Source organism: Schistocerca gregaria, chromosome 1, assembly GCF_023897955.1.
Source record: "Schistocerca gregaria isolate iqSchGreg1 chromosome 1, iqSchGreg1.2, whole genome shotgun sequence".
NCBI classification, from domain to species: domain Eukaryota; kingdom Metazoa; phylum Arthropoda; class Insecta; order Orthoptera; family Acrididae; genus Schistocerca; species Schistocerca gregaria.
The window spans coordinates 185,337,876-185,409,964 of NC_064920.1; positions in this window are offsets into that span (position 1 = coordinate 185,337,876).

A 72,089-nucleotide genomic window follows, 5' to 3' on the forward strand; every position below is an offset into this window, starting at 1 on the left:
TAGCGATATGCACATATACATATAGTGGCAGTAAAGCGTACATAAGGCATAAAACGCCAATGCGTTGGCGGAGTTGTCATTTGTACTTACGTGATAAGTGTGAAAGCGTCATCAGTCCCTGAGCTTACACACTACTTAACCTAAATTATCCTAAGGACAAACACACACACCCATGCCCGAGGGAAGACTAACCTCCGCCGGGACCAGCCGCACAGTCCATGACTGCAGCGCCCTAGACCGCTCGGCTAATTCCTCGCGGCCCGACGGGAATTAAACAGACTTTGAACATAGAATGGTAGTTGGAACTAGATGCATGGGACATTCCATTTCAGAAATCGCTAGGAAATTTACCCGAGATCCACTGTGTCAAGAGTGCCCAGCGAATACCAAATTTCAGGCATCACCTCTCACCATGGACAACGCAGCGGCCAACGATCTTTACTTAACGAGCGAGAAAAGCGGCGTTTGCGTAGAGTTCCCAGTGCTAACAGACAGACAGCTCTGCATGCAATAACAGCATAAATCAATGACGTTAGACGAACGTATCTGGTAGGACAATGCGGCGAAATCTGGCGTTAATGATCTATCGCAGCAGGCGGCCGAATGCATTTGCTAAAAGGACGACATCGCCTGCAGCGCCTCTTCTGGGATAGTGACCATATCGATTGGATCCTAGGTGACTGGAAAACGGTTGCCTGGTCAAATGAATCCTGATTTCTGTTCTTAAGGTAAGGGCAGATGACAGGGTTTGAATGTGGCGCGAGGCTCACGAATCCATGTCACTGTTCAAGCTGGTGGTGTCTTCATAGTGGTGTGGACTGTGTTAACGTGGAATGGAGTAGGTCCTCTGGTCCAACTGATCATTGAATGGAAATTACTCTCTTCTGCTACTCCAGACCATATGCAGGCATTTATGGACTTCATGTTCCCGAACGACAGAATATTTATGGATGAGTGCTCCATTCCGCCGGGCTACAATTATTCGCGATTGGTTTGAAGTACTCTGGACAGTTCGAAAGAATTATTTGGCCACCCAGATTGTCCGTCATGAATCCATCGAACATTTATGGAACATAACCGATAGGTCAGTTCGTTCAAATAAAATGGTTCAAATGGTTCTGAGCACTATGGGACTTAACTTCTGAGGTTAGAACTTAGAACTACTTAAACCTAACTAACCTAAGGACATCACACACATCCATGCCTGAGGCAGGATTCGAAACTGCGACCGTAGCGATCGTGCGGTTCCAGACTGTAGCGCCTAGATCCGCTCAGCCACCCCGGCCGGCAGGTCAGTTCGTGCTGAAAATCTTTCACGGGCAACACTTTCGCAGTTATGGACGGTAATATGGCCAGCGTGGTTAAATATCTCAGCAGGGGACTCCCATCGACTTGTTGAGTCCATGCCACGTCGTGTTGCTGCACTACGCCGGGCAGAAGGAGGTCCGACATGATGTTAGGAGGTATTCCGTCACTTTTGTCACCTAAGTATACGCTTTGGTACAGTTAAAATGGCTAACTTATTAAAGAGGTGTCTATGTGATCATCGTGGGTAAGGATCACAAATTAGCCTTACTGCTTACTTTCGTGCTACAAGTACAGTCTGTCTAAGTTATGAGTTACTCCAGAAAATTGTTGCATGAGACATTGAGTAGAAGTACACAAAATATCTCAGGAGGTTGATTCGTTTGTTTGCAGAACCATCAATAACAAGAAAACAAAATCTCTAGCACACCGAGCGAGGTGGCGCAGTGCTTAGCACACTGGACTCGCATTCGGGAGGACGACGGTTCAATCCCGTCTCCGGCCATCCTGATTTAGGTTTTCCGTGATTTCCCTAAATCGCTTCAGGCAAATGCCGGCATGGTTCCTTTGAAAGGGCACTGCCGATTTCCTTCCCCATCCTTCCCTCACCCGAGTTGCACTCCGTCTCTAATGACGTCGTTGTCGACGGGACGTTAAACACTCATCTCCTCCTCCTCCTCTCTAGCATATAATTACAATACGAGAAGGAAATACGTGACGTTCATTATTCCGCATTAAGGTTATATTTAGTCCAGAAGGTAGTGGACAGTAATGCAACTAAAATATTTGATCATTTACCCTGTGAAATAAAATTTTTGACATATATCAAAGTAAAATTTGAAGCCAAATTGATAAAGTTTCTCCTTTACAACTTCTTCTAATCTGCAGATGAATTTCTTATATTATAATGTGTAAGAGATAGTGGGTGGGAATTACAAACTCACATTAGCATATAAAAAATCCTTATAAATCTTCAGCCTGTTCAATATTTACAATGTAATTAAGGATGTGAATGAAAGTGACACGTTCAACATAATTTTTATTTATTGTACAAATTATTGGCGGAACATGAAACTAAATCAACATGAACGTGAACTACAGGGAATACTATTCTAACAGTTTGTAACATTTTTCGCAACATATCCGTGATGCATAATATTTTTCAACTTCATTCGGGTATTCACTAAATTTACGAACAAACGCAGTTTCTTCACTAGATTTTTACAACCTCCATCACTTAATTCGTGTCGTAGCACCAGACAGCACTATAATCTCAACCTTTCAGATTCAACTGTGTATGTCTCGACATCATGTCTACATCCATCGTAAAATTAATATCAAAAAGAGAGATGAAGACAAAAAAGTCAGATTGATAATGAACTAAAGATCAATAATTATGAAAAAGTGCACCAGTTAAGAGCTGAACGCTGTGCCAGAGCCATTCTGCAAAGAAATTATTAAAAGAGCTGATATCTCAGCAGTAAATAAGGTACAAGCAAAGGGATGTGCCATCAGCAGTCATCGGAAACGTCGAAGACAACTGCCCTCACACACACTAATAAACATCATAACTAGGACTAAAGTAAAAAGAGCACCTCCCTAGTATCTGGCCGTTGGCCGACCACCCACACTCCTGGAAATTGAAATAAGAACACCGTGAATTCATTGTCCTAGGAAGGGGAAACTTTATTGACACATTCCTGGGGTCAGATACATCACATGATCACACTGGCAGAACCACAGGCACATAGACACAGGCAACAGAGCATGCACAATGTCGGCACTAGTACAGTGTATATCCACCTTCCGCAGCAATGCAGCGCTGCTATTCTCCCATGGAGACGATCGTAGAGATGCTGGATGTAGTCCTGTGGAACGGCTTCCCATGCCATTTCCACCTGGCGCCTCAGTTGGACCAGCATTCGTGCTGGACGTGCAGACCGCGTGAGACGACGCTTCATCCAGTCCCAAACATGCTCAATGGGGTACAGATCCGGAGATCATGCTGTCCACGGTAGTTGACTTACACCTTCTAGAGCACGTTGGGTGGCACGGGATACATGCGGACGTACATTGTCCTGTTGGAACAGCAAGTTCCTTTGCCAGTCTAGGAATGGTAGAACGATGGGTTCGATGACGGTTTGGATGCACCGTGCACTATTCAGTGTCCCCTCGACGATCACCAGAGGTTTACGGCCAGTGTAGGAGATCGCTCCCCACACCATGTTGCCGGGTGTTGGCCCTGTGTGCCTCGGTCGTATGCAGTCCTGATTGTGGCGCTCACCTGCACGGCGCCAAACACGCATACGACCATCATTGGCACCAAGGCAGAAGCGACTCTCATCGCTGAAGACGACACGTCTCCATTCGTCCCTCCATTCACGCCTGTCGCGACACCACTGGAGGCGGGCTGCACGATGTTGGGGCGTGAGCGGAAGACGGCCTAACGGTGGGCGGGACCGTAGCCCAGCTTCATGGAGACGGTTGCGAATGGTCCTCGCCGATACCCCAGGAGCAACAGTGTCCCTAATTTGCTGGGAAGTGGCGGTGCGGTCCCCTACGGCACTGCGTAGGATCCTACGGTCTTGGCGTGCATCCGTGCGTCGCTGCGGTCCGGTCCAAAGTCGACGGGCACGTGCACCTTCCGCCGACCACTGGCGACAACATCGATGTACTGTGGAGACCTCACGCCCCACGTGTTGAGCAATTCGGCGGTACGTCTACCCGGCCTCCAGCATGCCCACTATACGACCTCGTTCAAAGTCCGTCAACTGCACATACGGTTCACGTCCACGCTGTCGCGGCATGCTACCAGTGTTAAAGACTGCGATGGAGCTCCGTATGCAACGGCGGCGGTGCACAAATGCCACGCAGCTAGCGCCATTCGACGGCCAACACCGCGGTTGGTGGTGTGTCCGCTGTGCTGTGCGTGTGATCATTGCTTGTACAGCCCTCTCGCAGTGTCCGGAGCAAGTATGGTGGGTCTGACACACCGGTGTCAATGTGTTCTTTTTTCCATTTCCAGGAGTGTATTTTCGGCTTCATTCGCGCCCTGAGAGTTACCTTCCCTCGGCCCGCAGGGGCTTCTCCCGCAGAAGAACTTGCACCTTGCTCGTACATCGCATGTACTGATTATAATCTATTGACAGGATAAATGCAAGCAGGTGGCAGCAAGGATTACCATCATCATTCACAGGCAACGCGCGCAGAAGCAACAGCGGAACCGCTATCGAGGGTACTAGCTTGTGTCCACATGCCACATGGCCATCAAGAGCCTAAGGATATACCTCCGTCTGCTGTGTCCTTCAGTCGTGGCTCAGCATCCAGCAGGCAGCTGCAGCTGCGCTTCAGTTCTCAGCCCCAGGCCGTGCGCACCGGCTGTCTTTGTTAGTCGAGCTGTTGGAGCTGCCGAGTCTACAACGCACCGTGGCAGCATCCGGCACTTACTATGACCTTCAAGGGGCTCAAAACGGGACCTCGCTACTTCTCATCACCGAATTCGTTCAGATTTGTGGTGTATGCAGTGCTTGGCCAGAAATAGGTGTGACAGAAGTGGGATCTCTATATGGGCAAGCGCTTAGAAAGAATATTAATTTGGTTGCCATCTTGTGAGGCACTACCCTTTTATGTTACCGAAGTCTGCAAGCAGCGGTCTGCGGAGTGGGAATCGTGTAGTATCGTACTCCAGGATTGTGGGGTCTAGTCTCTAAGCGTAAACTTTCGTTTCCTCTCACTTTTTACATTAGTTACGCTACCAATAGACCGAAATAATGCTCAGTATATTGTATCTGTTAATAGTTCTATTAAAAGGCATGAAGAAGAAAGTTTCGGAAGAATTTAAGGGTTCAAATGGTTCAAATGCACTATGGGACTTAACATCTGAGGTCATCAGTCCCCTAGAACTACTTAAACCCAACTAACCTAAGAACATCATACACAGCCATGCCCGAGGCAAGATTCGAACCTAAGACTGTAGCGGTCACGCGGTTCCAGACTGAAGCGCCTAGAACCGATCGGCCACACCTGCTGGCAGAATTTTGGGGATTGAAATAAATTTCCAGGAAGAGATTGTAAGGCTCATACGAAAATTAAAACAGATAATATATTGAGAATTATGGCATCGATAGAAAAACCAGGGCAGTTATGCAACAGACGCTCACAGACATCACCTCGAAGATTAAGTTCATGGGAGAAATTTCGGAACCCTTCCAGATACACACAGGTGTCCGACACGGAGATGGGCTTTCACCAATCCTTTTTAACATAGACAAAATTGTCAGACAATGGGAAGAACAAGTTAAAGGAATACAGCTAGGAAGAACACTTGAACCAAGAACAATCATAAAATGTCTGGCATTTGTAGATGACATAGCCATAGTTAGTAATAACGCACAGGACGCAAAGGAAGCACTGGAACACCTACATGAAAAAGCCGCCAAATCAGGTCTACAGATATCGTATGAGAAGGCTCAATACAAGGAACGACAAACCAACAACGCACACATCATGCAAACGATGTATCGATCCGTAAAAAAAAGTCGAAAAACTTAAATATTTATGTGAATACGTACAAATAGGAGCATCAAACAAGGCATCCAATATAGAACGAACAGAAAGACTCCAGAAAGCATAGAAACTCACATGGTCACATTATAATAAAAAAAGCATATTAGACACTACAAAACAGTTGTATTACAAGAAGCACTATATGCGTCAGAAACGACCACAATTGGAGCATCAGGCATTATAGAGACAAAAAAAATAAAACGCAAAATCCTTAGGAAAAAATTCGGACCGATACACAGAGATGGCATATGGATGAAAAGACCTACCAATAAGTTATACCAACACAGATAACGCAGACTAAATTTCTACGGACGCGTACAGAGAATGGACAAAACCAGACTTACAAAGAGAATCTTTGATGTAGTGAAACATTCAAGCCTTAAAACAAATTGGTATCATGAAATAGATTGGGTTGGGTTGTTTTGGGGAAGGAGGCCAGACAGCGAGGTCATCGGTCTCATCGGATTAGGGAAGGATGGGGCAGGAAGTCGGCCGTGCCCTTTCAAAGGAACCATCCCGGAATTTGCCCGGAGCGATTTAGGGAAATCACGGAAAACCTAAATCAGGATGGCCGGACGCGGGATTGAACCGTCGTCCTCCCGAATGCGAGTCCAGTGTCTAACCACTGCGCCACCTCGCTCGGTCATGAAATAGAGGAAGACATAAGGCAGCTGGGGATCAACAAACAATTGATAAACGACAGGAAGGAATTCAGGAAGAAAATTAGGAAAGCAAAATTTATCGTAAATGAGAAGAGGAAGACGGGAACATTATGGACGGAACATGGGAACAAAAGCATAGTCAAAGGATGAAGAGATTTTGGGAAGACATAAGGAAGAAAGGAAAGGGCAAAAATGATATGAATGAATGAATGAATTATTTCGATTTATTTGCAGTGTAACTAACGTAAACATTGAAAACAAACAGGGAAAAAGTTTTTACATCAACCCTCGACCCCATGACCCACGGATACTGTTCTGCACTCCTTCTGCTGGGCCACACACTGCCAAGACACTATCCTAACATAAAAGTCTCATTGCTTACCGCACCCGTGGTAAAACAGATGCTTTTTTTTTCACTAGACACTTGGGCACCTAGAGATCCCGCTTGTCACTTTTATTTCTGACCAAACACAGGATGTAAGATAAATTTGGAGGGGGTCGGTAATAAGACATAGGCACGGGGTCCGCTTGTAAGTGCTTTTGTGAACAACGACAGAGTACTTCGCTAGTGTGATTTTGGACTGACTCTTCTGCAGACTTGGATTTGTAAACACGTCTGACCAAGGACGATGACCTTAGTTGTTGCTGTCTTATGTGGACCGTAACTTTTCTATGACGTAATGCTGAACAAAAGTCGGACTACCTGCGGACTCGTCAATCATAAAGCATATGCGTGCAGTGAAAGAAAAGTACACAAAAATCTCCATCTTACTGGCGAACTGAAAATTAGATCTTATACAAGTGCAACGTAATTTTTTATGTCATTAATATTTTCGTATTCTACGAAGGCATGCTGAAAAGTAATACCTGTGAACGAATTTTGTATGTGAAAACTCTTAAGCTTTTTAAATAAAAGAAACTTTATTACCATTCAACATGTTTATTCTTCATGGTTACATATTTATTTCTAAACAGAGTCACCCTAGCGTCGAACAAATTTCTCCCAATGAGAGACCAGTTTGTTGAACGTAAAATGCTTGTTAACAGAGCCACATCATCATCTCAGCATGCACCGCTTCATCAGCACTAGACTGAAGTCCTGGTAGGTGTTCTTGGAAAGAGTTGAAACTCGGATGGGGCCAAGCCGGGACTATATGGAAGATGATGGATGGCGGAGTCCGGAGGCGTTGGGCTGTTGTAGATGTCGCAGCGTTCGTGCGTGGTGTGGCGCTGACATACTGAAGAAGAGGGCGTTCCATTTACGGACGTGATCTTTGAGTAGGTTGTTTCTCGCGCACCGACATGTTACGTTACACATTGCCACGTTACATGCTGCAATTCGGAGCCTTCTTGCAGCAGAGAGTGTAAACACGTAGATATGAAGAATACAGGTTTAGACTGTAAATAACTATTGGTTTCCAGAATGAGATTTTCACTCTGCAGCGGAGTGCGCGCTGATATGAAACTTCCTGGTAGATTAAAACTCTGTGCCGGACCGACACTTGAACTTGGGACCTTTGCCTTTTGCGGGCAAGTGCTCTACCAACTGAGCTACCCAAGCACGACTCACGCCCCGTGCTCACAGCATGGCTAAGCCATGTCTCCGCAATATCCTTTCTTTCAGGAGTGCTAGTTTCGTAAGGTTCGCAGGAGAGCTTCTGTAAAATTTGGAATGTAGGAGACGAGGTACTGGCAGAAGTAAAGCTGTGAGGATGGGGCGTGAGTCGTGCTTGGGTAGCTCAGTTGATGCCGACACGGTAGCTCAGCGTGTTCGGTCAGAGGATTAGCTGCACTCTGTAATAAAAAAACAAAAACAAAAAAAGAGTGAATCGATCAACAACTAATTTAAACGAATGTCTTACAACGTCCGCCCTGAGCAGATGCAACGAACAAAAGCGAACAAAATGAGATTTAAAAGAAAAAAAAGTTGGTAGAGCATTTGCCCGCGAAAGGCAAAGGTCCCGAGTTCGAGTCTCGGTCCGACACACAGTTTTAATCTGCCCGGAAGTTTCAACTATTGGTTTGTTTAAAAACCTTTAAAAAAAATTAATTTAAAAAAAATTGGAGTCATTACTTGTCAACAGACCCTCATACCTCTTCTTTTAATATGTGTGTAACGAGAAGCTAGCGCAGTCTACTGCAAAATAAGGTGAAGAATCATCTGCGAGCAGATTTTAAAGAGAGGAATTCAGCTTTGTTTCGTATCCACATTACTTTTGCATGCTCAGTCGTGAATGCTTTTCAAAGGTCTTAAAATCGACGATGTATATAGGATGATTCGACTGCCTCTACCGATTCGTTTTATGCAACACACACTACGTCTGTGCCGGGCGGAGTGGCCGAGCGGTTCTAGGCGCTTCAGTCTGGGACCGCGCTACCGCTACGGTCACAGGTTCGAATCATGCCTCGGGGATGGGTGTGGGTGATGTCCTTAGGTTAGTTAGGTTTAAGTAGTCCTAAGTTCTAGGGGACTAATGACCACAGCAGTTAAGTCCCATAGTGCTCAGAACCATTTGAACTACGTCTGTAGCAAGAATGAAATCCAGCGACGGCCATGTAGTCGATATAACATTCCTATCAGAGCTTTGGGACTTTTAGCAAACGGAATCATACTGTCAAAATACAAGTTCCCATTGGCCACAAGTTACGCGGTATTTCTGGCTCATGATATACCTAAGTTCTGTCATAGTTATCCAAGTGTCTCGAATCTTTCTCTGTGTAATTAGCAGTGTAGTCATGCACGTTTGGGAGGTCTGTGTAAGTTTATCCCGCTTATAGTACTTAATATTTCGTAAATGGTTCAGAGGTTGCATACCAGATAGTTTTTACTTTCGCACATCCATTTTGATATCTCCTGTTAATTTCCTTATCCCAAGTAGTGAAACACACTTTATAATGAATTTACTAAATATTACACATTATAAACAGAAAAAACTGACAGAGACATCCAAAACCTGTCTGACTACACAGCTAATTATACAAAGAAAGGTCAGAGACACTTGGATAAGTATGACACAAATAAGGTATATCACGTACAAAAAATACCACGTTACTTATGTCCAGTACTCACTCGTAGTTTTTACAGTATGATGCCGTTCGCTAACAGGCGCTCAAAGCTCTGAGCGGGAAGTTCTATCGATTATATGGCTGTAAACTGTTTGGATACCGTTCCTGATAAAGACGTAGTGCGGACTGCATAAAACGAACCGGAGGGGGTAGCCTGGATTATCCTGTATTCTTCTTTCTTCCCGCGGCAACCGATATTGAGAAACATAAATTTTCTTTTGCTTATACGTCGATAACGTCGTAAAACAGATTCAGGAGTTATATGTGACGATATTGATGTTATGGTCTAGCGGTTAAGGCGCTTAGTCCGGAACCGCACGACTGCTACGGTCGCAGGTTCTAATCCTGCCTCGGGCATGTGTGTGTGTGATGTCCCTAGGTTAGTTAGTTTTAAGTAGTTCTAAGTTCTAGGGGACTGATGACCACAGCAGTTAAGTCCCATAGTGCTCAGAGCCATTTTAATCATTTGAACATCGCGAGGAGTCCAGGATCAACAAAAGCTTCATTTAGTTGGTGTTGTGCACTGCAGTAACATGCCTCGTAGAGGCACACATCACCTTGACAGAGCCAGAATAGTGGTGCTATTTTCGTCATACACAGTAAGATGTTGGCGACGGGTACATGCAACTCAAAGCGATATGTTTAAACTGCGGAGAAAGGACAGAGAGACGAGAAACGTGAACGATAGACCTCGTCCTTGTATGACAGCACCAAGGCAGGATAGTTTCCTCTAACTGTAGACTCGCAGGCGCCCAACTGCCATAAATATTGGAAATGATTTCTCCCGGAAACACGGATTCGTATGTAAGGCCAAACAGTGCGTAGAAAATTGTATCAGGGTGGTCTTCATTCCAAAAGAGCAACGAGAAGTTTTGCACAGAACCGACGCGACCGACGCAATCGAAGGTCCTGGCTTCTTGTACATCAACGTTGAACCATTGCAGCAGAATGGAGTAACGTTGTGTTTGCCTGGACTTATTTCGACCGGATACTAGACGTGTTAGGGATTGGAGAAGCGCTAAACAACACGAGGAACGCCGATACGTTCAGGACTTCCAACGGTTTGCAGGTGGAAGTGAAATGTCCTGGGCGGGAATAATGATGGCACTGCGGCCCCTTTTAATTCCTTTCTATGGCAATATTACTGGCCCCCGATACCTCCAATAGGCCCGTCAGACGAGAAGCCGGTGACAACTTCATACTAATCGATGACAAGGCAAGATCGCACCTTACTCTAGTAGTTTCTCCGTATCTTCGAAGTTGTAACATCAAACGCAAGCATTGGACAACACACCGTCCAGATATGAAAATGACTGAACATACATTTGACCTGTTGGAGGTGGCCATTATACAGCGTCCGAATCGACGAGACCATCATCAGGACCTCACTGAAGCTGCCATTGAGGAATCTGATATGATACCCCAAGATAAACTTGATGGTCTCATCCAGAGCATGCCTCGCAGAGTGAAAGAACTCATCCATGTGCGGTAAGGACATAATCACTACTAAAGACTGATAATCTTCATCAAGAGACAAAGATTTTTCACTATTTCTGTTTTCAAGATGTACACTTAGGCGAGAGCCTGCTTTGTTTTGTAGTGATGTTATCCAACCAAAATCGTTCTTGTTTTCAGAAAGTGAGCTGTGCGCAGCTCGCGTTCTTGCCGTTTATAGCTTGACAGCTTGTCTTTGTGGTGCCGCCGTCTCCTTTTTTTATATTCGGTTTACTGGCGTCACTAAGTTGCTGATTTGCTTGCCCCTGAGTGGCAGCAGCAGCGCTTATCGATAAGTGCAGTGCCGTACTCTCTCTGGAGCGACCGATAGTACTCCCGGCTCGTGGCATGTCGGCAGCTCAGTCGGAGCTCCAGTGAGGTCTGCACACTCATACTCGGCCGATCGTTTCTGGGCCCCTTCAGTCGATCATCTTGTGGGACTTTGGTCGGTTCCTTCACTGTGCAGAGATGTCGGGTGGCCAATCGGCCGGAGTTCCCTCTGCATGGTTGGGTCCGAGCCAGTGTTTCCAAGACGTCGCCCGTCCGAAGGGTGTTGGGACGGAGCAGCAGTGAAGTCCGGACAGCCATAACTCGCCGACCGTTGCCGACACACATGAGTGCTGGGTGCTGGTTTGTGACAGTATAGGCGGCTTTTTCGTATCTGTCTGCCTCCATTTTGATGTCCAGAACACTTTCACACGAACCATATTAGTTTACACTTTGTAGCATTATGCTACTACTAGTAATGATGTAACTTCCCGGATACTCCCGAAACCATCTGAAGATGAACCTGAAAAGGTTAGAAAACCGGTTCATGTAATAAAGCATTATTATTGAAAAAAAGTGACTGGTTGCAGTTGTGTATAACTTATTTACATTCAATATATAGTCACGGTTCTAAAATATCCGTAATGGATAAGCATAATTTTATGAATTTATTTGTAAAAGTATAGATAGTGAAAATTAAAATTCCCTGTGGTGCCTCTCCTGCTCCAAGTCGGCCCGTTTGACGCCCTACCGCCCTTAAGAAGTCATCGTAGTAAACTCCACGATATTCCAAACTTTTGTTCAGTGTATATAAGCAACAGTATCCCGCCTGTACATGTCAGACTGCAATATTTACTGCTCCCATTCGATGTGATTGTCCTAAAACGTAAATGCCTATATTGAAGACGTGTAGAAATTCGGGAATTCTTCATGCTCAGCTTCGGCGTGGCGTTCCCGCGGCTGCCCACGAAGGCTCGCGGATAAAGCCCCGTTTTTGGCAGTCGCGCTCGGCTCTTTCGGAGGTACCTGCTCGCGAGCAGAGTTGGTGTGATCGATCGGCGTGACAGGCGGCCGGTAGCCGGAGAGTCCTCTTCCGGAAGGAAGTGTGCGGGGGGAGGGTGGGAGGGAGGGGGTGGGGCGGTTTTAAGACGCGCGGCTGGCGCTAGGCGGACAGCTGGATTGGATCGATGGCGGCGCCGTGCCGTGCTATGCCGCAGCCTCGGCTTCGGAGCGCAGACACGCGTTCTGCCGGAATGTCGCCGGCGCCGCTGCAGCTGCCGGCAGCAGCACGACGCGCTCTGCGCTGAGCCCGCTGAGCTCTCGTCCTCCCTCTCCTACTCTACCCGTCTACAGTCTCCCTCATCTCTATCTAAAAAAAATATATGAAAACAGCCTGATTGTTGCTGTCTGCTAATACAGCGGCGTGCAAAACTTTCGCACGGTTGTTGTTGTTGTTGTTGTTGTTGTGGTCTTCACTCCAGAGACTGGTTTGATGCAGCTCTCCATGCTACTTTATCCTGTGCAAGCTACTTCATCTCCCAATACTTACTGCAACCTACATCCTTCTGAATCTGCTTAGTGCATACATATCTTGGTCTCCGTCTACGATTTTTATCACCCGCGCTGCGCTCCAATACTAAATTGGTGATCCCTTGATGCCTCGTAACATGTCCTACCAACCGATCCCTTCTTCTAGTCAAGTTGTGCCACAAACTCCTCTCCTCCCCAATTCTATTCAATACCTCCTCATTAGTTATGTGATCTACCCATCTAATCTTCAGCATTCTTCTGTAGCACCACATTTCGAAAGCTTCTATTCTCTTCTTGTCTAAACTATTTATCGTCCACGTTTCAGTTCCATACATGGCTACACTCCACATAAATACTTTCAGAAACGACTTCCTGACATTTAAATCTATACTTTATGTTAACAAAATTTTCTTATTCAAAAACGCTTTGCTTGCCATTGCCAGTCTACATTTTATATCCTCTCTACTTCGACCACCATCAGTTATTTTTCTCCCCAAATAGCAAAACTGCTTGACTACTTTAAGTGTCTCATTTCCTAATATAATTCCCTCAGATTCACGCGACTTAATTCGGCTACATGCCATTATCCTCGTTTTGCTTTCGTTGATGTTTGTCTTATATCCTTCTTTCAAGACAATGTCCATTCCGTTCAACTGCTCTTCCAAGCCCTTTGCTGTCTCTGAGAGAATTAGAATGTTATCGGCGAACCTAGAAGATTTTATTTCTTCTCTATGGACTTTAATCCTTACTCCGAATTTTTATTTTGTTTCGTTTACTGCTTGCTCAATATACAGATTGAATAACATCGGGGAGAGGCAGCAACCCTGTCTCACTCCCTTCCCAACCACTGCTTTCCTGTCATGCCCCTCGACTCTTATAACTGCTATCTGCTTTCTGTACAAATTGTAAATAGCCTTCACTTCCTATATTTGATCCCTGTCACCTTCAGAATTGGAAATAGAATATTCCAGACAACATTGCTAAAAGCTTTCTCTAAGTCTACAAATGCTTGAAACGTAGGTTTGACTTTCCTTAATCTGTTTTCTAAGATAAGTTGTAGAGTCCGTATTGCCACACGTGTTCCAACGTTTCTACGGAATCCAAGCTGATCTTCCCCGAGGTCAGCTTCTACCAGTTTTTCCATTCGTCTGTAAAGAATTCGTGTTAGTGTTTTGCAGCTGTGACTTATTAAACTGATAGTTCGGTAATTTTCACATCTGACAACACCTGATTTGTTTGGGATTGGAATTATTATATTCTTCTTGGGTCATTCATCTTGCTCACCGGATGGAAGAGTTTTGTCATGGCTGGCTCTCCCAAGGTCATCAGCAGTTCTAACTGAATGGTGTCTGCTCCCGGGGCCTCGTTCCGACTTAGCTCTTCCAGTGCTCTGTGAGACACTTCACGCAGTATCACATCCCCCATTTCATTGCCATCAAGTACACCGCCCTTGTATAAATCCTCTATATACTCCTTCCACCGTTCTGCTTTCCCTTTTTGTTTAAAATTCGTTTTCCATCCGAGCTCTTGATAGTCATACAAGTGGTTCTCTTTTCTCCGGAAGTCTTTGATTTTGCTGTAGGCAGTTATCTATCTTACCCCTAGCGATATATGCCTCTACATTTATCCTCTAGCCATCCCTGCTTAGCCATTTTGCACTTCATGTCGATCTCATTTTTGAGACGCCTGTAGTGCTTTTTGCCTGTTTCATTTACTGCAATTTTTTATTTTCTCCTTTCATCAATTAAATTCAATATCTCTTCTGTTACCCAATGATTTCTATTAGTCCTAGTCTTTTTACCTACTTGATCCTACTATTTCATCTCACAAAGTTACACATTTTTCTTCTGCTGTATTCAATTCCACTGTTTTAATCAATTGTTCCCTAATACTCTCTCTGAAACTCTCTATAACCTCTAGTTATTTCAGTTTATCCGGGTTTTAATTTACAGTTCATAAATCTCTGTCTTACCATTATATAAACTGTCTGAAACCTTCGAGTGTCTCCAGGCCTCTTCCACATATATAAACTTCTTTCATGATTGTGAAACCAAGTTTTAGCTATGATTATGTTATTCTCTGTGCAAAATACTACCAGGCGGCTTTCTCTTTCGTTCCTTACCCCCATTCCATATTCACCTTACCCCCATTCCACATTCACTTACTACTTTTCCTTCTCTTCCTTTTCCTATTATCAAATTCCAGTCACCCATGACTATTAAATTTTCGTCTCCCTTATCTATCTGAATAACTTCTTTTATTTCATCATACATTTCTTCAATTTCTTCGTCATCTGCAGTGCTAGTTGGCATATAAACTTGTACTACTGTGGTAGGCGTGGGCTTCGTGTCTATTTTGGCTACAATAATGCGTTCTCTATGCTTTCGTAGTAGCTTCCTTACGTTCCTAATATTTTATTCACTAATAAACCTAGTCCTGCATTACCCCTATTTGACTTTGTATTTATAACCCTGTATTCACCTGACCAGAAGCCTTGTTCCTTCTGCCACCGATCTTCACTAAGTCCCACTATATCTAACTTTAATTTATCCATTTTCCTTTTTAAATTTTCTAACATACCTACCCGATTAAGGGATCTGACATTCCAAGCTCTGATCCGCAGGAAGACAGTTTTCTTTCTCCTGATAACGACGTCCTCCTTAGTAGTCCCCGCCCGGAGATCCGAATGGGGGACTATTTTACCTCAGGAATATTTTACCCAAGGGGACGCCATCATCATTTAACCATACATTAAAGCCGCATGCCCTCGAGAAAAATTACGGCTGTAGTATCCCCTTGATTTCAGCGGGTCGCAGAACCAGCACAGCAAGGCTGTTTTTGATAATGTTACAAGGCCAGATCAGCAAATCATTCACACTGCTGTCCCTCTTCAGGAACCACACGTTTGTCTGGCGTCTCAACTGATACCCCTCCCTTGCGATTGCATGTACGGTACGGCTATCTGTATCGCTGAGGCACGCAAGTCTCCTCACCGACGGAAAGGTCCATGGTTCATGAGTATTCAGGTGATGAGGTTATATAAGACACATATTTTTTTCTCCAACAATTAATGGCATATTTCTCGTCTTCCATAGCTCGAATCGTCATTGTCGGTCGATGAGGCCGAGCGGCTCTAGGCGCTTCAGTCTGGAACCGTGCGACCGCTACGGCACCTGCCTCGGGCATGGATGTGTGTGATTTCCTTACATTAGTTAGGTTTAAGTAGTTCGAAGTTCTAGGGAACTGATGACCTCAGATGTTAAGTCCCATAGTGCTGAGAGTCATTTGAACTATTCGAGTCGTCATCAGAGACTAAAACGATTGAGAAATCAGTTAGAATTTCAAACAAGCTCAGCAAGTTCGCCATTTCAATTGCTGTAGCTGTTCGTGGAGACGTCGGGTGAGGAGAGGGGTGGGGAAGACACCTTAGTTTGTTCAAAATTTAGTGAAAGTTGTTTGAAACTAATCCATACATTTTTCTCAGCTACAGCATCGATTGCCATATGTAGATATTCAAGCACTGTGGACTCCATTCCTCTTGCAATCCCCGGTTCTTCACAGAGAGATAGTCTGCCGCTTTTTTCTTTTCCTTCATTCCGGCTTATCGGGTCACATAGGTATCAGCTGCGCCATCCAACCCTGTGTCATGTGATGATGCATTGTTACCGTACACTCCCACCAATTCAGCATGGATTTATCGTGAATTTGATCTATGGGACAAGTAACTAGTAACTAACTACCATCGAACATTAGGGAGAGTATCATCCAACTAATGTCGAAGAGAGCTTTCATCATCATCATCATCATCATCATCATCATTCGTGACAACGACTAGATTGGACTGTGTGTACAGGCGCTGATGACCGCACAGTTGAGCGCCCCACAAACCAAACATCATAATCATCATCATCATCATCATCATCATATAAGATAGCAAAGCTGTCTAAAAGGGAGAACTATTGCGGAAACAGCTCAACTATTAGTGCACCAAACCAGTGACTTATAATATACAGATTCTTGTGTGTTGCTGATCAATCTGGGATCCTTACGAGGTACGATGAGTAAAGTAGATACAGAAAATTCAACGAAGAGAGCCTTACGGAGAAGGTCTTCAAATTAAGGTGGCAGTCACTACAAGAGAGACATTATATGTCACAGAGCAATTCACCGGTAAAATCCGAGAGTTTACGTTATAAGAAGAGTCAGGCAGCATATTACTTCTTAGTACAAACAGCTAGGGAAATAATCACGAGTAGAAAATGAGATAATTTAAATTCATACGGAGTCATTTCCCACACACCGTTCACTGAAGGAACAGGAAATGGGAGAATGCTACGTACTGTAAGCTGCCTTTTGGTGTAGTGGATGTAGATGTACAAGAGCGTGCTGAAAAGTAGCGCCGGCGAATTTTTGCTTCCAATTTCGGTTGAGGTATTACATGTATGTATATCACTCGGGCGATTTTCCCTCTTCGGTGACGCAAGTATTAACCTGCCGCTAGATGGCTCCGGATTGTAGAGTGTAACATGGTGGAGTGTAACGAAGCTATATCGGTGCGTAAGTGACAGCATCGTGTACTTGAGTTTCTAACTGCAGGAAACGTCCCCCTCAATTGAAATCCACAAAAGAACAAAATCTGTGTACGGTGATGTTTATATCGACAGCATTAATATGCGACGTTGGGTTGTCGGGCTTGTCGTGGTGCTGACCTCAGTGCGTGCGAGAGAACTCGGAGTGAACGATTGCGTACGGCAACCGACGAGACTTGTCGGAATCTGGTTGATGAACTCAGCAGAGAAAGCTGTCGGATAAGACAGACTCACCTCTACCGTAAGTGTGGCATATCAAGATGGCATGAATACGCTATCATTGCAGAACTACGGAACAGGAAACTATGTGTGCCTCGAATGCTCACTACCGACCTAGAACACAGGAGATTGAATATCTGTTACAATTTCTTCTGCGTTTTGAGCGTCAGGCTGGTGGGTTCCTTACCAACATTATGACAGCTGACCCCGAAAACAGGAGAGCATCAATGGAGCTCCGCTACAAAGGAGCACCGACCGCAAAAAAGTTCAAGACAATGCCATCAGCAGGAAAAGTTCTGTTCACAGGTTCTGGGATGTTCAAGGCATGGTGCGTTGGAATTTCTGCTAAAGACACCACCATAAACCCTGTGAGGTACTGCGAGACCCTCAGAAGACTGAAATCGCGGATTGGAAGAGTTCATGCACACATGGAGATCCCTCACCTTCAGCATAACTATCCGAATCTTAGGGTTCACTGTCATCGACCATTCTCCATATAGTACAGACTTGTCCCCGCCCGATTTTCATCTGTTTCCAACACTTAAGGGATTATTTCATACAGCGATGAAGTGGTGAAAGCACAGGTGAGATTAGGGCTCCGTCAATAAAATCAAATGTTCTACAATGACGATATCAACAAAATGGTCTCTCGCTGAGAGAAACAGGTTCGTTGCCGGTTAGGGTGAAAAATCTGTATTGTTTAAGAAGCACATAAAAAATTCGGAGTCATTATTTTTCACTATGTCTTCGTAGATGTCCCGTGTAAAACCTCCAAACCTTGCGGAGTAGCTCATGAATAACGGGCACATGTTACGTATCTTGGATACACGTATGACGGGAATGATTTGAATGATTGCCTATCCTGTACTGGCACCTGACTTCATCCTCTAGATTCTCTCGATATCACCAAAAATACCATCACCACCACGAACTCTACGAATATTACCTCACACTCTGCACACATTCACCACAACTAAAAATACTGAGCCGTGGTAAGAATTGCTGTTTTGAAGAGCGCGCCGCAGAGCGTAGTGTGAAGCAGTCGCCCTCTGTTTCTCGCCGTGGCGAGGGTACGATTCGAACCTGCGACCGCAGCGGTCCAGACTGAAGCGCCTAGAACCGCACGGCCACAACGGCCGGCCGGGGTGCATAGTTTGTGTGCTTGTGTGAATTGGTAAAACTTTTAGTTTAAAGTAATCTGGTGTGTTGGAGATTTGCACCACTGTAGTCTTTCATAGATTGTTGTGAGCGGTCATAACTACGACCGTGTCAAAAGAAAGCGGCAAGGTTTTCAGCTCGAAAGCTCATACAGTCAAAAATTTGTTTCTTTCTGCCTCTGAATAAATTTTAACTTGATATTTAGATCGTGCTTTCTTATTATGATTTTGAATTTGTTTCTTTAAAAAAAAATGTTTTAGGCACCATTAATGTGAATAAATTACAATTTGTTAAAAAGGAATTTGCTTATGATTTCATCAGTTACTCCCTGGCAACAACTTCCACGCTCACATAGTGTGATTAAATGTTGTTAATGTTGTTGATGAATCGCTAGTAAATAAAATAAATTCTTACAAATATTTGTTTAAAATGAATGCACTGTTCAAATACTAAACAGTTTCGCTTCAGGAACTTGACGCAAAAACCACAGACGCTTAGCTACAGAGGTTTGCACTAAATAACAGTGTTAGATCACATGAAGTGCCGGTGCAACTATTCCTTTTAACAGCCGAAAGCTTATTTCTTTTGTTATCAGTGTCTAACAGAGCGTCTCTAGTGACACGAAACAAAATTGTTAAAAAAAATGAAAATGAACTCTCGCCGCTAACGAGCGCTGAGAAAGAGAAAAGTGCGAGTTTACTGCTAACTGAATGCAAACTCCTTGCCTGTTTGTACTCGATTACAGCACGATTTCAAATTTACATAAGAAAAGAGAAGGCTCCGTGAGCGGTGCGGCAGCCACAGAAGTTCGGGACCTCCCGAAATTGTGCTCAGTGAGTACCGAAAAGTGACCAGAATTCCCAATAAGGATAGACGGGCAAGGTGCTGCTCAGAGCGAAGGATCTTAGTGGCTGACGCAGCCGTTGCGGAATCGGTGTGAAAGTGTACCTTTAATGCGGCATCCGAAACTTTCACAATGGCCGCAGCTAGACAGCCGCTGGTCAACTAACACGTTGTCGTGGCTTCCTGAAGAAAAAGGCAGATAGTCAAACACTAGAGCGACCTACTGCAGCTTACACAAAGTATCATGTTCGAGACGTCACTTTACCGATTCATTAACAAAGACTTGTCGTCTAATTCTTTTATTTACACATCTCCTGTCATAAAGTGATCTGTTCTTATAAGTTGATTTATAAACTTTTCAGATATGTGATTGTAGAAAGTTACACCACATTCCAGACCCTGATGAGACACCGCTTATCCGACATGTTGATTTATAAGAGGCGATCCAAAAGTTTCCGTTTGGACCTAGCTGCAGCGCATGTGCAACGTAGCGCGACTTTGATACTGGTATGTTGTTGTTGTGGTCTTCAGTCCAGAGACTGGTTTGATGCAGCTCTTCATGCTACTCTATCCTGTGGAAGCTTCTTCATCTCCCAGTAACTACTGCAACCTACATCCTTCTGAATCTGCTTAGCGTATTCATCTCTTGGTCTCCGCTACGATTTTTACCCTCCACGCTGCCTTCCAGTACTAAATTGGTGATCCCTTGGTGCCTCAGAACACGTCCTACCAACCGATCCCTTCTTCTAGTCAAGTCCTCTTCTCCCCAATTCTAGTCCATACCTCCTCATTAGTTGTGTGATCTACCCGTCTAATGTTTAGCATTCTTTTGTAGCACCAAATTTCGAAAGCTCCTATTCTCTTCTTGTTCAAACTATTTATCGTCCATATTTCACTTCCATACATGGCTACACACCATACAAATAGTTTCAGAAACGACATCCTCAGACTTAAATCTATACTCAATGTTAACAAATTTCTCTTCTTCAGAATCACTTTCCTTGCCATCGCCAGTCTGCATTTTATATCTTCGCTACTTCCAACATTATCAGTTATTTTGCTCCCCAAATAGCAGAACTCATTTACTACTTTAAGTGCTTCATTTCCTAATCTAATTCTCTCAGCATCACCCGACTTAATTCGACTACATTCCATTATCCTCGTATTGATTTTGTTGATGTTCATCTTATATCCTCCGTTCAAGATACTGTCCATTCTATTCAACTGCTCTTCTAGGTCCTTTGCTGTCTCTGACAGAATTACAATGTCATCGGCGAACCTCAAAGTTTTCATTTCTTCTCCATGGATTTTAATACCTACTCCGAATTTTTCTTACTGCTTACACAATATACAGATTGAATAACATCGGGGAGAGGCTACAACCCTGTCTCACTCCCTTCCCAACCACTGCTTCCCTTTCATGTCCCTTGACTCTTTATTACTGCCATTTGGTTTCTGTACATATTGTAAATAGCCTTTCGCTCCCTGTATTTTACCCCTGCCACATTTAGAATTCGAAAGAGAGTATTCGAGTAATCCAGTCAACGTTGTCAAAAGCTTTCTCTAAGTCTACAAATGCTAGAAATGTAGGTTTGCCTTTCCTTGATCTAAGAACGTTGTAGGGTCAGTATTGCTTCACGTGTTCCAATATTTTTACGGAATCCAAAGTGATCTTCCCCATGGTCGGCTTCTACCAGTTTCTTCATTCGTCTGTAAAGAATTCGCGTTAGTATTTTGCAGCTGTGACTTATTAAACTGATGGTTCGGTAATTTTCGCATCTGTCAACACCTGCTTTCTTTGGGATTGGAATAATTATATTCTTCTTGAAGTAACACCAAAACGTAGGCAATGAATTACTATGACATTTGTGTCTTTCCGAAGTCCGTGCGCTAAATGCGGAAACTTGAACTGTGACAACATTACTACCAGATGGGCCCAAACAAGGGCCAACGTACTGTTATTACTTTCCTTGTTGCCGAAGGATAAACACCAAAGACATCCATTGGTGAATGAATAATGTGTATGGGGAAGATTGTCTGTCGAAAACTACTGGTGTGCAATGCTGCGTCAAGTTGTATGCTGGTCGCTGATCGAAACGAGAGGCCAGTCGATTGGAGTGACCAATCTCAGTAGGGGGAGTGGAGTGGGAGACACTCGAGCACTGGTCCTTGTCTCTCGCTACGCAAATATCGATTCATCGATCCCTCAAAAAAGAACTTGAAGGATCGACGATTCCTGTCGGACGAGGATATGTAGCACGAAGTTACCGACTTCTTCACGCAGCAGGACAAGGTGTTTTACCAAATGGGTATTTTCAACCTGGGGTGACTGCCTCAATGCTCACGGAGATTTTTCCTGATTTTCTTACCGATTCTGAGCTTTACGGCCTTCGAAGGGAAATATTTTGACCCCCTTATAGTTAAGTTAACGACATTATTTCCACTAAAACAATTATTTATCTCTAACATTCTGTTTGTCGTATCAATACGACTGAGCAGTTTCAGCTGAATCCTAGTGATAATGTACAAAATCACAACAAATGAATCAAAATATTATTACATTAGTTTTTTGAATAATGGGCTGTTATATTTGTACTCTCAGTTACGTGTCAAAATATTTTCTAAATATAAGGGGCATCCAAAGCGTTTCCATTCGACGCATTACTGCAGCATATATGCAAGTCAGCAAGAATGCGATGAGGGTATGTAAGCACCAACATGTAGGCAAGAGGTTAGCTTAGTTTCGAACGGAAACTTTTGATTTCCCCTTATTTTAGCTCATGTAAGCTAACGCTGACGTTTTAGTCCGAACCATCGTCTGTATCTGTTATTAGTGGCGTGGAAAAATGTCTGCGTGAATGGAAACAAGTAAATTGCCTTTACATAAGCAAAGGAAGGAACATTTGGGTTTCATGTCCTATCGATGACGAGGTATTTAGAGACTGAGCACCATTGCGATTGCAATGGACACGGAACCATCGAGATTCGACCACCGATCAATGGAAACGTGTAGGTTCTTCGTGTGAATCACATTTTTGCTACACTTGCCATTATAAAGGTACACTTGCCGTTATAAAGGTAAACAGCGGCTCAAAACGTGCAGTGCGGCACGGAAGCAGGTTGGTGGGAGCAGTATCATGCTGTGGGAGACATTTTCCTGCACTTATATTCGACCTGTGATAGAAATCTAAGACACGCTGTCAGGTGCGAATCACCTGCATCCCTCCATGCTTTATGTTCTCCCCGACGACGATGTCATCTTTCAGAATTAGAATTGTTCGTGTGTCAGAGCCAGAACCGTTCCCCAGCGGCTTGAGGAGCATTATAATGAACTCACGTTGATGCCACGGTAACCAAATGCACCCGATGTAAATCCTATGGAACCCGTCTGGGTCGCCATTAGGTGCTCTCACATTGTACGCAAATCAGTGGCCGTTATTTACACGAATTGCACGACCTGTGAGTAGATTCTAATACCAAGTACCTCCACAAACCTACCAATAAACTGTCGGATCCCTGATATGCAGAATTAGTGATGTATTTCGTTCCATGTCCAGATTTGCTGCAGAGTGGCTCCACGAGGCTCTTTTGAGTTTAAACACTTCCGCTGTCCACCAAACTCCCCAGACATTAACATTACTGGGCATATCTGGAATACCGTGCAACGCGCTGTTCAGGAGAGGTCTCCATCCTCTTACAGATTTATGGGCAGCCTTACAGGGCAGCCCTGCAGGATTCATGGTGTGAAATCCCTCCAGCACTTCTCCAGACATTAGTCGAGTACGTGCCACGTCGTGTAGCGGAACTTCTGCGTGTTCGCGGGGGCTCTACACGGTATTACGTACGTGTACCAGTTTCTTTGGCTCTTCAGTGTATGATATGGCGGAAAGAGTGAGCTACACTCTGCGGCTGTTTGCTGCTGATACTGTGGTAAATGCGAAGTGTAGGAAGATGTAAAATGACTTAGACAAAATTTCTAGTTGGCGTGATGAATACCAGCTGACTGTAAATTAGAAAAATGTAAGTTAATGCAAATGGTTCAAATGGTTCTGAGCACTATGGGACTTAACGTCTGAGGTTATCAGTCCCCTAGAACTAAGAACTACTTAAACCTAACTAACCCGAGGACGTCACACACATCCATGCCCGAGGCAGGATTCGGACCTGCGACCGTAGCAGTCGCGCGGTTCCGGACTGAAGCGCCTAGAACCGCTAGGCTACCACGTCCGGCGTAAGTTAATGCAGATGAGTACGAAAAATAGTCCCGTAATTTTCGAGTACAGCGTTGATAGCGTGCTACATGGCACAATCAGGTCGATTAAATATGGAGGCGTAACGTTGCAAAGCAATATGAAATGGAAGCAGAATGTAAGGATTATAGAGCGGAAGTGAATGGCCGATTTCGGTCTATTGGGAGAGGCTTAGAAAGTGTGGTTCATCTGTAAAAAAAGACCTCATGTAGGACACTTGTGCAACCTGTTGTTCCGTTAGAGTGTTTGGGATCCTCATTACGTCACATCAAAACAGGACAGCGAAGCAGTTCACAGGCGGGCTGCTAGATTTGTAACCGGTAGGTTCGATCAGCACGCAAGTATGGCGAAATCAAGTGGGTATCCCTGGAGAGAAAGCGACGTTATTTTCGAGGAAAACTGCTGAGAAAATTTAGGGAACCGTGCACTTGAAGCTGACTGTAGAACTACTCCGTGGCCGCCAATGCTCATTTTGCTTAAGGATCACGAAGAAAAGACGAGCTATGGCGCTTACGGAGGCATATAGGAGTCGTTTTTCCGTCGCTCTACTTATGTGTGGAACAGGAAAGGAAACTGTTAGTAGTGGTACAGGATACAAAGCGCAATGCACCGCACGGTGGCTCGCGTATTATGTATATAGAGTTGGTGTAAAAAGACAATTTAAATTGAAAGACATAAATACGGAGAGCTGTCACAAAACATGCGTTAACAAGGTTTTCGAACAATATATGACAGCCAATTCTGATGTTAGTAATGATTCAGTAACGTTGTGGATTTGCGTTGTCTTCGTTGTTTTGTTGTAAATTTGATTTACCGCAATGGGAGTCGTTTCAAAATGAATGAAATGCGAGGAAGTGGTAAACATAAACTATCAAAAAGTATCATGGCGGGATAAATGCTACATAAGCATGAAATTCACGATGAGTGTATGAGCTGCAAAATGCAGTGCGCGGTCCATATATACGTCGCAAGCAAATACGCAAAATACGGCTGCGAAATGTGTTTGCAAGGCTCCGCTTAGCGATCGAGAGCAAATACAGTTGAAATGTGACTGATGTCAGCCAGGCGAGTTAGAAAATTAACCACCAAGATAAACAGGTCGTAAAATATAGCGGCACTAAAAGGCCAAAGCTGTGCGATGGAAAGTAAACTGACGAGCATAAATGAGGGGAAACAGACTGAGGAGACGATGCTATGCGTTCTAGGGTTGCAAAAATAAATTAAGAGGACAACCTTCCCTATTGAGCTAAGAGCCACAATCATTGTGCTTGTAAGAAGGGCCAGTACCATGTCTCGAAATGAATATTATTATTACCAGGCGATACGTTTCGCAAGTTAGCTGAGAAATGCTTTAGGACATAATTTCTTGTTTTCTTACATACATATGAGTGCAGAATAACCATTAGTGTTGTATAGAGGTTGTAAAGGAAACTGTTAGTAATACTTAGAGTGATATAGAAATTGTGGCCAATTCTTAGGGATCTGGTTGTTCACGTAAACGTCTTTAACTGAATAAAACATCCATCAAACGAGGAAATATTTGCGTCCGTAACAAAGTATCATGGATAGTGTCACAAATATACATCTCTGATGGGGTTAGAGAATTGGAATCTCACTGTGGCTATGTCACAGTTGTCGAATATTTTCCCGCTGAAAAATAAAATATTTAGGAAATATTTAAAGTTGTTATTGCTGTTCAACAACAGAATCTCTTTACTGGGCGTAAACCACAATCACAATAATGCATTCTTTGGCGGTACTGGTAAAACAATTTTAATTCGCTGTCAGTTCTGAAAAAGAAGATTAGTTTAATTTAAAACCATGAAGACAAACATTTGTTCAAAGTTTAAATGACACGCTACACACTGTATGTTTTCGCAGCGAACAGAAAATTTTGTTTCATGGTAAAATAACAGGTCAGGTCTTTCGTATATTATTCTGGTTAGTATTGTGGCTGTATGAGCCTTCGTCTGATTTATCTGAAGTCGTTGTTTTTGGTATTGTGTGAATGACATTCTTTCAAAAGTCCGAAGTTATGTCTCCAGTCCCATAGACGCTAGACACTATCTTGCATAACAGTTAGGTTGCCACCTTCCTAATGATTTCAGGTATTATCTCTCTGGTCACTATTGTGGCTGTATGAGCCTTCCTCTTATTTATCTGAATTCGTTGTGTCTGGAATTGTGTGAACGACATTGTTTCAAAACCCGAAGCTGTCTCTAGTCCCATAGACGCTAGAAACTGTTTTGCATAATAGTTAGGTTGCCACGTTCCTTAATGATTTAATATATTATATCTCCCTTCTGGCTTGTTTAATCGGAAATTTTCCAAAGCTCATCCGAAATCTGACTCTAATATTTTGTCCAGTATCTTCTGCAAATCTGCATCGCTTTTTTTCAAGTGCGTTAGCAGATAGTTTCCCCTTTCGTAAAGACCCTCAGTGTACTTTCTCCGCCAACCCACTCTCTCCTCACCTGGATGTGTTTTTCAGACGACTGTCTGTTTTGTGATATCTTCACATTTTACCAAAAGCCACTATTACTTGAGCCTTCTTTCACTCGTACTGACTTTATTTCTTTGTGACATATGTTGCTGTATTTATTTATTTTCTCAAACAACTTTGCATTTCCTTTTTCGTCGATCGATTGATGTATTTCTTATTTTGGCTAACATTTCTTCACAGTTACCTTATATAACCCATATTTATCTGTCCAATTTCTGTGATTACCATTTTCAGACTATCCATTTCTCCTCTACTAAACGACTTATTGTGATATTATTTATACCCGTTTGTAACCCCTCAGAGAACTTGGAAAACACATTGTGATTCAGATGAGTACCTCAGTATCTCATTTGATTGTAATTTCTTTTTCACGACAATTCTCTTAACATTCAGCCCATTTTCCGTCGATGTTAAATTGTGATATGAGTGTATATCTGATCCAATAGCCTCCTTTTAATCCACTAGCTAGTGTCGGAGTCTGTCTTACCGTGATGAAATGCAGCTGGTATTTTTCCGTGTCTCCACGCCCTTTTCAGCTATAGCCTGTCGCCAGACCCTTCTCAAATATAACTGTCTCCGGGTCCTTTTCAAGTACACCTTCTCACACCCGCATAAAGGTAGGAAATTAAGAATGTGGGACATGGATAAGTTGAAGGAACCAGAGACTGCTGAGTGTTTCAGAAGAAGCGTTAGGCAACGGTTAACTAGACGAGGGGGAAAATACAGTAAAAGATGAAAGAATAGCTTTGTGAAATAGTGAACACTGCAGACGGTCAAATAGGTAAAAAGAAAAGACCTAGTAGGAATCCTTTGATAACACAAAAGATATTGAATTTAACTGATGAAAGGAGAAAATATAAAACTGCAGAAAATGAACTAGGTGAAAGGGAAACCAAACGTCTAAAATACGAGATTGATAAGAAATGCAGAATGGCTAAGAGGGGATTGCTGGGGAACAGATGTAAGGAAGTAGAAGCATATTTAATTAGGAGAGAGATAAATACCACCTATAGAAAAATTAAAGAGGCCTTTAGAGAAAAGATAAGCAGTTGTATGAATATCAAGAGCTGAGATGGATAAGCAGTGCTAAGCAAAGAAGGCAAAGCTGAAAGGTGGAAGAAGAATATAGAGGCTCTGTACAAGGGAGATGAACTGAACGAAATCTTATAGAAATGGAAGAGGACGTAGATGAAAATGAGATGAGGGATATGATACTTCGGGATGAATTTGACGGAGTACAGAAAGCCCTAAGTCGAAAAACAAAGTCCCAGAACTAGACGAGATTCCGTCAGTACTACTGATACTTGGGAGAGCTAGCTAGACCTCTGCCACCTGGGTCGTAAGATGTATCAGACTGGTGAAACACTCCCAGACCATTCATAGTAGCGTTACATGGCTGATCGCAGTGACGTAATATACACTCCTAGAAATTGAAATAAGAACACCGTGAATTCATTGTCCCAGGAAGGGGAAACTTTATTGACACATTCCTGGGGTCAGATACATCACATGATCACACTGATAGAACCACAGGCACATAGACACAGGCAACAGAGCATGCACAATGTCGGCACTAGTACAGTGTATATCCACCTTTCGCAGCAATGCAGGCTGCTATTCTCCCATGGAGACGATCGTAGAGATGCTGGATGTAGTCCTGTGGAACGGCTTGCCATGCCATTTCCACCTGGCGCCTCAGTTGGACCAGCGTTCGTGCTGGACGTGCAGACCGCGTGAGACGACGCTTCATCCAGTCCCAAACATGCTCAATGGGGGACAGATCCGGAGATCTTGCTGGCCAGGGTAGTTGACTTACACCTTCTAGAGCACGTTGGGTGGAACGGGATACATGAGGATGTGCATTGTCCTGTTGGAACAGCAAGTTCCCTTGACGGTCTAGGAATGGTAGAACGATGGGTCCGATGACGGTTTGGATGTACCGTGCACTATTCAGTGTCCCCTCGACGATCACCAGAGGTGTACGGCCAGTGTAGGAGATCGCTTCCCACACCATGATGCCGGGTTTTGGCCCTGTGTGCCTCGATCGTATGCAGTCCTGATTGTGGCGCTCACCTGCACGGCGCCAAACACGCATACGACCATCATTGGCACCAAGGCAGAAGCAACTCTCATCGCTGAAGACGACACGTCTCCATTCGTCCCTCCATTCACCCCTGTCGTGACACCACTGGAGGCGGGCTGCACGATGTTGGGGCGTGAGCCTAACGGTGTGCGGGACCATAGCCCACCTTCATGGAGACGGTTGCGAATGGTCCTCGCCGATACCCCAGGAGCAACAGTGTCCCTAATTTGCTGGGAAGTCGCGGTGCGGTCCCCTACGGCACTGCGTAGGATCCTACGGTCTTGGCGTGCATCCGTGCGTCGCTGCGGTCCGGTCCCAAGTCGACGGGCACGTGCACCTTCCGCCGACCACTGGCGACAACATCGATGTACTGTGGAGACCTCACGCCCCACGTGTTGAGCAATTCGGCGGTACGTCCACCCGGCTTCCCGCATGTCCAATATACGCCCTCGCTCAAAGTCCGTCTACTGCACATACGGTTCACGTCCACGCTGTCGCGGCATGCTACCAGTGTTAAAGACTGCGATGGAGCTCCGTATGCCACGGCAAACTGGCTGACACTGACGGCGGCGGTGCACAAATGCTGCGCAGCTAGCGCCATTCGACGGCCAACACCGCGGTTCCTGGTGTGTCCGCTGTGCCGTGCGTGTGATCATTGCTTGTACAGCCTTCTCGCAGCGTCCGGAGCAAGTATGGTGGGTCTGACACACCGGTGTCAATGTGTTCTTTTTTCCATTTCCAGGAGTGTATGTATGACATACCAAGTAATTTTCATGTGATTTACGTAATTGTAAAATACATTTCAATTACCGGTCGTAGACGCTGAATAGAATACGAAAAGAACTAGAAGTACAGAGTTCAAGAACGGTTTGAAACAGATCTAGAATGGGCGTGCATAGTGAGCGAAAGAAAAACCAACTCAGTATTGAACTAACTGGGCGCAGTTGGCAGTGGAACTGCGACGAGTAGCCACGCGAAGAAGAACGAGTCCTGCCGAGGGAGACCGTGACCGAGACCGAGACGGAGACGGAGACAGAGACGGGAACGGAACCGAGGCTGGAACAAGACCGGCCGACCTGCCGTTGCGTGAACGAGACCGACCGTTTCCCGTTCCCGGGAACAATACGTAGAAAGCCACGACCTAAGTGAACTATGAAAGACAGTTCTTTAGAATTGGTTCCTCGCTTTTTCCGCTCATCTTGGTGAGCCGTTCCTTTGGACCCGTAAGTTCGTGAACGACCCATCTCAAATGGAAACCAGTCGGCAGCTGTAAGAGTCGAGGTGCATGAAAGGAAAGTAGTGGTTGGGAAGCGAGTAAGACAGGGTTGTAGCCTATCCCGATGTTATTCAGTCTGTACGCTGCGAAAGCAATAAAGGAACACAATGAAAAATTCGGAGTAGAAATTAAAGTTCAGGGAGAAGAGATAATAGCCTTGAGGATTGTCAGTGACACTGTAATTCTGTCAGAGGCAGCAATGGACTAGAAAGAGTAGTTGAACGGACAGTGTCTTGAAAGGAGGATATAAGATGAACATCAAGTAAAGCAAAACAAGGATAATGGAATGTAGAAGAATTAAATCAGATGATGCTCAGGGAATGACATTAAGAAACAAAGCACTTAAAGTAATATATAATTTTTTTTCTATTTGGGCAGTAAAATAATTGACGATGGCCGAAGTAGAGAGGATATAAATGTAGACTGACGTAGGAAGAAAAGCGTTTCTGAGTAAGAGAAATTTGTTAACACCGAATACAGACGTGACTTTTAGGAAGCCCTTTCTGAAGGTATTTCTCTGGAGTGCAGCCATGTGCGAAAGTGAAACACTGCTGATAAATAGTTCAGATAAGAAGATAATAGAAGCTTTTGGAATGGCGTGTTACAGAATAATGATGAAGTGTCGAAGGGTAGATAACGCAACTAACGAGGAGGTACTGAACAGAATTGAAGAGACAGGAAATTTGTGGCACAAATTGACTAAAAGAAGGGATCGGTTGATAGGACACATTCTGAAACACCAAGGAATGACCAATTTTGTATTGAAGTGAAGTGTGTGGGGTACAAATCGTAGAGGGAGACCAAGATATGAGTACAGTAAGCAAATTCAGAAGGATGTAGGTTGTAGTAGTTATTAGAAATAAAGAGGCTTGCACAGGACAGAGTAGCGTGGAGTTTCAGTTTTCACATTTCCCCTTCCAGATATTATAGCCTTGCTTTCATATTCAGACATCTGACATTCCGCGGTCCATTACATGTCTAGAACACTTGTACCAAATATGTTGGCATGATACACTTACAACAACTGTAGAATACGTGCAGCGAGCCTGGCATTACCAGTGATGACGACACCCTACGAAAATGTAACTGACACGATAAAGATGGCGCACCACAGCTAGTCGCTCGCTGTATCGTGGGGTCCCGGGTTCGATTTCCCGCCGGTTTGGGGATTTTATCTACCTGGGAACTGGGTGTTTGTGTTGTCTTCATCACTCCACCGTCATTCGTGATATTGGATAGATTGGTTGCGAACAAAATTTCAGTGTGAAAAAACTGGGACTTTGTACAGACACTGATGACCGCGCATTTGGGCGCCCCACAAATCAAACAACTTCATAACAACAACTAGTTATTGCCTGTAGTGACATGGGAATTTGCTTCCAGGTGTATACGATACTATCAACACAAGAAACAATTCTGTATAACAAAATACCGACAGCCTCGTGCTCATCACAATTTAGAGGTCTAAATACTTTAATTAATCCTATTTTGTATAATTGGAACGCTTAATTATAATATACAATCCTCAGTTATTCTAGAAAACTAGCTATACGAGAAACAGATTACAAAATTCATGTTCCGGAATTCACTGGTACTGTACATAAAATATATAACAAACTGAATGGAAGGAACTTCATCTCCTCTGAATGAGTTAAACTGCAGTACATCCGAGTGCAGGAGTGGTAGTATTCGCTAATAGCATTTTAAAGTGACGAAGTTAGTAGTTTTAGTATATATTATCATAGAAAATTATGTACTACTAACTTTGGTTAATTTAGTTTTTCTAATATTATACATAATATCAAATATAACATGTAAGTTTCTCGAGTTGCAATAATTTGACACGTGTAGAATTCACGGCATTTTCTTGAGGAGTCTTGTGTAAAATAAATTAATTGTTTAAGTTTGCATTTTATGATACAATAAAACACATCTTGCAGTTTCTGTACGCACGTATGTCAAGCAGTAATGTTGTGATGAATTAATATGGCTAGCAGCTTTGGGAACCAACAAATACTGCAAGAGCATCACGTCCGTATTTTCTGAAGTGACTGCTAGCTGCTGCATCCTCCAGACGTAGTGCTGTAGAGTCCAAAAGACGTCAGACTTTTCATCGGTCGATGCCCGCTCAGTAAATTCGCGCCAAGTTTACGGTACTAACTGCTGAATGGCACCAATGGGCCAACTTCCAAATGGAAGTATTGCAGTCATGTCAAGCCAGCGATAAATGAGGCGAACAGACAGATGAGAGAGCATTCATTATTGACTCTGACTTTCTCATAAAAGTTGGGCATTACTAGTACCGCGCAACCTGCCAGTATTGTGGAGGAACTGCCACCGGTAATGCCCGGACGGAGTGGCTCATGATTCCAACACCCAAGCCACGTGGTGGCAAACGGCCTTGTGATTATCGCCCCTTTACCCTCCTTAATAGTGACTGCTAGATATTTATGCGCCGTATCAAAACGTCGCTGGCGGATCGAATGCATGCCGAACAGACTTGTCTTGGCGGCACCAGTAATATCCACACAGCCATGGGAGACTATCGTGACGTCGTCGCCCTCGTGGCTGCTTGCCGCCTCCGGGGGACACTGGTTGCTGTAGATTTCGATTATGCTTTTTATCGAGTGGATCATGTGTACATCGCGTTGATGAATAGCATGAGTGTCTCGCTGTTGTTGCAGTGATGCAGCTATTGCCCGGCGCTAGATCAGCGATGGTTCAAATGGCTCTGAGCACTATGGGGCTTAACATCTGAGGTCATCGGTCCCCTAGAACTTAGAACTACTTAAACCTAAGTAATCTAAGGACATCACACACACCCATGCCAGAGACAGGATTGGAACCTGTGACTGTAGCGGTCGCGCGGTTCCAGACTGTTGCGCCTAGAACCGCTTGGCCAACCGGCCGGCGATCAGCGATGGTGATCAACGGAGGGAGAAAAAAGAACTTTAAGATCTTAATATCAGTCAGACAGGTTGCACCTCGTCGATCCGCCTATATGCGATCGCCTCAGAACCGTGCCTCGCAGGCCTTCGCCGCCATGTTACCTGGATCTCCTGCGCCATCTGTCATTCAAATGTAGAGCATACGCGGATGTCATTGTGTGTTCCTCGTTCAGCATGAGGGGGACACTCAATGATCACTGGACTGGCTACAACGTGTTGGATAGCAGCTGGTATCGAGGTCAACTTCCCACAATCACAAATAATGCATGTGGGGCGTGGACTAGAACCAGGAAGGGAAGGACCCTTACCTGTGGCGAAAACTCTCCGATATTTGATGGTGGTGGTGGTAGGTGTTTAACGTCCCGTCGACAACGAGGTCATTAGAGACGGAGCGCAAGCTCGGGTTAGGGAAGGATTGGGAAGGAAATCGGCCGTGCCCTTTCGAAGGAACCGTCCAGGCATTTGCCTGAAACGATTTAGGGAAATCACGGAAAACCTAAATCAGGATGGCTGGAGACGGGATTGAACCGTCGTCCGATATTTGAGTATCACCTTTCATAAGAAGACAGCGGGAACGGCTGCGGACAACTGCTATTGCTCAGCGTCCTCACGTCAGCACGACTAAACTCCCTACGGTCGATATGCTGCAGCGAGTGTCACTCGTGAACCTTTACCTCTCGCCCACGATGTGCCACTTGACACACCTTCTGTGCTTGACGCGCAAGATAGCTATCAGCTAAGCCTGGGACAGTTAATTAAAGTACGCTTACCCTCCCAGCGCGAGAAGGGGGCGTTGGTTTGGTGAACGTGCACGAGGGGGCACGTGCCATGTATATTAATATTATACTAAAGCGGTGGCTCAACAGGAATCACTCGCTTATGGAGACTATTATCGGAGAACTAGTACCAACAGCGCATCTTCTCCCGATCAGTGTCGACCATATATCGCCCCATTAACGTATGTGCGCACGTTCTTTGTTAAACACAGTTACGTTAGACAGCGTTTACAGACGCCCAGTTAGTCGACATCGGAGGACGTGTACCATTTGCTTCTCCGACAGATCGCCCGGAGTAGGGTGGAACGGAAACATCTAGGCGTTAATTAGCACGTGGTGCGGAGCACGGTACACCACTACCACCTACCTACAACACTCAGGTCAACATGGTACATTGTAATTCTTGAGTTTCTCCCGGCGTATTTGATAATCAAAATATCCACGGGTGTACTGCCGGTCTATAGTGTCCAAGGGGCACAATATTTCGGCGATCAAACATGTCGCCACCTGATGATGGCGACATGTTTGATCGCCGAAATATTGTGCCCGTTCGACACTATAGACCGGCAGTACACCCGTGGATATTTTGATTATGGTACATTGTAGTTAACCGAAAATACCCCACGAATAATAAAAAGTACGCAATATACACTCCTGGAAATGGAAAAAAGAACACATTGACACCGGTGTGTCAGACCCACCATACTTGCTCCGGACACTGCACGAGGGCTGTACAAGCAATGATCACACGCACGGCACAGCAGACACACCAGGAACCGCGGTGTTGGCCGTCGAATGGCGCTAGCTGCGCAGCATTTGTGCACCGCCGCCGTCAGCTCCATTGCAGTCTTTAACACTGGTAGCATGCCGCGACAGCGTGGACGTGAACCGTATGTGCAGTTGACGGACTTTGAGCGAGGGCGTATAGTGGGCATGCGGGAGGCCGGGTGGACGTACCGCCGAATTGCTCAACACGTGGGGCGTGAGGTCTCCACAGTACATCGATGTTGTCGCCAGTGGTCGGCGGAAGGTGCACGTGCCCGTCGATCTGGGACCGGACCGCAGCGACGCACAGATGCACGCCAAGACCGTAGGATCCTACACAGTGCCGTAGGGGACCGCACCGCCACTTCCCAGCAAATTAGGGACACTGTTGCTCCTGGGGTATCGGCGAGGACCATTCGCAACCGTCTCCATGAAGCTGGGCTACGGTCCCGCACACCGTTAGGCCGTCTTCCGCTCACGCCCTAACATCGTGCAGCCCGCCTCCAGTGGTGTCGCGACAGGGGTGAATGGAGGGACGAATGGAGACGTGTCGTCTTCAGCGATGAGAGTCGCTTATGCCTTGGTGCCAATGATGGTCGTATGCGTGTTTGGCGCCGTGCAGGTGAGCGCCACAACCAGGACTGCATACGACCGAGGCACACAAGGCCAACACCCGGCATCATGGTGTGGGGAGCGATCTCCTACACTGGCCGTACACCTCTGGTGATCGTCGAGGGGACACTGAATAGTGCGCGGTACATCCAAACCGTCATCGAACCCATCGTTCTACCATTCCTAGACCAGCAAGGGAACTTGCTGTTCCAACAGGACAATGCACGTCCGCATGTATCCCGTGCCACCCAACGTGCTCTAGAAGGTGTAAGTCAACTACCCTGGCCAGCAAGATCTCCGGATCTGTCCCCCATTGAGCATGTTTGGGACTGGATGAAGCGTCGTCTCACTCGGTCTGCACGTCCAGCACGATCGCTGGTCCAACTGAGACGCCAGGTGGAAATGGCATGGCAAACCGTTCCACAGGACTACATCCAGCATCTCTACGATCGTCTCCATGTGAGAATAGCAGCCTGCATTGCTGCGAAAGGCGGATATACACTGTACTAGTGCCGACATTGTGCATGCTCTGTTGCCTGTGTCTATGTGCCTGTGGTTCTGTCAGTGTGATCATGTGATGTATCTGACCCCAGGAATGTGTCAATAAAGTTTCCCCTTCCTGGGACAATGAATTCACGGTGTTCTTATTTCAATTTCCAGGAGTGTATTTCTGTAGTAAATGCCAACCAACGCTTGAGGTGGTGTAAAAAGCGACGCCACGGATCCATGTAAGTCTATGAACGAGTGAATGGAATTGATGAATCACGCTGTACCTGCGGCAGTCCGATGGTGGGGTTTGGCTTTGACGAGTACCTTGAAAAACTTACCTCCCATTATGTACAGTGCCTAAAGCGAAGTACAAAGGAGGTGATGGTACGGTATTGTGATGTTCTTCGTGATAGGGTGTGGGCCCCTTATTGCACTTAAGAAATCGCTAAATGTGGAAGGATGTAAACATATTTCATATCACTGTATACTGCGTACAGAAGGGGAACAGTTTGGAAATGATTGACAGTATCAGCTTGACAACACACCTTGTCGCAAAGTAGCAACAGAGGGGTAACGGTTTGTAGACACTAGCGTTCCTGATAGGGAACGTTCAGAATCCCGACCTGGACTCATTGGAAAACATTTGGGATAAGTTTAGAACATCGACTTCGCTCCAAACCCCAGTGTCCAACACCTGGACCGTCTCAGCCGGCCGCGGTGACCGAGCGGTTTTAGGCGCTTCAGTCCGAACCTGCTCTGGTCGCAGGTTCGAATCCTGCCTCGGGCATGGATGTGTGTGATGTCCTTAGGTTAGTTAGGTTTAAGTAGTTCTAAGTCTAAGGGACTGACGACCTCAGATGTTAAGTCCCTTAGTGCTCAGTGGCATTTGAACCATTTGAACAACAGTCTCAGGTTTTGAAGAAGAATGGGCTACCATTCCTTCGCCTCACTGAAAGGGTCCCCAGCAGAGTTCAGGGGGATGAGTGGAAACGCACCATATTAACGTTCAGTAATAGACGTCCAGGTACTTTTGACCAGATAGTGTAGTATCCGTAAAGGTGACTGCGAAGAATGACATTAGAAGTACGAGGTAGCTCTGTATGTCGAGGCTTCAGAGTCTAGGAGTGGGGGAGTTAAACCCACTCGGCCATCCTAATGCTCACAGGCGAGCCTCGTAACCTTTCTCGAGCGTGTCTGAAAGAGAGAGGAAGAAAGAGAGAGAGAGAGAGCGAGAGAGAGAGAGAGAGAGAGAGAGAGAGAGAGAAGGAGAGAGAAGAAAAAGAAAAGGATGTAAGACAGTTGAGAACTTGATGGATAAATGAGAAGTTGTTGTTGAGAAAAGTATAAAGGCATTTTCAGCGCCCGAGGCAATCCGGGCCATGAAAGACGGGAAGGAAGCAGAGTGCCCTAATGACCTCGCCGCCGACAAGACGGTGAACGCCCCCTACGGGCAGAGCGCGACAAAGCGGAAGGAGGGCGGCGAGACAATGCCACACCGCAGAGGGCGAGAGGGCGAGAGGGCGAGAGGGCGAGGGAGCAGCCGCGCGTAGCGCCCGCCGACGTCGCCAGCCCTCTTCGCTCCGGCACCCCAGCACCGCGGAATGGGCACCCTGCATCCTCTGTTAGCTCCCGCTAGAAAGGGCAGTGCTCCGATTCGGCAGACATTCGTTCTAATGCTATCCACGCGAATCTGTGTATATTGGATTGTTAATCAAGAAATTTAGCATACAAAACCATGAGAACCAAAGACAACTTAGAAGGGAAGTACCCCATCTACAATGATACAAACATTGTAATAAATATAGTTCTAACAACATCGATTTATCAAATTTTCAAAGACATTAACATAGATGGTCGGTAGCCATTTCTTTGCCAACAGACTTTGGAAACACATTACAGTTTTTGTGCTGCATATGGTATAAGTTCCCCTCAGCCCCCGTAAATCTATGAAATGACCAACAGCGTTTAAAAGGGGTTCATAGTGTTAAATTCTTGCGATTACAACTTGACAATATATTTTGTGGTATAACTGCTGAAGCGCCTAAACAAATACTTATTTGAAATGTGGTCCTTGTCAGACATAGGTGATGTAAAACAGAATTTTTAACAAAACTAGAATACTCTAGCGTAGCTTATCAATCCAATCTAACGTTTTCTGACACCAAAAACGTGTAATAATAACTGGAGATCCTAACTACGGTTTTTCAATGTATTTATTCCTTGATGAAATAAGTCACATATAATATATCTCCGTTTTCATACCAGCTTAATTCTTTGAATCAATACTAGAAATAACAATAATTAATCAAGACAAAGATTTAAGCCACATTTGTCCAGAAAGGTGTTTATTATTCAGGAACACATTTTTAATGAATTTCCAGCAGCCATAAAACGTTTAGCTCCTAATAAGTTTAATTTAAGAGCTGCCAAAAAATGTTTCTGTGATCAAATGCTTGAACTCCATTGACAAATTTATTGTGTAGATGATTAATATATATATTATTAATAATATCAAATAAAGTTTAAGAGCTGTCAAAAAATGTTTCGGTTATCAAATTCTTCAACTCCACTCACAAATTTATTGTATAGCTGATTAATATAGATATTGCTAATATTATCAAATAAAGTGAGTGTTGTGTAAAATCTGACTTCTGTACAGTAATACAATCAATGTAAATAAGTGTTGTACACTGATATTCTGTTTGATGGTGCATCGCTATAGCACCTAATAATTATTATGTGAAACTCAATGAATTATACATGTTTTATGATAACGTTGTTAGTATATTTTAAATGAAAATACGTTTCAACCTTTTGAATTATTTCACGCCCATCAGGGCCATTTCACTTAGGATCTGTGGAAGGAAAATTAGAAAATATCACCTTTTTTAGTAAGTATGCAATTTCTGTTCTGATTTTATGACATGTGTTGTATCCAAGAGGAGCTCCTCACTACGGCTACACGTAACAAAGCATGTATTCTAATCTAAGAAAGAATAAAACGGACTTTGATATTCATGTTCTGTTCTACCACCCAAGCAGATCTTTTATCTGTAGAAACTATGCATTTGTGTACAATCGAGTATGAAGGTTGTTGTTGTTGTGGTCTTCAGTCCTGAGACTGGTTTGATGCTGCTCTCCATGCTACTCTATCCTGTGCCAAGTTCTTCATCTCCCAGGACCCACTGCAACCCACATCCTTCTGAATCTGCTTAGTGTAGTCGTCTCTTGGTCTCCCTCTACGATTTTTACCCTCTACGCTGCCCTCCAATACCAAATTGGTGATCCCTTGATGACTCAGAACATGTCCTACCAACCGATCCCTTCTTCTGGTCAAGTTGTGCCACAAACTTCTCTTCTCCCCAATCCTATTCAATACTTCCTCATTAGTTTTGTGATCTACCCATCTAATCTTCAGCATTCTTCTGTAGCACCACATTTCGAAAGCTTCTATTCTCTTCTTGTCTAAAGTATTTATCGTCCATGTTTCACTTCCATACATGGCTACACTCCATACAAATACTTTCAGAAATGACTTCCTGACACTTAAATCTATACTCGATGTTAACAAATTTGTCTTCTTCAGAAACGCTTTTCTTGCCATTGCCAGTCTACATTTTATATCCTCTCTACTTCGACCATAATCAGTTATTTTGCTCCCCAAATAGCAAGACTCCTTTACTACTCTAAGTGTCTCATTTCGCAATCTAATTCCCTCAGCATCACCTGATGTAATTAGACTACATTCCATTATCCTCGTTTTGCTTTTGTTGATGTTCATCTTATATCCTCCTTTCAAGACATTATCCATTCCGTTCAACTGCTCTTCCAAGTCCTTTGCTGTCTCTGACAGAATTACGATGTCATCGAAGAACCTCAAAGTTTTTATTTCTTCTCCATGTATTTTAATACCTACTCCAAATATTTCTTTTGTTTCCTTTACTGCTTGCTCAATATACAGATTGAATTACATCGGGGAGAGACTACAACCCTGTCTCACTCCCTTCCCAACCACTGCTTCCCTTTCATGTCCGTCGACTCTTATAACTGCCATCTGGTTTCTGTACAAATTGTAAATAGCCTTTCGCTCCCTATATTTTACCCCTGCCACCTTCAGAATTTGAAAGAGAGTATTCCAGTCAACATTGTCAAAAGCTTTCTCTAAGTCTACAAATGCTAGAAAAGTAGGTTTGCCCTTCCTTAATCTAGCTTCTAAGATAAGTCTTATGGTCACTATTGCCTCACGTGTTCCAACTTTTCTACGGAATCCAAACTGATCATCCCCGAGGTCGGCTTCTACTAGTTTTTCCATTCGTTTGTAAAGAATTCGTGTTAGTATTTTGCAGCTGTGACTTATTAAACTGACAGTTCGGTAATTTTCACATCTGTCAACACCTGCTTTCTTTGGGATTGGAATTATTATATTCTTCTTGAAGTCTGAGGGTATTTCACCTGTCTTATACATCTTGCTCACCAGATGGTAGAGGTTTGTCAGGACTGGTTCTCCCAAGGCAGTCAGTAGTTCCAATGGAATGTTGTCTACTCCGGTGGCCTTGTTTCGACTCAGGTCTTTCAGTGCTCTGTCAAACTCTACACGCAGTATCGTATCTCCCATTTTGTCTTCATCTACATCCTCTTCCTTTTCCATAATATTGTCCTCAAGTACATCGCCCTTGTATAGACGCTCTATATATTCCTTCCACTTTTCTGCTTTCCGTTCTTTGCTTAGAACTGGGTTTCCATCTGAGCTCTTGATGTTCATACAAGTGGTTCTCTCATCTCCAAAGGTCTCTTTAATTTTCCTGTAGGCAGTATCTATCTTACCCCTAGTGAGATAAGCCTCTACATCTTTACATTTGTCTTCTAGCTATCCCTGCTTAGCCATTTTGCACTTCCTGTCGATCTCATTTTTGAGACGTCTGTATTCCTTTTTGCCTGCTTCATTTATTGCATTTTTATATTTTCTCCTTTCATCAATTAAATTCAATATTTCTTCTGTTACCCAAGGATTTCTACTAGCCCTCGTCTTTTTACCTACTTGATCCTCTGCTGCCTTCACTACTTCATCCCTCAAAGCTACCCATTCTTCTTCTACTGTATTTCTTTCCCCCATTCCTGTCAATTGCTCCCTTATGCTCTCCCTGAAACTCTGTACAACCTCTGTTTTTTTTAGTTTATCCAAGTCCCATCTCCTTCAAAAGGTTAACGAAACTAAAAACTGAAGGAGGACCCTTAGCTGAGGAAGGAATACCAGCTATGACTAGTAGAATTTCAAGAGTAGGTAAAGCCATTACTTACCAAAACAATATTTGGTAACATTTGTAGTAAGAGTAATACCTCCGAAAATAATAGGTAATGTGTAGTTATACATTCCTCCCTATTCATGTCCACAATAATATTCGATCGGCGATATGCAAAAATTTGCTATTGGGAAGCCATTTCTGTTATGTTACGATGATTAAACCGGATTATCCTTCTTTCGTTTGACCTCTATAGGATCACTAGTAGCCACTAATGGGTTGATGATTCCTTTTCTCCTAGCAGACAGTGGGAATTATGAGGATGATGCTTTTCTGAAAGTTGATGGTATGTTACCAATGTCGTACGTTCTGCACTCCAACGTGAATAATGATTTTGTTGACACTTCCCCCAAGGATTTTAGAAATTCCATTGGAGTATTATCTATTGCTTCTGCCTTATTTTATTTTAGGTCTTCTAAAGTTCTCAAATCTTGAATCTTATACTGGATCACCTACCTCTTCCTTGTCCACTCCTGTTTCTTCTTCCGTTACGCCGTAAGGTTCTCCCCCTCATACAGGCCCCCCCAATGTGCTCTTTCCACCCATCCAATCTCTCCTCTGCATTTAACAGTGGAATTGCACTCTTAATTTTATCAAAGGTTGTTTTGATTTTACTGTACGCTTTGTCAGTCTTCCTTACAATCTTTTTTAATTTCGATTTCTTCACATTTTTCATGTAGCCATTTCGCCTTACCTTTTCTGTATTTCCTGTTTATTTCATTCCTACGTGAGTTGTGTTTTTGTATTCCTGAATTTCCCTGAAGATTTTTGTACTTTCTTCTTTCGTCGATCAACTGGCGTATTTTTTCTGGTACGCACGGTTTCTTCGCAGCTAACTTCCATGTATCTACGTTTCTTTCCCCAAACTTCTGCAATTGCTCTTTTTAGAAATGTCCATTCCTCTTCGACTGAAGTGCCTACTGAGCCATTCGTTACCGCAGTATCTATAGCCTCAGAAAACTTCACGTGTGTCTCTTGATTCCTTAGTACTTCCGTGTTCCACTTCTTTGCTCATTGGTTCTTCCTGACCAGTCTCTTAAACTTCATTACCAAGTTGTGGTCAAACTCTATATCTGACCCTGTGTATGTCTTACAATCCCATACCTGATTTCGGTATATCTGCCTGGCCATGGTGCAATCTAACTGAAGTCTTCTTTATCTTCCGGCCTTTCGCAGCTATGCCCCTCCTCTTGTGATTCTTGAACAGAGTGTTCGCTATTATCATATGAAATTTATTGCAGAACTCAGTCACTCTTTCTCCTCTCTAGTCCTACTACCAAACCCACATCCTCACGTAATAGTTTCTTCTACTCCTTCCCCAACAACCGCATACCAGTCCCTCAGCGCTATTAAATTTTCACCTCCCTTTGCATACTGAATTACCCGTTCAATATAATATAATTTTTCCATCTCACTTTGATTCATGATGATTATAGCCACAGAGAGCTGCTGAAGCAAGTCTCACGCTCTAGACTGGTTACATATAACGGTGGCACTCGCTCTTCGGGGTTGAAAATTTGCACATGTTTACCTGTTAACAGAAAAAGCTGACATTGAAAGGTGGGATAGACATGCTTGAAGCAAGATGATTAGTTCGACCAGCAGCTAGTCTAAATCTTATTCGATTATCGACAAAAGGCGAAGCTAATATTTAACTGGATATCACAAACTTGACATTGTTAACGCGCACGGAAATTATTCACGGTTTAGACACCCCCAAGCACATGGGCACTTTCAAGAAATACCACACTCAGATTCCATATTTAGAATTATTGCGTAAAATTACCGCAAAAGAAAAGGTAATAGTTTAAACATGGACATACAATAGGGTTCAGAATAGGAAAACTTAAAAAAGCTCACTGGGAAATAGGTGAACGTTACTATGAGAATAAGAATTGCGTTCTGAAAAATATGGCTTGTAGTGATTCCTATTATCTCATAATTATTTGAAAAAGACAGTTTAGCAAAGTTATCAGTGAAGTCTGATTGCACGGATTCTGTCATCCACGTGCCCGACTTACTCAAGTCTAAATATGAAATTGGATCATCACAATCATAAAAAAATCTCTTTAAATACAAAACCGGTTAACGACATACATGCAATCTATCGGCTTCCTGTTTCGATGTGACTATGCGGAAGACTCAGCATTATAACATTATTTTACTCTCAGAGACGTGGAATGTCTTATGAAAACCACGATTTTTTTCACCGGAATGGTCGCAACGACTTCTCATAACCAGACCTCGCTGCGCTTGTTTGAATTTGAACCACGTGAATGCGGGAATGCAAAGATATTACTGCTCTGTCGTTAGCCTCTGTTGAAGCCAGTGAGCCAGAAACAGTGATCTCTGTACTACCTGCATGTAGAGCTCTGATATCGGAGCATGGAACATCGGTGTGTCTGGCTGGAACACTCAGACAGCTGGTGTTCGACGTCCGGATATACATTGTTCACTGGTCAGAAATGAACTTAATCTTTTTGGGCTCGTCTCCCAAATTCGGAATGTGCAGTTAACATTTACGGAGTTATGAATCAAGACATGGCGAATCAGCAGGGAGGTTCCTAGATGTCATCGACATAAAAGACTAGATCATACATTTCCAAAAAGAGTTGGAATTCACACAGATAGTAATTAATTTATAGGGTATACGAGTACTGAATTCTCATTATCACATTGTGAAGAAATGCTGGAGAAGTGACAAAGTATAAAGAGTTTTATCGATCAATAGTTCCCAGCAACTTTTGGTTGCTATACTTTTATCATGTAACAGCACTTCATTTTTTAACAGTACTGCAGCGTGCACTGTTGATGTCACTCACTTTCTCACGAAGGTGATCCTTCAACTCGCCTTTTTCGGTGACGCAAAGTGCATTGCAAGAAAAGGAAAAACCAAGATGACCAAACAGATGTCTGCAAATAGACACGTTTTCAACATTTAAATGTTTGCTGTGAGAGTGACGTATAGCAGAAACACACGCGCGGGCACACATACAGACACAAATAAACACACAACACAACACAACACAAAAATCGAAAGACAGGTGCCGGCCGCGGTGGTCTCGCGGTTAAGGCGCTCAGTCCGGAACCGCGTAACTGCTACGGTCGCAGGTTCGAATCCTGCCTCGGGCATGGATGTGTGTGATGTCCTTAGGTTAGTTAGGTTTAAGTAGTTCTAGGGGACTGATGACCTCAGATGTTTAGTCCCATAGTGCTCAGAGCCATTTTTTTTTAAGACAGGTTTCGCAGTTCTCATAGTTGTCTGTCCCATCACCGTCATATAACAATCAACAACAACTGAGGCACAAATAAACTCGTACGGAACTCTAATGATCCGAAATGTCGCATCCAAAACAAAATATCTAGTTCTCTCATCTAAGCCTGCTAATAGAGTTAATCATGGCGTACGTGCGGTAAGAGCAGCGGTATGTGTAAAACATACACTCCGGGAAATGGAAAAAAGAACACATTGACACCGGTGTGTCAGACCCACCATACTTGCTCCGGACACTGCGAGAGGGCTGTACAAGCAATGATCACACGCACGGCACAGCGGACACACCAGGAACCGCGGTGTTGGCAGTCTAATGGCGCTAGCTGCGCAGCATTTGTGCACCGCCGCCGTCAGTGTCAGTCAGTTTGCCGTGGCATACGGAGCTCCATCGCAGTCTTTAACACTGGTAGCATGCCGCGACAGCGTGGACGTGAACCGTATGTGCAGTTGACGGACTTTGAGCGAGGGCGTAGAGTGGGCATGCGGGAGGCCGAGTGGACGTACCGCCGAATTGCTCAACACGTGGGGCGTGAGGTCTCCACAGTACATCGATGTTGTCGCCAGTGGTCGGCGGAAGGTGCACGTGCCCGTCGACCTGGGACCGGACCGCAGCGACGCACGGATGCACGCCAAGACCGTAGGATCCTACGCAGTGCCGTAGGGGACCGCTTCCCAGCAAATTAGGGACACTGTTGCTCCTGGGGTATCGGCGAGGACCATTCGCAACCGTCTCCATGAAGCTGGGCTACGGTCTCGCACACCGTTAGGCCGTCTTCCGCTCACGCCCCAACATCGTGCAGCCCGCCTCCAGTGGTGTCGCGACAGGCGTGAATGGAGGGACGAATGGAGACGTGTCGTCTTCAGCGATGAGAGTCGCTTCTGCCTGGGTGCCAATGATGGTCGTATGCGTGTTTGGCGCCGTGCAGGTGAGCGCCACAATCAGGACTGCATACGACCGAGGCACACAGGGCAAACACCCGGCATCATGGTGTGGGAAGCGATCTCCTACACTGGCCGTACACCTCTGGTGATCGTCGAGGGGACACTGAATAGTGCGCGGTACATCCAAACCGTCATCGAACCCATCGTTCTACCATTCCTAGACCGGCAAGGGAACTTGCTGTTCCAACAGGACAATGCACGTCCGCATGTATCCCGTGCCACCCAACGTGCTCTAGAAGGTGTAAGTCAACTACCCTGGCCAGCAAGATCTCCGGATCTGTCCCCCATTGAGCATGTTTGGGACTGGATGAAGCGTCGTCTCACTCGGTCTGCACGTCCAGCACGAACGCTGGTCCAACTGAGGCGCCAGGTGGAAATGGCATGGCAAGCCGTTCCACAGGACTACATCCAGCATATCTACGATCGTCTCCATGGGAGAATAGCAGCCTGCATTGCTGCGAAAGGTGGATATACACTGTACTAGTGCCGACATTGTGCATGCTCTGTTGCCTGTGTCTATGTGCCTGTGGTTCTGTCAGTGTGATCATGTGATGTATCTGACCCCAGGAATGTGTCAATAAAGTTTCCCCTTCCTGGGACAATGAAATCACGGTGTTCTTATTTCAATTTCCAGGAGTGTACATCGCAGCACCGATAACAACCTATAGTCATCTGTTCAATTTTTTTTTTCATTTTGGTGCTCCCTGAATGTGCCTGGCATGTCTTGGCGAAGAAAGTGTGAAAGTTAAAAAAAATCGTAGTCTTGCCTTTGCTTAATCATGGCCATGTAGGTTCAATGGCCTTATATCTTGTGCAGAACACCAGAGAAGATGGAAAAGCTCCCTATGACGTTCCCCGCTTACGGACAGACAAAGCCACTTTGAGTAACTTCATAATCACATTTCTGTTCATACTCTTAACTGAAAGTAGCTAGTAAGCGAGAGTGTTGACATCAAGACTTGCAGTTTGGTTTTTATAGCGGTTAAGCTCAGACAAATGCGAACTGAACCACACTAAGATGCTGTTACTATCACAAGCTGGTGAGCTGAATAGAACCATTACTGTGACATAATTCGGAGATTAATGGTGACCTCCGAAAACAGGTCCATGTGAGATGAGAATAAGAAAACATTTTAGTCGATTTAGTCAGTGCTGAGAGCCGTCACCTCATTTTCTCACTCATTACTTAAGTAACTGAATCTTTGACTGTAAGTCTCCATCCACAACAATCTTCAGCTCTTCTTAATATAAAAAGGAGAAGTAGACCGAAAATCTTCTTCGGTTGATCCAACCATCTACTTGCTGCTCTTCCTCGTGGTCTTCGACCTTCATTGTTGATTTTCAAGATGGCCTTTTCTAAATTATCTTTTTCCCTCCTCAAAATGTAGCCAAGGAACTGAAAATATCTTTGGCTGACATGGGCGGATAATCTTCTTGTGATGTTATGTTCTGTAATGGGACCAGGCACCTATTCGACTCTTGTGACAGGCTATCGCGGTTCATGTCCCTCAGTGGTACAAGAACACGAGGAAAACCAAGATTCCACCAAGCAAATTTAGGTTGTTTTGGGTGTAGACCAATTCCCTGAGATCGTAGAGGGTTTAACCATTGCGGTTCGACCAAGGACGATTCGTACTTATATTTTTTCGTCACACTTTACTGCGTCATTGATCTTGAATTCTAGATATATACAATCATTTCGACACTTATAATGGTTACGTTTGGACAAATGTGAACTGAACCACAACAAGATGCCTCTATTTTCCCATGCTGCTAAGACGAATAGAACCCTCACTGTGACATAACTCGGGGATCAAAGAAGACATCGAAAAAGAGATCGACATGATTATAAGAATAAGCAAACGCAAACACTAAATTTAAGAGACGAAATAGTCGTCATCGTTTATTTTACTTAGTTAAATCAGCTTATTACAAACATAATTTGAATGCAAACTGAACTGTCGAACCGCACAATAACCCTGAGTTCGGTGTGGGGTGGCGGTGGGGTGAGTGGACTGCTCTAGCCTGTTGTGGGGTTGTGAACCACTGAAGGCTACGGCGGGGACGAAACCTATCCATCGTTTCTAGGTCCCCAGTTCAATACAGTACAATACAATATCATCTCTAAATCAGACATTCTGCAGAACCTTTTGAAGCAGAAAAAGTTTGTGCAATGTTTGTTCTACACACCTTCACTTCCGCACATAAACGACACGTTGACTCATGCAGCTACTTTATGCAACTGAAATACGCGCGTAGTTCTTTTCTGAAAATATCTTCACGGGTGACGAGACTTGGTGTTGTCGATAGAATGCTACCACAAAGCGATAAAGTGCTCAATGGGTTTGTGGTGGTTCGCTTAGACCGAAGAAACTGCGGAAGTGGCGTGTCCCAAAGAAGCACTTCTCAGGCAGTTTTGGGTGGTTATATATATGTCTAGTGCATTGTCCTCAAGTGGAGGGAATCTATGTAGAAACTTGAATCATTAAAACCACCACCTCAACGTTTTTTTCTGTTTTTTTTTTTTTTTTTTTTATCAATCCAGTCTCAAAATGTTTTAGACTGACGGGTTGATGTAAAAAAGTGAACAGGTGTCACAGGAGTTTGCAGTTTGCTGAGCTGTAACAAGAACGAAACTGTGAAAACCCGCACAATCTGTGTGGAGGTCCTTCTTCTAGAAATGGAAACTAATGCAGATTATCTATCAGACATTTCGTACAAAAGAACCGTGACTTGTGATAATTTATACCCCTGTAAGACATTTCTTTTCCAGGCTTAACGCTCGACGAGAACGACATTATAGGTCGAAAATTCGTTCACATTTGTCAAGGTTCGGCAAAGGAACAAAAACCTACCAGAGGACAAGGCAACTACTTTTCGTAAACCGTGAAATAAATCAAGAAGCTGGAAATAAGATTATTCGTACCTCTGTTTCACCTTCCTCTATCTTTACAGAAGAAGGATGTGAAATAGATGTCCTATCTCCCGCCCTTGATTTAATTTCCTCTTGCCTTTCGTAAACTAATGCACGTCAGTGCTAGGCTTTTTGTTTAACTAAGTCTGCAATCGATCCCTTTGCATTCCACAAGAAAGCTCTTGGTGCGCTGCCAGGAGCACCCCCCCCCCCCCCTCCTCACTCCTCACTCCTCACTCCTCACTCTGCGCTTCAACCCCCCCCCCCCTTTCCCCTCTGACATTTAAACGAAAACCCAGAGCATTTTCATTAAAACTAGAAGCTACACCGGCCGTCCCTTTGGCACCGTAACCGAGACACCGTTATTTAAGCTCGCGAGAACGAAGAGACAGAATTCCTTCCCAGCAAAGCTAGGTTTTTTGAGGAAAGGACTTTATGAAAGCCAAGATTCGCAATAATCTCTTACGCTGCGGAACTGGCAATATCTCATGAAAGATGGCGCGACAGACGAAACACACTGCTAGGAAGAAAAAAAAATACAAAATGTTTCGAATAGAAACCACTTACTTTTGGTAGGCATAAAGACGCAAGCGGTGTTACTGAAGTAACATAGCAGAATATAACCGCAAATGGTAACTATCATACGTATTAAGCTTTAGTAAGAATAAATAATTTTTGTTTTATTTTTTATGGTGCTCGTGTATTAGCGGTCATTAAGTACAGTGACAGTTTTCCGGTATTCTAAGATCAACATATGGGCATTATTTGCTCATTATTTATTCTCATAGCGTTTCGCACTACGATTAGATGCCATTTCTGGTGCAACAGTGTCGCCTTTACTGTATAAGAGAAAGACGTCGTGTTCTACTCGCCCTGGAAAACATGTAAACTGTGTTTTCGTGAGGAAAACCGCCTAAAAGTTATGTTGACGTCAGCTTTCAACCTAGAAGTTATACCTAGGTAGGCCAGTGCTCTAGGTAGTTGGATTCATTCTGGTTCTGAATTGCCTCCCCGCCTTTAAACAATAGTGTAATTTAAATTACTTGTCATCCGACGTTAAAGGTCCGAAGTTGTGAAGTTCTCGCGACAGATGGGCCTTACTGTCTCCATGAAGCCACCAGCTCACCAAGCTCACCTTGCTCAGCGGTGACTGGAAGTCGCTTTTAAGCCTCTGTCTCCTATAAATAGACTTTAACACTTTTAAATTCATGTTTGGTATGGACGTGTATATATTGTATTTAACTGTGGTAGAAATATGTTTGTAATTTACGTAACGATTTTCGAAATAGATTAAATTTTCCGTCTGGAAAAAATTTCAAACTTACCAGACCTCTAAGACTGCTGAAGTCGCTGAACATTTATCCGTTGATTACAAAACTACCTCACTCGGTAGAGAATCTTTCCGAAGTTTCATTTAGTACTTCGATCGGTCGCTACGTATAAAGCTTCTGAAAACTGTCTTTTGCAATTTTTTCAGCATTTAACTCTTAACTAATATGAAGCTTCGTCTCTATGCTCTACAAAAGTAAAATATCTGGAATTGATCTCAAGAGAATGTATAAGGATGCAAAAAAATGAGTTCTTAAATTTAATCGGCACCCAAGTTTTGTGATTTCTCTTCTTCTTGCCATAAGCAACATTTTTGTTTCGAGAAAGGTTTGCTACTTGAGAACAGGCAGGCATAATACATGTTTCAGTGGTAGTGGCAACGCTGGGAGCGGACAATGCCACGTTGCCACTGGTGTAGTGCTGGCAGAACTTTCCACTCCACTGGATGTCAAATGCCAACTATAACTGCTGTGAATGATTCTCTGGACTTATATTGCAATGATGAAATATAAATAGTGGTACAATGAAGTTGAACTATAGGCGCAAACTTTATGCAGCACTGGAGGACTAGACAAGTTGTTCAGAACGTGGGGTAATTACTCCTGAGTGGAAAAACTATTTATGAATGGAAGTAATAAAATTTATGAGTCAATATATAAACTAAGTTATTTGAAGAAACATTTTTGTCACTATTTCGCAAGATTTTAATGTTTATGAGATGAGTAATGGATAATAACGTGAGATTTACATATATATACATTACTGTATGACGTATTGTAGCGGCAACGACTGCATGTATAAAATATAAAGGGTTCTCTTGTTAAATGAGGAAAAATTGTAGAAAACAACCCTGAGAGCATAAGCAGCAAAAAATGTCATACGTACATAAGGCCGGAAATGCATTCCAAGACACATAAACCTGTTGTGTACTATTTCGTACACAACGGTAAGGAAAGATGGACTACAGAGTAGTGCAGCAGATGCCGTCGTGAGGAAGCTGAGCAGGAGCAGAAATGACTAACGAACACCTAATTACATTAAACAGAAGTTTTACTTGAGTTGTAGTATCCTCCAAGTGTTGCAAAAATATTACAAAAGGACGAACAGCAACAGTGTCCAGCTATTACAAGAAGCAAACTAAAGAGCGTCATGCAGTGTGATGTGTGGCTCCCTTTACTGATGTACGAGCGAAATGGCGAAGGCTGATGAAGACTGCAGACTGGGACGTATAGCTGCCACGGACGAGCCTACACAGCGGCGGCAGAGTCGGAGCCACTGAGAGTGTGACTCAACAGGCACACGTCGTTATATACGCCGGGTCACCACATGACCGCTATCGGCGTCTGTCGGAAACGTGCCTTTCTATTGCCAGCCGTGAAATGCCAGTGAATTTGGCATCGAGCTTTGATACCACAAACTCGTTTGATGGTAGAGATAAAAGATCACTGACAGTGATCCCAGTTTCCTCAGGAAGGTGGCTCGTCAGCGTGAGGTAAGCCAGTCGACTGCGTGGAACATTGTGCTTGACAATTGTCATCATTCCGTATCACTTGCAAAGCATGCAGGCATTATTACATCCGCCTCAAAGTGTTGGGATTTCTATCATCCATCCTATTCACAGATGAGAGTACCTTTAGGAGGGGCGGTACCGTCAACCTTCAAAATACCCACCTGTGAGCTTTGCACAATCACTATGCTATAGTGGCAGTGAACCGTCAGTTCAGCCACAGTGTGTGGGTAAGATTTATTGTTGACCATCTCGTGGGATGAGTAATCTTTCCACAATGCCTCACAGATGAGCTACATCTACACTTACAGCAGGTGATCCTCCCTCCTCCGCTGGAAAATATTCCTTTGGTGGTACGAAGGGTGACGTGGCTACTATCTGATGGTGCTTCAGCTCACTGCCTTCGTGAGTAAGGGGCTAAAACACTAATACAGACAAATCATTCCTATTTCCCTTATGCTTTCTCATGTGTGGTTTTGATTCATTGAAAGCTTCGCTGAGATCTTTTATCTTCAAATTCGAATGGGTATTCGTCCCTTTCAAAGCATTTCCGGCCACATGCTCAAATGACCTTATTCGCTCTTTATCTTCTCGGGGACCTTTTCCTGCAGTTTGTCCCTATTTATTACGATCACGTAGTAAAACCTGAAGTTTAGACCGTTGCAGTGTTCCTGGAACTGAAAATTATGATTTAACGAACCGACAAAAAATCTTCTGAAAATAATTTATTTTTCTGCCTAATAGCAACAACTTTGATTGTAAATTTAAAATAATGCTCACTCACAACTGAAATAAATTCTGCTTGCAACCATTTTCTTTAGGTGTAGGAAGGAGAAGTAAATCCCTATGAATCAATGTTTAAAGAAAGATTTTGAAATTTGAGCTGTTTACAGTTTCTGGGACTCAGCGCCGCACGGGATTAGCCGAACAGTTGAAGGCGCTGCAGTCATGGACTGTGCGGTTGATCTCGGCGGAGGTTCGAGTCCTCCCTTGGGCATAGGTGTGTGTGTTTGTCCTTAGGACAAGCATAGGGACTGATGACCTTAGCAATTAAGTCCCATAAGATTTCACACCCATTTGAACATTTTTGAACTCAGAGGGCAGACACCGATAAATGGTTCAAATGGCTCTGAGCAGTATGGACCTTAACGTCTGAGGTCATCACTCCCCTAGAACTTAGAACTACTTAAAGCTAACCTACCTAAGAACATCACACACATCCATGCCCAAGGCAGGATTCGAACATGCTACCGTGGCGGCCGCGCGGTTCCAGACTGTAGCGCCTAGAACCGCTCGGCCACCCCGGCCGACCAGACACCGATAAAATAAAACTAGATACACATTAGTAACAGACTGATGACGAGTATCCATTATCAGAGGAAAAAACCTTAACAAGACTGTTTACATTTGCCAAAACGTACTGACAGTGGAATGGATTTTCAGCTTAGACCAGGCTCATCCAAGAATTGCGCCCGGCCGGCGCGCACGCGCCCCACGGGCGCGAGGCAGTGTAGTTCAGCGCCCCGTCCGCGACCGTGTGTCGCTAGTGTCACCATAGGAGAGAGAGAGAGAGAGAGAGAGAGAGAGAGAGAGAGAGAGAGAGAGAGAGAGAGAAAGAGAGCTGCAGACCGAGTGAGACCGTGCACCACTGCTCTGCGCTGGACTGTTCCGCGGTCACATCTAACGTAAACAAAATATTCTATTTTAGAATTCTTGGTTTGTAGGGGATATAGAGTCTTATTCTTGCTGTTAGTAGTTACAAGCACATGTTTTTGTTTACTTCGTAATACAACTTTTTTTATCCTTTTTCAGAGTTTAGAAACCGGATCCTTAGTTAGTTGTTTTGTACATAATAATTTCAATTGACTAAGTTTGAAAACTCATTAAAAATAGAATTAAGGTTATAAAGCTCTTTAATTCTTACAGTCAACATTGTTAAATTCTTTTTCGAGGAAACGATTTTGTCTCGGTTTGGTACAATATTCCGTGAGACTGCTATCCTCAAAGAATTGGTCAAATTTTTATCGCCAAGTAATGAACGGTCCTTAGTTTTAGCAAGCATCAAAAGAGAGAAAAAGCGCTCACAAATATACGTGAGACCAAACATTGAGAGAACTTTGGCCACTTGCTTGTGCAAAAGAGGATATTTCTCTCGTGGAAGACAGCTGTAAAAGTCATCCCAAGTTTTACACATAAGAAAGCGGTCCTCCAGGCGGATGTGGCACTGTTCTAGTTGAAGCACTTGTGAGACGTCCTCTGCCCGAAGGGAAAACGGGCGAGGAAATATATCTGCCGGCTGGCGTTCGGGCGGTCCGCACGGCCAGCTAAGCGGCACGGCTCGGCCACTGCAGCCACATACGAATTCACCCGGAGAGCTGGCCGCGGGCGATCGCGGGCGCTGGCGCGCCAGGGGCACCGTTTGGACGAGCGTGGCTTAGATAATAATGAAAGCCAAAGTGAGAAACCAAACGAAGTTGAATCATAAATTATAACTTGCGTAAACCAAGACTAAACTGAATATAAAGAAGATGGCCAGTAATAATCAGAAGCTATTGTCTGGTTTTCGACTAGTTTTTTGCTTAAAAAAAGAAAGGACGGATGGCAGTGTCGGATTAGGGAGCCGGTGGAGAATAGATAAAGGGGGTTGAGGCGGAGAGGTAGCGGAGAGGTAGTTCCGGCTGCCTAATCGGAGAGGGCTTTCTTCGTCTGTACACTATGACCTCTTTCAAGGCAGTGTGTGGTAGTCGTACTTCGGTGAATCTGTGCCGTGTAGGTGACTGTAACGGATGTGTCACTAGTGAAGTGGCACGTTTGTAGTTAATGGTGGTGACGGAAGAAAGACGGTGAACCACTGTGCCACCCAGTGCCGAATCACCATAAACAGCGTACACTCTCTCTTTCCCCGAGAGGCTGAGCGAAGTCTGGTGCTCAGGAATTGTATACCATCAACTCCCCATAGTGGCGGTGAAAATTTCTTCCACGCCCAGGAACCGAACTAGAAACGTCGAATCCTGACACCACATCACAGACGTGCGTTGGCAATCTTGATCGGAGGCGGACATTGCAACAGGTCGGAAAGTTAGTTTATGGGTCAACGTGGAGACGCGATTACACTCAGGGGAATGTTTTGCCAGCAATGGCAACGGCCGCAGAGGCCTATGCTCGTTTAAAGTGTGATTCAACAGACTCTAGATTGTGCACGAAAAGAATGGCTGGTGACCGTAGCCGTTTTGCTATGCCCAGTACTGAATATACGATTTTTCTTTCGAAAAACTTTCGATAGGCGCAAAACGCATGTCGTGTGGATTGATTCAGTTGAGAGCTCTCCCCAGAACGGTCGCTTCCTGCGAGCATTTGTTCGATTCCCACTCCTAGTTATGGCGGTTCACTTTATTTTTCGGACGCTTGCAGCGCATTATTAACTCCATTAAACTTCTGGCATCACTTCTGAAATCAACCACATTTCTTCTCTTATTTTCTATGAGTTATTACCATCCTCGCGGAGATCCGTTGATGATTTCCGACTTTTAAATATTGCTTAATGGTCCCTTCGGTATGTACCCCTTTTCGTAAATAAACCGACGTATCTTTTTTTCTCAATTACTCTTGACCATTTACCGTAAAGTCTTTGCGTGATTCTTGCCCACTGTCTACACGTTAGTCAAATGCGGAACAATAATAGCATAACAAGGAAAGCACATGCCAGGAGACGTTTTACTGAAACTACATTGCACTGCCATCTATCTCGTCGTGTTGTTGATAGTAAGTTGGTAGATTTGGACTAACCTAATTGGGAACCAGTACATGTGCTAGGGTCAAGCGGGTACTGACAGTCAAGAGCTCCAGTTTTTGGGCCACTCAAGCCAACTGGGAAGACCGACTGCCGTGTCATCCTCTACCAGTGATGTCATTCGAATATGATACGGAGGGGCGTGGCGTCAGTACACCATTCTCCCAACCGTTGGCGGCTTTGTTGACCATGGAGCCGTTACTTCTCATTCGAGTAGTTCCTCAGTTGGCATCACGACACTGAGTGCACCCTGCTCCAGACCTCCCACCAGGGAAAAATCCTTGGCAGTACTATCAATCGAACCCAGGTCCTTTGCATTGCAACCAGACACGCTGATCACTCAGCTACAGAGGTGGTCACATACTGGTATATTGGAGGAAAATCTCTCTTGTTGTGTTGTTGGCTTCTACACAGTTGTCGATGATGTGCCAACAAGAGTTGGTAGTTCGTCGCTTAAGAGCGTGCTCTGTACCGTTTTCTAATGTCAATTTCCAATTTTGAGTTAATTCCATAAGACAAAGTATTAATTAGTCCTTTAAAAGAGCACAATGGTATGTTTTAGGGCGCTGTAGGCGATCACGTGACTCTCCAGCTCTAACTTAAATCGCCGGCCGGGGTGGCCGAGTGGTTCTAGGCGCTTCCGTCTGGAACCGCGCGACCGCTACGGTCACAGGTTCGAATTCTACCTCGGGCACGGATATGTGTGATGTCCTTAGGTTAGTTAGGTTTAAGTAGTTCTACGTTCTAGGGGACTGATGACTTCAGATGTTAAGTCCCATAGTGCTCGTCCACGAACACACCGTGAGTGAAGCTGAAGCTGACAGATATGTTGGTGCATCGGTGCTGACTACCCAATGTGTCTATAAGGAATGTCTTATCCCTCGACTCCATCTTACACTGTGTAAGCACAGTGGTCGTAAAAAGTTCCTAACCGACAGAGATCGGACACAATCGTCACGCCTTTTAAATGGCAATCAGCTTCAAAACGGTCAGAAATTGCTGATGTCACTGAAAGCAGGTCCTATCTCAGTCATTTCCCAGACACACACACCGAAGAGAACTGCACTAAATGCACATTTGGAGACGGGTGCCTCGTAAAAAAAAAGTCGTTGTTCACAGCAGCACATAATGCTACACATTTTCAGTTCATAAGACTAAACAGAAAGTAAACAGCAGCTGACTGAGGGCATGTAGTGTGGATCGGCTGGTCTGGATGTTGGCTGGTTTCAAATGAGGGAACGCCTCGAGTGCCCCGACGCCTCAGTGAGTGTCCGTGAATCGCGTAAACTTTGATCTCTCACTTATGTATTTTAACTGCTCGTGTGTCGTATTCGACGAGGCAGAAATTGGGGACTGTTACGGGTAAAGTCAAACGGCGGCGCGCCGGTCGGGAATGACAGGGAAGAGAAAGCTGTGAGAAGAAGTCAGCCAGTCGCGCGCTGACCGGACCTCCCTCCAGGACGACAACACGACAGCAACGGCCCCTATGGGAAGGGGAGATAAGCGCCGCAACTGACTGGTGACGGCCCAGTTCAGTAGCAGCTTCAAGGTTAGCGACTTAAATAGTAGTCTCAACGCTAGCCGCTTGTGCTCTCTTTGCGGCACAGACTTTGGGTTGTCTAGACTGAAGAAGATCGCCCTTTGCTTGCTACACACCTCTGTAGTTGCCAAAGATAAGCATTATATATTTTCCTATCGTAATAAAACCCATTAATACAACTATTTGATCGTTTGCGTAGCGAGCCGAGTATGCAGGCTTCCTAGACACTAAGGGACTAACCCAGTATTCGGCTCAAGGAATGTGGGAAACTGTCTAAAAACTATCAGGCTAGGTGATATACCAGCCCATTAATGCGTTATGCAGGTTCGATCTGGTTCTGGAATACTTCCCTTTGTCGCATGTTAGCGCGTTGCGCATTAGCTATACTAGCAGGCTTAAATCTGCAAGGTAATCAGTGATATCTAAGTAACCAGATATGTAACTGTATATGGGTTTTAATAATTTTTGTTGTTTATTCTGCCAACGGGTCTAACGTCGTGGTAAAATGAACTGTGGATAGAAAGCGCCTATCTAACAAAGGAACATCCGTTTCTAATTCACTCAAAGTCTTCTTGTTTAGTTTTCTTTGGCTGTTACTTGACTAAATTTCCTCGTAGTTGCCTGCATGAGTATGTTGTTGTTGTGGTCTTCAGTCCTGAGACTGGTTTGATGCAGCTCTCCATGCTACTCTATCCTGTGCAAGATTCTTCATCTCCCAGTACCTACTGCAGCCTTCATCCTTCTGAATCCGCTTAGTGTATTCATCTCTTGGTCTCCCTCTACGATTTTTACCCTCCACGCTGCCCTCCAATACTAAATTGGTGATCCCTCGATGTCTCAGAACATGTCCTACCAACCGATCCCTTCTTCTAGTCAAGCTGTGCCACAAGCTCCTCTTCTCCCCAATTCTATTCAATACCTCCTCATTAGTTATGTGATCTACCCATCTAATCTTCAGCATTCTTCTGTACCACCACATTTCGAAAGCTTCTATTCTCTTCTTGTCTAAACTATTTATCGTCCACGTTTCAGTTCCATACATGGCTACACTCCATTAAATACTTTCAGAAACGACTTCCTGACATTTAAATCTATACTTTATGTTAACAAAATTTTCTTATTCAAAAACGCTTTCCTTGCCACTGCCAGTCTACATTTTATATCCTCTCTACTTCGACCATCATCAGTTATTTTGCTCCCCAAATAGAAAAACTCCTTTACTACTTTAAGTGTCTCATTTCCTAATCTAATTCCTTTAGCATCACCTGACTTAATTCGACTACATTCCGTTATTCTCGTTTTGTTTTTCGGACTCTGAGCACAATCTACTGGTTAAACTGAAAGAACCAGAGGTTGTACAGAGTTTCAGGGAGAGCACAAGGGAACAATTGACAGGAATAGGGGAAAGAAATACAGTAGAAGAATAATGGGTAGCTTTGAGGGATAAAATAGTGATGGCAGCAGAGGATCAAATAGGTAAAAAGACCAGGGCTAGTAGAAACCCTTGGGAAACAGAAGAAATATTGAATTTAGTTGATGAAAGGAGAACATATAAAAATGCAGTAAATGAAGCACGCAAAAAGAAATACAAACGTCTCAAAAATGAGATTGACAGGAAGTGCATGAGTATAGTTAGTTGATTATTCGGCGTCTGTTGCGGCCGCTTAGACCGCTAGCGTGCTAATAGCAGCATCACGTGTGGGGGCCGATGAACTACCAGCCTTTTCGCATGTGCCGCACAACATTATCTGCCGCACTTTGCCGGTGCTGCTTGGAGTACCATTTGTGTAATAATTTAATTACTATGACCAATTACAATTGTGCTAGGACACTTGAACGTTAACTCGTTATTCGAAATGGAATATGCTTGCTAATGGCCCCAGACTGCGCGCTCGTTAATCACACTTCCGCGTTAGGTCACACACTGCGAGCAATGGTTTGATCTAAGTTGTACCAAAAAGTCTGTAGATCCTCTCAGAATTGTATTCTGTCAATAGTCGCTAATGCTTTCCAAACGTCATTAGTGTAACCTGTTAGTATCTTTTATCCACATGCGTCATATTCGATACATATTTTGGTACTTATTGTTTACATAAAGGGTGAGCAAGGGAGGTCTCGCAGGTCGTATCCTGCCAGCAATTGGTTTCAGTCCGCACACCGGAAGAAACACATGGAACAGCGATGAGCTCGCATTATATTCCTCCCGTGACGCATTTTCGGATATTCGCCATTCCATTATCCGCATTTTTCAAGTTTGGCTTCTGCATAATACAACCGATGTACAAGTATGTGAAGATCAAGCAATTTAGAGTTCTAATTTTTTTTAAATGAACAATGCGTTACAGATACGACCCATGCCTATGCTATTATTCTCAAAAGTATTTTTGGTCAAAGTATTTAACAAATGCGTGCCAATGATGTTCGTGGGTATTTGCTCACTAAATTTCAGAAACTCCAATCATCTGACTATCGTCAACTAAGAATATGGTATCAAACATCCAGCTTCTAGTTCCGTGTAATGTTGACCTGGAACAGCTACGAACGATGGCGCAGAACTACTGCCCAACAGCACGGAGATCACTATTAGCTGTTGCAGTGCGGAGCAAGAAGTATAGTATGAAGTTTATTCCTTAGTAGTTGTTTTGTATCCAAATTTGGGCTGACGCTTGTTTGGTCGAAGCAGGCTATACCTACTTCCATCATTGTTAACATTGATTCAAAACAAAAAGTTAAACATTGTAAGGGGCAGTGCCTGTAAGTTTTTTCAGAGAATAAATCACCTTATTTTATTCTCAGTAATTCGTCGTTTACTTTTTAAGTAAATGAAGCGAAAGTGAAAATACCTTCTTTCCAGTTAGTTGCAGAATGTGCAGTTTTTTTTATTAGTATGAACTGTGTGGGAATGTGGCAATTCGCATTGTATGTAGTGGAGTCACGCCCGGAGCGCTGGAAGATTATTCACATTGTCAGATGGATATTTTAGGGCCACAGGAACGATTTTTATTGTTGAAACTTACTATTGACAGGGAATTTATTTTAAGTGCCCAACGGCGCCCGCTCATATAATCGGCCTACGTAAAAAAGTTCAATCTTCAGATTTTAGCTGGGCAGAAATTGGAGCCGCTACGCGGTGTAGTAGGAATAATACTAGATTAAATCTGTAAATGGTTTGGGAGAATACAGTGTCCGAAATTTAATACACAGAGCTGGCGCCCCTGGTAGTACAGGATTATCCACAAAAGATGCAACGTTTATTAACTGATTCGGCGTTGAGAGAAAGACCAACAGCATCCTGAAGAAAAGTGGTTTCTCGCAGTACATTATCAAGAGTCTTAACACCTATAGTGTTCCCACTAGGTACGCAAGCAAGGGGTTCCTTTCCGTCCCGTAGGGAGTAATATCAGCCAGCCGACATACTGTGTAGCCAAGCATCTTGCTTCTCTGTTGAGTCCACAAGTTGGTCGGTGTGACCATCATATCAGGAACTCAGCTGATTTCTTACGTCGTTTGGAGCGACTGCGGTTGAATGAGTGTGATATTTTAGTAGGTTTTGTTGTGATCTCTCTCTTCATTCGTGTTCCTATGTCTGATTCGTTGCGGTTAGCTGAGGTTAGTTTTGATGTCGAATTAACTAATCTCTTTCGGCATGTGTTGACATCCACCTACTTTTTATTCAGTGACCAGTATTACAAGCAGACAGATGGAGTTGCGATGGGGTGTCCGTTCTCCTGTGGTCGCAAATTTGCTTACGGAACGTGCATTGGAGTCGACGCCTTTCAAACCCACCTGTTTCTTCAGATATGCTAACGATACCTTTGTTGTTTGGCCTGATGGTAGGGAGAATTTGAATGCCTTTCTAGAACATCTGAACTCGATTTACTCGAACATTCGTTTTACTAGGGAGGTGGAATAGGATGGTTGCCTTCCCTTTCTTGACGTTTTGGTCAGGAGGAAGGATGCTGGATCATTGGGATATGCAGATTACAGGAAACGTACTCACACCGACTTGTATTTACAAGCTAATAGTTGTCACCATCCGGCTTAGCCCTTGGTACACAGGGCACAGGTCATTTCAGACACTGAGACTTTGCCCGCTGAGCTGTCCCATCTTGAAGCTACGTTTCTTCAAAATGGTTATAGTGAAAGACAGAATGAACGTTTCATCAAAATGGCTATAGTGAAAGGCAGATTGAACGTGCGTTGCGCTACCTGCCAACTATGCATCGGGTGATTGATGATAATACTGAATGGTTCAAATGGCTCTGAGCACTATGGGACTTAACATCTGTGGTCATCAGTCCCCTAGAACTTAGAACTACTTAAACCTAACTAACCTAAGGACATCACACACATCCATGCCCGAGGCAGGATTCGAACCTGCGACCGTAGCAGTCACGCGGCTCCGGACTGAGCGCCTAGAACCGCGAGACTACCGCTGCCGGCGATGATAATACTGAGTCGACACCTAAGCCTACTGCCTTTTTGCTTTACGTAGGAAGCACTTCCAACAAGATCGGTCGTATTTTACGGAAATACGATGTGAAATGTGTTTTCAGACTTCCATCTAAAATTATAGTGCTTTTGGGTTCAGTTAAGGATGATCTCGGTTTGCGTAAGGCATGTGTATAACGCATTTCTTGTAGTTTTGGCATAGCATTTTTGTGTCAAACTATCAGGACCGTGGAGGACCCTCGTACTGAGCATAAACGGCACACACGATTACAGCAGCCAAGTAAATCTGCTATTGCCGAACATTGCTTGGACACAGTCATCCTATGTCATACAACACCGAGATATTGGCGTGCACTTCCAGCCATTGGGACAGTGTTATTAAGGAGACAGATGAGATTAAATTAGTGAGCAACCTTGTAAACAGGGGTGTTTTTTTTTCGCAAGGTTCGCAGGAGAGCTTCTGTAAAGTTTGGAACGTAGGAGACGAGATACTGGCAGAAGTAAAGCTATGAGTACCGGGCGTTAAGTCGTGCTTCGGTAGCTCAGATGGTAGAGCACTTGCCCGCGAAAGGCAAAGGTCCCGCGTTCGAGTCTCGGTCGGGCTCACAGTTTTAATCTGCCAGGAAGTTTCATATCAGCGCACACTCCGCTGCAGAGGGAAAATCTCATTCTGGAAACATCCCCCAGGCTGTGGCTAAGCCATGTCTCCGCTATATCCTTTCATTCAGCAGTGCTAGTTCTGCAGGTTACAGTCGGCCTTTGGCTGTGGAGCGGTGCGGTACGTCCCGGCCGCTCCGTGTCGCGTTTCCGGGTGTGTTGTTGTTTACCGCGCCGGCGCGCTAGTGTTACGTATTGCCGTCACGTTCCTGACACACGATGGCTCTTTCGTATCGGAAAGCCACGATCAAGCTGCAGTTCGAAACTACGTACTCTAGACCCAAGGCCCACGAAGTAGAGCGTTTTTTACGCGATGTGGTACATGTTGATCCTAACGAGCTGATCGGTATCCACTTATCTATTGTCTCCAGCGTCGTATATCTTAAGTTCACTGACGACGAAGCATGTGACAAACTTCTCAGACGCTCGACGGCAGGTTATCGGTTCTGCCACTCAGACGGAAACGTGGGTGTGGTGACGCTTGAACGTGCTGGATTGGGAATCCAAAATGTGCGCGTGTTTGAGCTCCCTTTTGAAGTTCCAGCGGATTTGGTCACCCTTGCTCTTCGACCCTATGGAACAGTTCTCGGCCACACGGCCGAAAAATGGAAGACCTTCGACACCTACCCTGTCCTTAACGGGGTGCGACAAGTCCGTATTGACCTGCGTCGCCATATTCCTTCGTATCTCACGATCGCTGGTTGCAGGGCAATAATTATTTACGACGGTCAGCCGAGAACCTGCTCCGGTTGTGGCCAGACGGGACACATGCGTACCGAATGCCTGCAACGCCGTCTCGCGCAGACACCCTCGACCGACCAGATTCGTCCGTCGACACCGACCTCTCTGCCGATTACGTATGTTGCGGCGGCGAGACGGGAGACGCCAGCTGTATATGACGACCCCACTGTATTGGTGCGAGCTTTGGAGGACCCTGCAGTAGCTTCCACGGAGCCCCAAGCGTCTTTCAGTGCTGATGCTACTGATGTCCTTTCGTCGGACTCCGGCGCACCGTCACAACGGCTCGTCGACGGTGCGATGGAAGTTGAAGCACAGGATGCAGCGTCCTCCCCTTGCCCTACGTCGGAAACAGAGGCGCGGCAGCGTAAGCAGAAATCACCCAAGCGTCATAAGAAGCGGCGCAAGACAACCGACGACGTAGAACAGCCCGAGGCGACACCGCTGGATGACGAGGTGCCTCAACCGCTCCACCGCGCCGACACAGGCGACCCTACCGTCTCACACGGTTCGACGTCTTCTCCCACTACCGCTGGGTCTGGACCACATGGGGATGCGGGAGATCACCGCAGCTCCGACACCGGGGATGCACCCTTGCCTCCGTCTGCCTCTCGAGATCCAGTGGTGTCAACGTCCCTGGGCGACTGGGCACAGGAGATGGAGTTGCAGGATGTGTTTCAGAACCAAGACGATGCACCGATGCCGATGGCAGCGTCTACGCGGCCGGCGACAGACGCCTAGGACGGCATGAGCACCTCTCGTCGCTGCCTAGCACTTCGCAAGACCGGCGCTCCACGTCACGACTACTGCCCTCCTGTCATACCATGGTCACCTCCCGAGACTTGATGGACCAGGCATACCGCCTCGCCACGATCAACGTCAATGGCATTACATCTGATGTCAAGACCCGTATGCTGAAGGATACGTTACGCGCTGCGGATCTGGACGTTGTTTTCCTTCAAGAAGTCCGATCAGGACTCTGTCTCGATGCCTCCGGATATGACGCCTACACTATGCCTGCAGATGTGGGCGGCGGAGGTACGGCGATTCTACTGCGGGAAGGGATAATGGCCACTGATGTCTCCTATTTACCGTCGGCCCGGGGGGTCGCACTCACGATTGGTACAGTACGTCTGGTGAACTTATATGCTCCTTCAGGCACCGGCAAAAGGAGAGAACGGCGCACCTTTTTTGCCGAAGATATAGCCCCGCTCTTCCAGGGCAATACCGACCACTTGGTAGTAGGCGACGATTTTAATTGTGTGCTCCGCCCATCCGACCAGGAGCCACACTATACCACCTGCGCGGCACTCCAGACACTTGTACAGGACTTGGCCTTGTTGGACACCTGGATCATCCAACACGGCGACCGTCGAGCACACACCTACTTTACTAGTCACTCCGCGAGCCGTTTGGATCGAGTCTACGTCACCCGCGGCCTACGATCGGCCGTTGTCGACGCTGAGATGTGGCCGGCAGCGTTCACGGATCACCTCGCATATGTGTGTACTCTCACCCTTCCCCGCCAGCGCGTCCGCCGAAGTAGGGGTCCGTGGCGCCTCAATGTGGCCCTTCTTGATGAGATAAATTGCAGACGCGCAGTCGAGTCCACATGGAGCACTTGCCACCGGCGTTTACCCGCCTACCGTTCTGTACTTCAATGATGGTTACGGTGTGCAAAACCCGCACTGTGCCGAACATTAGTCAGCTATGGACGCGACCGAGCGCGCTGGTATACTGCGACTACTGATTTTTACTATACTGCGCTCCGCGAACTGGCTGTACAACCGCCGTCGCCAGAGCGACAATCAGCAGTACAACGCGTCAAGGCACAATTGCTTCGTATCAACGCCGTACGTCTTGCGGGTGTGCGGGTGCGAGCGAGGACGACTGATGATGTTCGTGGTGAACGACCTTCCCTCCACCATATCATTCAAGAACGCCGAAGACGCAAGAGGCAGCTCATTACCGAGGTTGAGACGGAGGACGGGCGACGCGTTGACGCACAAATGGATATCGTCCGAGCGTTCACACAGTCATATAAACTTATTTACGAGAGGGAGTCCCACATGAATGTAGGGGTCGGGGAAGTCCTATCTGACCTACCAGTCTCTCGGAACCTACAAGATGATGCTACGCTCTTGTCGGCGGTGACTTTGGAAGAACTGCGAGAGGCTCTGTTGCGTGGCTCTCCCAACAAAACGCCTGGCCCTGACGGCCTCCCTCTTGAATTTTACAAGCGGTTCTTTGATCTCATGGGCCCAATGTGGGTCAGGATGTACAGTGAACTCCTGGACGCCGATTTTCAGGTACCATCTGACTTTACTGAGGGTCTCTTGATCCCTGTGCCCAAACCCGGCGGAGGCCGTCGCCCTCTTGATTTTCGCCCGTTGACAATGCTAAACACTGACTATAAGCTGTTGACACGCATGCTCCGTGAGAGGCTCAAACCTACGGTAATGGCGGCCATTCACACTGATCAAACCTGCCTCGGGGGCGACACTAATGTGTTTACGACTTTAAGCACCTATAGAGACGTGGTGGCGCTCATGCAAACTTGCCGCCTCCAAGGCGCTCTTGTTGCGCTGGACTTCGACCATGCTTTCGACCGCGTTAACCATGGTTTCCTGCGTGCTGTTATGGAACACATCGGTGTCCCGCGTCTGACGACGTCTGTTGTGCTTCGATTGATCCATGGGGCTGTCACGAGGATTATGATCAACGGCTGTCGGTCCGCCCCCGTCCGTGTCAACAGGTCCGTCCGGCAGGGTTGTCCTCTTTCTGCCATGCTCTTCGCCGTTGCCCTCGAACCAGCTCTTCACGGACTACGGCGACGCTTAGAAGGACTTACCCTCCGTTCCGTAACCTTTCGATGTGGTGCATACGCCGACGATGTGATGTTCTTAGCACGGTCTGGTGACGAAATACACACGGCGTTTTCCTGGCTCCACCAGTATGGGGCGGTGGCAGGCAGTGTGCTCAACCTTCGGAAATCACGCTACATGGAGGTAGGACGAGGAATGCCTGCAGGTCTGGCCGTACCTCTGACAAAGGTCCCGATGCTCAAGTGTTTAGGGATATCACTCCATCGACAAATACAACGCACGGCGGCCTTTACGTATCGTATGGTCTTACGACGACTCCGTTTAGAGGCTCGTCTCAATAAATTCAGATCATTGAACATTTTGCAACGCGCCCAATACGTTAATGTGTACATGGCTTCTCACCTTAACCATTACGCCCATGTACTGCCGATAACGGACACGATGGCTTCCAGGATACAGGCAGTGTTTGGACACGTGGTGAACGATGGTGCTGTTTTCAAGATCCGTTTTGTTACGCTTACTTTACCCTTCGACAAAGGCGGTGTTGAACTCACTCACGTCAAGCACAGAGCGCTGGCACTGTATCTCCGTTCCATGAGGCGACTCTGGCTTTCACCAACAGCCAGTCTCCCAGGCCTACTGATTGAAGAAGTGGCCCCACGTACGCTGTACCCACCGGTACCAGTTGGACATTTATCGCCCTCGCTGTCACACATTAGAACGTTTTTCGTAGAGCATAGCTATGTGTTGCGGGTTATATCGGAGACACGGAATCCGACAGCGAAGATTTATTATAGTGCTCTCCAGCACTGGACTCCGGATAACGACATTGTACGGCGCCACCCTACGGTCGACTGGCCACGGGTATGGCGAGCCATCCACGCGCCGTTCCTGTCTACTTTCGTGCGGTCGACGTGGTATGTGGTCGTTAACGAGAAACTTCCAACCCGACAACGGCTGCATGCCATTCACCTAATTGACGACCCTGTGTGCCCCCGTTGCACGACGTTAGACACGGACGAACATAGACTGAACTGTGGCCCCGCGCGTGAGTGCTGGAAACTGATCCGCCAGATCCTGGCTTTCCTGCTCCGCCGCCCCTACGTTTCGATTTTACCCCAAGAACTCTTTCATCCCGACGCTGTCTATTTCCCTATGACCCGGATGAATGCGGTTAATTGGGTACGAGGAATGGCGATACACTACATATACCGCGATGGAGACAAAGACGTCCTCGATTTATGGTACTATATGATCGACGAGTTTCTGGTCTTAACGAACAGACAGGATTACCGGAACCTTTTTGCGAACTATTTGGGTTCGTCATTCATGGACCCACCACCCAGCTGGGGTGTGCCGGGTGTGAGAAGACATTAACTTGTAGATGTGATCTTTCCACGATTCCCCTATGGTAACAGAAACAGTCTCTGACTGTGTGCAGCGGCCCCGGGCGCTCCAACGATTGGTGGCTGGTGATGTCCAATGCAATGACGACCGCCCGTTCCTGGCCGCCCGCCTAGCAATGTGACCGCGGCGAGCAAGATGGCCCTTTTTAGTTCACTTTATTGGCAACTTTTTGCGCATGGGTGCCTTGTTTTTTTTATGCATTCTCAAAAAAAAAAATGTAGTTAGTAGTTTGTGAAATAAGCATTGTAGGCTGTGATTATATTTTTGTTGAGCTTAATAATTAGTGTGTGTAGAAACACCATTTTCTTTAAGTATTCATTGACATATTTCTGTACATGTTATTTGCATAAGTGCCTTAGTACAACTTCAGTTTTGTGGCTTTGTCATCACATTTCCATGAAAGTAACCAAAAAGATGGGAGGTTATTTTATGCACAGACTGATTTTTCTTTTCTTTTTTTTGTAATATTTTTATTTTCCATTTGAAGTGTAAAATTTGAGCTTAATTGTTATGTTCTGCACCACAAAGGTGAAGCTTTGTAAGACTTTTCCCAATAAGTTGTTTTCTTGTGTACTATTTTGTAATTGAATCTCATTTGTATTAAAAAAATAAATTTTGTACTATGAAAAAAAAAACAAAAAAACTGACTAGTGCAGTTCGCTTTCCTGAAGCCGTCCATCTTGATTGTCTACAGCTTAGTCTCTATATTATTTAACACTTTAACATATTTAAATAATCAATGCTTGACCACTTTCACGTTCTAAATGAAGTCACAATAATATCCTTTACATAACAAAGATAAGTTCTTTTACACAAAACCAATATAAATTCCTTTATAACTTTAAATGTCATGGCCAGTAGCCTTGCACAAATGTGCTTTCTGATAAATAAATAAAGAACACAAGTAATAATTATGCACTAAACTTTGCAACAAATATTCTATTACCTAATGATTCAATAAGGTGTCATGGTTCAGTGTGTTTTGTGTGGAGGAAATGATGATCTGATGGTTAACTGAAAATACTGATAATTTAACAAATAAAATTACGAAGTTGATATTTACAACATTTGTCATTTTAATGATGCGCTTTTATATGAAATGTCGATCATTAAGATCGAGCAAAGCGTTCAGATTTTAGCATTCAGTTCTTTGTTACAAAACTTGTTAATTTCACTTTAAAAGTAAATCCTAAAAAAAAAAAAAAAAAAAAAAAAAAAAAAAAAAAAAAAAAGATGGTAGATCACTTGCCCGCGAAAGGCAAAGGTCCCGAGTTCGAGTCTCGGTAGGGGACACAGTTTTAATCTGCCAGGAAGTTTCATATCAGCGCACAATCCGCTGCAGAGTGAAAATCTCATTCTGGAAACATCCCCCAGCCTGTGGCTAAGCCATGTCTCCACTATATCCTTTCTTTTAGGAGTGCTAGTTCTGCAAGGTTCGCAGGAGAGCTTCTGTAAAGTTTGGAAGGTAGGAGACGAGATACTGGCAGAAGTAAAGCTGTGAATACCGGGCGTGAGTCGTGCTTCGGTAGCTGGAATGGTAGAGCACTTGTCCGCGAAAGGCAAAGGTCCCGATTTCGAGTCTCGGTCGGGCACACAGTTTTAATCTGCCAGGAAGTTTCATATCAGCGCACACTCCGCTGCAGAGTGAAAATCTCATTCTGTGTTTTTTTTTTTTTGCTTAAACTCTGTTTGGAATCCTGCTCTCTCCCTCGTCGAAAACAGAGAGACAGAGTCAGCGTTACCTCACCTGCTAGTTCGTAGTCTCACTGTCGATATCTCTGACTTTGGTCATCTTTGGTGGCACTAGTGTTCAGTGTGAGTATTATCTGTCCTGCATTAATCCAAGAACCGAGGTTTTAAATTTACCTGTACAGCGCCTGTTCGTTGCAGAATGCCTTGAAAATGGCGTGGTGTGCTCCAGCCAATATATCGGCGGCCGCTGTTAATATTACCCGGCTGAGTTCCCATAAGCTGTTTGAGAATGAAGTCAGTTTTACTTGTGTGTGGGTGAAATTTTCTAAGATATTTGCAAGCAGAACATTGTCCTGGCCATTCCTGTGGAGAGGCTACCTTGTGGGTGTGCTCGGACGTTGGTTTATGTCTTAGTGCGGGCTGTTGATTCGGTTGCACGTAAAAAAGTGCCAGCTTTTTGGTTCCTGTATAAGCTAAAAGCAGAGTGACCACATTCCAATATGTTGATTGAGCTCTATAGTTATAGACTAAGATCCAAACGGTAAATAGGGTTAGTCTCCGCTTACTAATTAAGAGAATATATACTACGGTTATCCTGCATTAGGTAAAGTAGGTTCTACGTGCTTAAATTGTTATTAAAACCAAGATTAATGACAAAAACCTGACCTCCTAGTACTAAGTTATCAATAAGGCGCACTATCCAGTACAAGCAGCGCTTTTACGACGTGGCTAAGTATTCTAGTTAACTAAACTGGTTAATATAATAGCTAGATACTGGGTATCGTTTCAGTTGCTGGCGCAATTTGTTGTCTGTTTACTTCTGTAGTTAGGTGTGTTTTAGTCCTGGCGGTGTGTTGTATGTGTCGTTGTTGAATATGCTTGTCAGCAATATACATGATGTAAGGAGTGTATGTGTATAAGTGCAGATATTTATATAGATGACTGAGGTATAGTGGATTGAACAATGTTTACTTCATTCGCAGACTAATAATTATAACGAGTAATATGGTTTTAAGTTGGTTAGTACCTACAAGTACGCGTGGGACAGGCAAGTCATTACATTTTATTTTCCCCTAGACAGCAGGTACGGAAGTGTGGACAGGTGGACGCAAAACTTGCAGTGTATGCTGATAGGTGTAGTCCACTTCGTGATACAGCATAGTTACGATCGTATAGAAAACTTTAGGTAGGAAATAATGCAATGTGCTTACGAGAAGCGTGTTAGATGTAAAGAAAAAACCATTAACACACTTAAGTAGGCACATATTAAGGTACCATGACCACAAATCTGCATCTGTACCCCCTGGCACCCTCTATATACATTTTTTAAAGTTAGAGAGCGGATAGGTGGAAAGAATACATTGAAAGCCTCTATGAGGGAGACGTTTTGTGTGATGTGATAGAAGAAGAAACAGGAGTCGATTTAGAAGAGATAGGGGATTCAGTATTAGAATCAGAATTAGAGCTTTGGAGGATTTAAGGTCAAATAAGGCACAAAGGATAGATGACATTCCATCAGGATTTCTAAAATAATTGGGGGAAGTGTTAACGCCGGCTGCAGTGGCCGAACGGTTCCAGGCACTTCAGTCCGGAACCGCGCGACCGCTACGACCGCAGGTTCGAATCATGCCTTGGGCAAGGATGTGTGTGATGTCCTTAGGTTAGTTAGTTTAACTGGTTCTAAGTTCTAGGGGACTGATGACCTCAGATGTTAAGTCCCATAGGGCCCAGAGCCATTTTTTTTTAATTGGCAACAAAACGACTATTCACGTTGGTGTTTAGAATGTATGAGTCTGGCGACATACCAAAAGCATCCATCCACACAATTCCGAAGACGGCAAGAGCTGAGAAGTGAGAGTATTATCGCATAATCAGCTCTTAACAGCTCATGCATCCAATGGAAAATAAAGTTGAGGCTGCGCTACATGATCAGTTTGGCTTTAGGAAAGGTAAAGACACGTGAGATGGAACTCTGACGTTGCAGTTAATAATGGAAGCAAGACTAAAGAAGAATCAAGATGTGTTCATGGGATTTGTCGACCTGGAAAAACCGTTAGAGAATGTAAAATGGTGCAAGGTGTTCGAAATTCTGAAAAAAAGTAGGTGTAAGCTATAGGGAGAGACAGGTCATATATAATATGTACAATGCCCAAGAGGGAATAATAAGAGCGGATGACCAAGAACGAAGTGTTCGAATTAAAAAGGGTGTAAGACAAGGACGTATCCTTTCTCTCCTACCGTTCAATCTGTACATCCGGAAACTAATGACGGAAATAAAAGAAAAGTTCAGAGTGGAATTAGAATTCAAGGTGAAAGGATATCAATGATACGATTCAATGATGATATTGCTACCCTGAGTGAAAGTGAACAGTCTAATGAGTACACAGTATGGATTTAGAGTAAATCGAAGAAAGACGAAGGTAATGAGAAATAGCAGAAATGAAAACAGCGAGAAACTTAACATCAGGATTGATGGTCACGAATTAGATGAAGTTAAGGAATTCTGCTCCCTAGGCAATAAAATAACGAGAGACGGACGGAACAAGGAGGACATAAAAAGTAGACTAACTAGGCAAAAAAGTCATTCCTCCCGATGACTGCATATAATTTATTTTTAATCTCTCTACGCAATTCTTGAAGGTCCACTTTGTCAGTACATGGGGTTTGACCGGCCGTGCTTCAGCTTGGTTTTTCCTTAACGTTTAAACTTCACAATCACGTCAATAACAGTAGACTTTAGAAAGATCGAAACGTCCCTGACGGATTTTTTTACTTAGGTGATATCCAACTGTTAGTCCATAATCGATGTAACCGAGCTCAGCTGTGGAACCCATTCATCTGTTCGGGTACTTTTGATCAGACTGTGTATGTCTCAGGGTGCGAGGCTAAAAAGTAACTCTTAAACATGCGAGTGCCTGCTAATTCTTAAAGTTCAGATGCAAATACTTCCAGGAAAAAATATCTCTCTCGAGTTGTATATACTACTGGCGATTTGAGTCATTTTATTCAGGTAATTTAAATATAGATATAATTTAAAGTACAGTTCGATGATTTGAGTGTATTTGCACCTTTTTGAGCGTAATAAAGAAATTAATTAAATTTTATTTATTTTGTTTTTACGTAGGTACTCATATATAAAAACTGCGAAATATGAAAACTTTGCGTATAGGCAATTATTATTGAAATCTTCAAAGCTAAAGACCTAAATTAGTAATCTGTGTCCAAATAAACGGAAACAAACAGTATACAGTATGAAATGTAAAAGAGAGTGCCGCTACTCTCTGAAGCTTTAGACATATCACTTTAATGGAAATGGTAAATTTGTGTCAACACTAGGAATTTACCACAAACTGCAGTCTTATGCCTAAACTCAAACGGCAATCATCACATAGTCCACTGCAGGGTGAAAAATCATTCTGGAAACAACACCTAGGCTGGAGCTAAGCCCTGTCTCCGTACTCTCCTCTCTTCCAGGAGTGTTAGTCCCGCAAACTATACAGAACTTCTACTAGGTCTGGAAGGTAGATACTGTGGTATTGGGGGAAGTAAAGTTTTGAGGATGACTTGTGAGTCGTGCTTGGATAGCTCGGCACTTGCCTCTGAACGGCAAATGGCTCAGACACGCCACACAGATTTCATCTGCCAGTAATTTTCAAATTCGTTCTAGATCGCATGTCAAATATAATTTCTTGCTTACATTCACTTGGGCACCTGTCCAAAGCCTAATGAGTTCCAAAGTGCTATCGGCAATCGAGCTAGCACAATAAGTGTGCGTAGGGAGTTAAAAGCATGGAGTACAATAATAGAGCACCTCCTCAAAAGCCACACGTTCCTGTAGTTAATGCTATGCGACGCTTGAGTTGGTGTAAAAAGCGGCGCCACTGGTCAGTGGATGACTGGAAATACGTAATAGCGTGCAGTGAATCACACTACACCCTTGTGGAACTTTACGTGCCATTATGTGTAGTGTCAACAGTGAAGAGCAAGGGTGCTGATGTTGCGATCTGGGGGCGTTTTCCGTACTTAGGGTATGGTTACCTTGATACACTTAAGAAAACGTCTAATGCGTAAGGTGTCAACAGATTTACAGCACTGAATGAAATTTTCACTCTACAGGAGAGTGTGCGCTGATATGGAACATCCTGCCAGATTAAAACTGTGTGCCGGACCGAGACTCGGAGACGAAAGGTAGGAGACGAGATACTGGCGGAATTAAAGCTGTGAGGACGGGAAATGAGTCGTGCTTGGGTAGCTCAGTTGGTAGAGCACTTGCCCGCGATAGGCAAAGGTCCCGAGTTCGAGTCTCGGTCCGGCACACAGT